The 72,089-nt window shown below is 41.2% G+C and overlaps 5 protein-coding genes and 1 long non-coding RNA gene across 6 annotated transcripts in view; 5 read left to right on the top strand and 1 right to left on the bottom strand.

Annotated features, from left to right (window-relative positions):
- The window catches only part of LOC104767935 (bZIP transcription factor 29-like), a 1,673-nt gene extending 379 nt beyond the window's left edge, over positions 1 to 1,294 (top strand). Inside the window, exons 1-4 of the mRNA XM_087500480.1 lie at positions 1 to 278; positions 367 to 499; positions 596 to 683; positions 810 to 1,294. The exon at positions 1 to 278 is cut by the window's left edge and continues 379 nt beyond it. Coding sequence (XP_087356606.1) covers positions 1 to 278; positions 367 to 499; positions 596 to 683; positions 810 to 1,075 — 765 coding nt within the window. The 3' untranslated portion in view covers positions 1,076 to 1,294. The remainder of the gene's footprint in view (positions 279 to 366; positions 500 to 595; positions 684 to 809) is intronic.
- Positions 1,295 to 6,428: 5,134 nt separating this feature from the next.
- On the bottom strand, positions 6,429 to 7,938 carry LOC147920813 (uncharacterized). The gene is made up of 3 exons (XM_087501243.1): positions 7,357 to 7,938; positions 7,144 to 7,240; positions 6,429 to 6,811 (listed from the first exon to the last, which is right to left on the bottom strand). Exons 1-3 carry the CDS (start codon positions 7,936 to 7,938, stop codon positions 6,429 to 6,431), a joined length of 1,062 nt encoding a protein of 353 aa, XP_087357369.1.
- A 12,471-nt stretch (positions 7,939 to 20,409) lies between these two features.
- Positions 20,410 to 21,824, top strand: LOC147920812 (uncharacterized protein At3g43530-like). The gene is made up of 5 exons (XM_087501242.1): positions 20,410 to 20,812; positions 20,859 to 20,996; positions 21,115 to 21,134; positions 21,219 to 21,380; positions 21,462 to 21,824. The coding sequence occupies exons 1-5, from the start codon at positions 20,410 to 20,412 to the stop codon at positions 21,822 to 21,824; spliced, it is 1,086 nt and encodes a 361-aa protein (XP_087357368.1).
- Positions 21,825 to 39,603: 17,779 nt separating this feature from the next.
- On the top strand, positions 39,604 to 41,298 carry LOC104767938 (bZIP transcription factor 30-like). The gene is given in 5 exon segments (XM_010491898.2): positions 39,604 to 39,609; positions 40,095 to 40,378; positions 40,445 to 40,577; positions 40,680 to 40,764; positions 41,069 to 41,298. Coding segments are annotated over 5 exon segments (738 nt in total).
- Positions 41,299 to 52,142: 10,844 nt separating this feature from the next.
- Positions 52,143 to 53,413, top strand: LOC147920811 (uncharacterized). Its single transcript, XR_015590458.1, has 2 exons — positions 52,143 to 52,311; positions 53,213 to 53,413. It is a non-coding gene; the product is annotated as an uncharacterized LOC147920811 (long non-coding RNA).
- Positions 53,414 to 68,741: 15,328 nt separating this feature from the next.
- LOC104767941 (bZIP transcription factor 29-like) lies at positions 68,742 to 70,368 on the top strand. Its single transcript, XM_087501241.1, has 5 exons — positions 68,742 to 68,954; positions 69,045 to 69,205; positions 69,272 to 69,404; positions 69,507 to 69,588; positions 69,920 to 70,368. The coding sequence occupies exons 1-5, from the start codon at positions 68,742 to 68,744 to the stop codon at positions 70,120 to 70,122; spliced, it is 792 nt and encodes a 263-aa protein (XP_087357367.1). The 3' UTR covers positions 70,123 to 70,368.
- The last annotated feature ends 1,721 nt before the right edge of the window (positions 70,369 to 72,089 follow it).

The following is a 72,089-nucleotide window of genomic DNA, read 5'->3' as shown; positions in this document are numbered from 1 at the left end:
CCACTAAGATCGCTGAGCCTTTCTCCAACGTTGTTACGCGGTTCTTCGTCATCGGCTGATGTGGAGGATATAGACTCCTCCATTAGGCTCAACGAAAACCCTACATCGCCTCCTTCGATTATGAGACACTACAGGAGTGTTTCGGTGGATAGTTGTTTCAATGAATTCCTGGAGCTGCCTCTTTCTCCTACCAGTTCGTTTGATGGAGCCTGCACGAATACTTTGGACCTCGAGTTTGGTAAAGATGAGGGCAGACCTGATCCTAAGGAAGTCAGACGGTAAGTACTGGTTAATTAAATCTTTCTTTTTCCTCTTTTTTTTCTTTTATCATACATTTACGATTCATCGACGTGGATGGTCTTTCAGAATCTTGGCAAACAGAGAGGCAGCTGCAAGTTCAAAGAAGAGGAAGTCACAGTACCGTATTGACTTGGAATGCAGAATAAAGTTTCTTGAAAAGGCGATCATGTTGATGCAAAAAAAAGAGAAGCTTTTGGAGGTGAGACATATCACATACCAACTATATAAACTTGCCATATTCTATCTAAACGATTTATCCGTTCATGTAAGGAATTTATATTGTTGTTGAATGCAGAAAGATAAACAAATGTTGGTTGATGAAAAGGAGGAAATCAGGATTCGACTTGAATCGCTGAAGCAACAGACAAAACTCCATCATGACGGTACCATCACCTAATTAATTTTTATTGATACTTTAGCAAGTTCTTTGTTCTGCAATCTATAGTGAATGTTTGAACTTTAAGATTTAAGGCTGTTATGTGTTAAAAAAATAATTCGATTGCATGCAGATATTGAAAGTCTAAAGGGGACGACAACGTTGAACGAACAAGTGAGTGTGGAAGCACAACGGCTGAAGGAAGTATTAGCATCGAACGAACAATTGATGATAGAAGTGCAGCGGCTAAAGATGGTAATAGGTGAAGTGATGCATAACGACAGCCAATCTGATGGATTAAACATGTATCAAAATGACCCAAACATGTTCCAGCAACTCATCATCAATGATTCCAACCAACCACAGACAAGCAGCCCTGATTTTTATGGACAAAACTAAGGGAGTCGGGGTGACTTTGACAATCCTATGGGATCAAGGATTGAAGTTATATATAGTTTTTTTTTTTTTTTTAATATATGTTTTGAGAGTACAAAAATTTATCTGAATAGTCTTGCTCACAAACCAAATTCAATATAAAGTATATATAGATTTGTTGAAAAATTGATTGTAACCATGAAGTTTCAAACAATATGACATATTTATTTCTGTTTTGTTTTATCCAGTTATGTTTTTCAAAGTGTGTTTTTTTTAGGTCCATACTTGCGCGCATATGTAACTTTATTTCTCTATGATAATTTAAATAATTTTTATTAATTTCCTTTTTGTCAACAACTTATTAAAGTTGTCTTAATATATTTTAAGTAATATAATGTTTTTTCTACTTGAAATATCACATATAGGTGAGACAAACATCTCCTATTTCTTGAAAGACAAACATGAATGGGAGACCGAGGACGTGTTAAACTCTCTCTCTTTTTCTTTCTTAATTAAAGCTGTTGTTTTATTAGAGCTATTCTATTTGCCAAGCACTCCTGCTTGGATAAGTCTTATGTAATATATCAAACACTAATAATTTCATTTAATATAAATGATAAAACCATAATATAATTATTAATATCACATATGACCTAGTTTGACATATAACTTAGCTACTTACAATTTTGGTAAAATGATGGAATAAGATTTATAATTACTTTTGGTATAGAGTTAGAAATAACACAAATTTAGTTATTATAAATATACAAATGTTATATTGATTTAAGGTTTAGCATGTCTCGAACTATGGTGAGAATGTTTCAAAGTTTACATAATAAGTGATCAAATTTTCGATTTTATCTGTTTTATATAAGATAGGAAAATTTAAATATTTTTTTTGGTATGAAATAGGAGACAATGTCTCCTATGTTTTACGAAAAATTAAAGAATTACAAACGAACACCACGTGGGATCGAAGACCCATTAACATCGTCAAACATCACTGAACGAACAACGTCAGGACAAACAGTAAAAGAATGGTAACCAAGCGGTAAAGAAAACGTATAGTTTGCTAACCTATCAGCAAGACTTTTAGCCTTCCTATACACGTGAGAAATACGGACTATCCAGTCCCTCGAGATAAAACCATATCAAAGTCGTACTAGAAATGACAAAGGATGCAAATCATCAATCCTTGTCTGAAGAAAATCAACCACTACAGCTGAATCCACCTCCAGCTCCACACAAGTCGCGCGATACTCACAAGCAATATGTAGGCCATAATAAACACCCCACAGTTTCGCTAAAGGAGCGGAACATATGCCAATATTCAAACCAAACCCTCCTGCCGTAGCCAAGCTAGGATTCCCCCGAGAAGCTCCATCAGTGTTCAGCTTTAACCAGTTCCCCCTCGGTTTAACCCACGAAACAAATCTCTCCACCTGAGCAACAGCCTGCCCCTGAGGTCGTGACTTGACATGAGCCTGGATCACTTCCTTGGCCAAGTCTTTAATAAACTTCACACTGTCCCTGCACTTACCATTGGTATCAAAATCATTACCACATCTCCATTTCCATCCCTACCAAATGGCCATCACAAATAGTGTGGCCCAAGAAACCTCACTCACTATCACCTTATCCCTGAGATTATCATACACCCATTAAAATAAAGACTGTGTAAAAAAGTATCTTGGCGTCGTCGCGGGATAATTTGGCTCCACACACCAGACATAGCAGGACAATATCTTAACCCATGGAGAATTGTCTCTTCCCCTCCTTTGCATACCTGACATAAACAATCATCATAAAGGTGCCTTCTCTTTCTCTCCACATTCGTCATTACCACTTGATTCACGCCGAGCCAAAAAAAAACCTTCACTCTTTCCGGAGCAATCACCTTCCATACATGATCAAACAACTTACTAAGATCCAGTCGAGGTGTAGCATCTCGAGTTAAAAAACTATATGTAGACCGAACCGTGAACTTTCCATCCAAACTCTCACCCCACGAAATTCGATCCTTCGCACCAGTAACATTTTCCAACACTACAGAGTACAGGCGCAACCTGACATGATCTGGAAGATACGAAGCTATCTTATCCAATATCCAACCTTGCCCATTTCTCCACACCTCAGACACCGTTACTAAGTCAGCTTCATTCGGTAAAGGTCCTATCAAACAATCACAAAGGGAAACATGTAACAACCACTTGTCCTGCCAAAAAAGAATTCTCAAGCCATCACCCAATATCCAACTCAGGCCCGGTATCACCACTTCTCGTAAGCCCAATCCCACGCTTCACCAGGTAGAGGACCAAGTTCCCTTAGGCACAAGCAAAGAGAGATCATGCACTCCTTTCACCTTATATTTAGTGCGCAACACTTCAGCCCACAAACTCCCTGAGTCATTTAACATTCGCCACCCCAATTTGGCTAATAAAGTTTTATTCATCCTCCTAGCAGACCGAATCCCCAACCCACCTTCTTGGTTAGTTTTACAAATCTGTTTCCATGACAAAAAATGTTGCTTCTTCTTCTTTGGAGTGGAACCCCATAATAAAGATCTCGAAATCTTATCCAACGAGTCCAGAGTCGACTTCGGCAGCACAATAGCACTCATAGAATGGACTGTTATCGATGCGAGCACAGCTTTTGTCAAAGTCAAACGCCCTGCCATGCTCAGATCTCGCCCTTTCCAACCTGCTAGTCATGAGGACACTCGTTCTTGCACCTCCCTAAAGGTCTCCTTGTTGATCCTCTTCTGAAAAACTGGCATGCGCAAGTACTTCCCCATATCCGTCGTAGACTTAATACCACTCACATTACTTATCATCCGCTTTAAATCTCCATGAACATTCCCAGAAAAGTAAATCTTTGACTTCTCTAGACTGACTTTCTGACCAGATGCAACACAAAAATTCTCCAAAACTCTTCTTATTACACAGACCTGATTCACATAAGCCTCCGCAAACAAAATAAGATCATCAACAAAACAGACATGAGATAGCTTTAGTCCTCCCCGTGAGATACTAATCGTCGATTTCGACTCTCCGGCACCCATCGTTCCTCTAGAAAATCCCATCTAAATCTATCATAGGCTTTCTCAAAATCTAGTTTTAGCAACATCCAACCCTTCCTGCCCTTCTTCCGTCGCATAGAGTGAACTGTCTCTTGGTTAACCACAATATTATCCACACTCAATCTCCCCGGGATGAAACTAGATTGTGTTGGACCAATTAACCGAGGCATCACCTTTTTTAATCGCATCACCATAGTCTTTGTTATCATTTTGAACAGGACATTACAGAGACTTAATGGTCTAAACTGTGTGATAGTCTTAATATGATCATGAGACCATCCAAGACGACCCTTGAGTCTTTCTCAACACGAACGAAGTCAGAGATCAACTCTTCCTGCCAAACTGCTATTTGGGATACATTCTTACCGCATCTAATCAGTCCAATCAGAGTTTAGGTGAAGGAGTTATTCATTTTACAAATCAGGTGAACTCATGGCTACGCGACTTAGACCTACAAGCATTCAAAGGAGGATTCCGACCAAGCCAAAAGTATTCAAGCTATGAAAAAAACTGTTCTGAAATATTGATCCATCCTAGAACCACTGAGAATTGGAAGCACGTTAAAATAAGTTCATACTTGAAAGATATGGATATTTCAAGTCAGTGGATCTGTCCTAGTTCCAGTTTCGCGTCTGAGCCAAAGATCGTGTTACACAGACGAACTCAGCATCAATTTCGAAACGAAATCAACTGGAGGATGTCAATGGATCTCTTATGTTTCCATCAAGCTCAAGAACACAAGATTTGGCCAACAAACCACAGAGTTACGTCCCATTTGCCAAAGGAGGTGAATCTAGTTCTTAACTTGATAAGTTTCAGGTCCTGTTGGTTTAAGAGCTTCCAGAATTATGTTTGGCAACCAGGAGTTGTTTCAACTAAGCCCAAGATGAATAAATGATACAGCCCAAGTTGTTTCTCATCAGAAAGTTAGATCAAGGAGTCAAAAAGATAAAACATCAAAGAGGTACTTAATGGGACTATTCAAGAGCTTATAGCTTTAGAGTGATTCTATTCTGTTCTTTGTGAACAAAACCGATTGCTTGGTGTGATTCCATCAATCAAAATCGACTACTTGGTGTGATTCCAATAGTCAAAACCCCAATCTCCTTGGTGCGAGGCTGAGAGATCCGATCTTTTTGGTGTGAGGCTGAAAGATCAAACCGGTATATAAAGAGTCTTTCCGCAACTCTTGTGCGACTATTCATTCCATCATCCTTATTCTTGAGGCTTCATCGTCTTTAGAATCAAGGTTTCTCTATCAACCAACTCGAAGGTGCTGAATCCTTGGGAGGATCATATCAAGTGGTATCAGAGCCTCAAGAATCATATCAAGTGGTATCAGAGCCTCAAGAATCATATCAAGTGGTATCAGAGCCTCAAGAATCATATCAAGTCTCAGGCGTACTCACCTTAGCTATAAAGAGTCAGCATTGCATTATTTGTCCCACTTGGTAGCAGACTGGTCTCAAAAAATTACATCACAAAATGCGTTGCAGACGCTCCGACAATCTCCCCGAAGTCTTGATAGATCACAGGTTGAAAGCCATCAGGTCCCGGAGCCTTAAAGCGCTTCATACTTCTCACCGCATTCTCAACTTCCATACTCGAAAAAGGTTTCCTCAAGTCTGTTATCTCTGCAGAACTTAACAAGGGAAAACCAATAGATTCAAATCTCTCCACACACTCATCAACATCATCCATAGAATAAAGGCACTTGTAAAACGCAACTGCCATCCTCTCTACATCTAATGAATCATTAATCCATCGCCCAACATCATCCCGCAACATCTTTATTCTATTCTTTCTCCTTCGAATGATAGTCAAAGTATGAAAAAGTAGTATTACGGTCCCCCAATGCTATCCACTTCTTACGAGATTTTTGAAACCAAATGAGCTCCTTCTGCTCAAGCACCATATCAAGCTCCTTTACTGAAGTATCTTCCTTCTGAAGTAACTCATCCGTCTGCACAACTTCCAATACATCCTGAACCTCCATTATCGCCTTCAAAAGTTTGTCTTTACGGCGTTGAACATCCGCAGACACTTCCTTGTTCCAAAATTGGAGCTTCATACGCAGTTTATTTAACGCATGTGGAGTAGCTACCTCCATACTCCAAAATGTATCCACCAAGTCTTTAAAGCTAGGATGAGTAAGCCCCGCAGATTTAAAGCGAAATGGTCGTCGACTAGGATTTCCAGCCACCACAAGGGTCAACTGAACGTATAGAGGAGCATGATCCAAGGATAAAAAGGCATATGTGTCACAACCGCCTCTTGCCATTTCAACTTGGCATGCCCTCAACAAAACACACGATCTAACTTCTTGTTAATGAAAGTGTCCTTCACATGTCCTCGTTTCCAAGTGAACGTCTGCCCCTTAAACCCCATATCAATAAGAGACAACCTGTTAATCCATTCACCAAAAGCAAGAGATTTAGAAGAAAGTCGACCATTTTCACCAGTTTTTTCATCCAGCAAAACAATTGTATTGAAGTCACCCCCGATTACTAATGGTTCCACAACACCCTGAATCACAGCAATCAGATGACTCCACAACCCACTCCTCCGTGCAACGGAAGGAGCCGCATACATAACAATCATGTGAAGAATCTCCAACCCATTTAGCACCTTAACATGAATAAACTGATCCCATTCCTCCAGAGCAACCACAAACCTCTGCTCTATCCCACCACATCCACTCAAAACGCATTCTCGTACCCCAATCCCTGACAAATACGCTTTGCTCTGTCTCCTCCGGCGTGTGTTTCAAACACCGCTAAACATCAGTATTGAATTTCTTCAAAATATACCGTATCGATCGTCTGAAACTAGGTTTATTTGCCCCCCGCCCCCCGACAATTCCACATCAAACAATTCATCATCTCTAAGATAGATGTCCACACACGAATAACCGAGGTAATCTGTTATGCTCTGAAATCCTCCGCCTCTCCATCCGGCGGAACGAACATGCCAAGGTCCTGATTCGTTGAAGGGACAAAATGATTCGACTGACCGGTATCCACACTATCAACCCAACAACTCTGCGGTTCCGCCATCACTCTTGGCCACTGTACCAGCCATGGATACCTTTCCTTGCCGTCCAACAAAAGCTGATTCCACCAGCAGACATTTACCAGAAGCTGACAATTCCCAGTCGTCACGAAGTGGACCTAAAACAACCCTTCACAGGCCTCGCGTTATTTTTTTTCAGCCAATGCCCATTTACCTTCGGCCCATTCTTCCCACCAGGCTTAGAAGTAGTAGCCCATTGCTCTTTAAAAACTCCTTTAAACCCTCCTTCAGTCTCCAGTAAACCTCCTCCAAATAATGCCTCTTTTCCTTCACGGGAAATATTTGACATCGTCTCATTTTCCTTATCTTCCTCCCTCATAGACACACCTTCCTTATATGCAGGGACAATCCCATTTTCCTCCAATCTTACAAATCTGTTAGATACAACAAGATTCTGAAAAACTTTATTGACCGGGATCTCACGACGATTTCTTTCTTGGACACGTCTAGCTCCGCCGGCTACCGAACTTGCCTTCCCTGACCCCGATGATGATTTCCTACCCGCTCTCCGTACCACTGTCAACCAATCACCAACAAGCTGGTCCCCACCAACTGCCATAGGTTCATCTAACACTGGTGCGGTAATTACCGGAGCGCGGACTCCCTGAGGACAAGCATGTACTGAATGTCCATACACCTCGTAACCTTGACATAATATCCTTGATATTATACCCTCATAGGAGACATAATATCTCTCACCATTAATCAGAACTGATCCTTTTAACGGTCTCTTCATGTTGACCTCCACACAAACTCGAGTAAATCGAGCTCACTCATATTTCAATGTTATAAGATCCACCTTCACATGATTCCCCAGACCTTTAGCAATGCTCCTCAAGATCGACCTATGATAGAAGTTAACTGGGAGATTGGACAATCTAACCCACACTGGAGTTGTACTAATCTCATCCCTCAAGACATCAAAATCAGGCGACCAAGTCTGCGTTAATAAGTAACTACCAAAGACCTTCTATGGTCCCCTAGCCAAGGCGGCCAAATACTCATTTTCTCTCTCAAAATGGATCATAAAAAACCTGCCTAGGGAGATCCATACAGCAACCGTCATGTGCCGTCCAAACACCTTGACAATTATACACTGCTTCCACAAACCATTCATAGCAGTTAACACCTCCTCCCCGATCGTTATCACAGGCTCCCCATCCTCCCCATTCGAGAACTCCAACTGTACCCTCTCTATTAGAAAATCATCATCCAACACCGCCTTCAGAGTCAAAATACCACCAGACCCACTCCCCGTCACTTTACTCACCCATGACCCGTGCCCATCCGGTGGACGACCTTTTTCTCCGACATCCATCATCATAGCATCATGATCACGTAGAACCCTAGAATCACCCTCAGCAGCCGCTTCCATCAGAACTAATTAGGAAACTTTAAATCTATATAAGCAAATTCCTTCCAAGAAATATTTTATTACCAACTAGGCATAACGTGTTTGCAGATTCGGTGTCGATTGACTCCAGGTGGGTGTCGATCGACACAAAGGAGTTGACAATGCGGAGACTTGGCGAGTGTCGGTCCTAGGGTTTTCGGGTCGAGGAAGGGTATCAGTAGACACCAGGAGGTGGTATCAGTAGACACGAGGAGGTGGTGTCGGTCGACACCAAGGAGCGGTATCGATTGAGATTGAGAGGCAGTGTCGATTGACACCAAGAGTCAGTGTCGATCGAGACCAGGAGGGTGTGGGTTGACACCAACCCTTTCAACAGGCGGCTGATACTTGTTTCCTAGTTTGTTTGTGTTTGTTTGTTGCTTGTTTGACATTGGATTCTCAGTTGCTTGTGTGTATAGCCTAGTAGATGGGAGGATTGCCTCACTGAGTGTTTATGACAATACTCATGCATCTCAAATTGTGTTTATGGTGCAGGTAAAGGCAAAGTGTGATTGTGGAATCAATGAGATGATGCGGAGGATGTTCTAGAGGCTTGGATGTTTGTTTTATTTTGCTGTTACTAATAGGTTGCTAGAATGAAATGTAGTGATCTAGAACGGTTGTTTAGGTTGCTGATTCATTTTTCTATGATTTGGTATTGTTGGTTCGATGTTATTGAATTCTTCATTAGGTTATTTAATTCATTGGTTTAATGTTTGGTTATTTTGCTGTTTGGTTTGAATGTGGTTAGGTAGTTAGTGAGTATGAGATCACTAGTTTATTATTATATTTAAAAAATGGGTCGGGTCATTTCAGCTTCATTTCAAATTTAGCCATTAACATGATTGCGACATGTGTAAATTTTCTCGACAAGATTTTCATACATGTCGAGAATATTGAAAAAAGAAAAAAAAATGATTGTACCCGGATTCCCAGTCCTCACACAGGATCCACGAGAAACGATCTGACCGGAATCCTATAATTCCGACGAGACAAATGGCGTAAAAACCGCTCTTTATAACACTCCCAAAAATTCATCAAACTCCACCTCATCTAGTTAGTGAGTCTCACAACCAACCATTCCTCGCGACCAAGTAACAAGAGAGGTGAGTTGGAATATATGATTCTATCCAGCCACGAACAACACTTTCCCAAAAGTACTTTGATTCACTATCAACTCCTCTAGTGTCGATCAGCACCGACGCCCACAACATCATTTCCGTTGATCTCTCCTCTTCCAAACCTAACTCCAGCCGTTCTCGTATGACCCAAACACACAACAACATGCTGGTGTCGACCAATACAACCTTGGTGTTGCTCGACACCCCAATCTTACCACAAAACGTCATACTGCAATACAAACACTTGATTAAAACATAAACCAACTGTTCATTTCAGCAACCCACCGTCTGATATAAAGCTTGTAGCACCACGAACCTAACCAGAAAATTTCAGCCAAATCGCACCATGTTTCATCCTCCAAACGTTGCCCCGAAGTAGCAAAACCCTAATCTTTATGCGGGTGTTGGTGTCGATCGACACAACGGCGAAAACAACGTTTAGAGCCTTCCTCCAAGCTCCTTTCCGCCACAAAACCCTAATCTTTTACATTTATTGATTCCATAATCGATTGAAGAGTACACAACACGACTAAACTTGATAATAGCCATGAGAGCCTCCTTGTCTCTCCCAATCCACCATCCAAGATCCTATCCTCCTCCTCACACATGAAAAAGATGGATCTCCCTTCTCGTCCTCTAACATCCTTGATGCACGACGAAGGAGAAGCTTCCCTCAAGCCCATTGCTCGATCTCCTCTTCTCCTTCACACATAGACATCCTTCTCTTTCTCGTCCATCCCAAAACCATCCCTTTTTCTCCTCCCTTCAAAGAGAGAACCCAAAGCTCTCTTCTCTTCTCCTATGGCATGAGACGGCTCGGGAAGGAACCCTTAACATGAAGATGGTGTTCTCCTTTTATATGAGAGGTTTAGGGTTCCTCCAAACCATGCTAAACCGCATAACAATTAGAGGACAAACCGGACGACCCTTCAGAACTATCACATTGTACCAAATCCACCCCGATTTTTGACCTCGTTCTATATCTCCCACAGCCTTAAGTGCTCCACCTATTTCCATTTGAATCCATAGTTCTATTGTTATTTCATCATCAATCTGGGTGTAGATGATTTTGGAATTAAACCAAATATAAACCCACGAAAAACCGGTATGAAACTAATTTATAACCCCACCTATCATGTTCTTCACTTGAAATAAAAAATCTCCAACAAAATTTTGTAAAAACCTAAAACGGCAAAATCAGAAGAACAAATCATGAACAATTTTGAGGTAAAGAACATTAAATTGTTTCTAAGAATAATAAGAATAAGGATATTGATTCACCAACACTTAGGTCAAGGTAAAAAGATGCACTTCTTCATTCTACATGATGGAGCTCTTGAACCTGTAAACACGAACATGAGGGGTCCTAATCTAGTAAATATATTAAAAATATACAATGAAAAAAGGATATACTTCAATTTAAGCAAGAAAGTCTTATTAAAATAAAAATTTCATTGGAACTGGAAAATTTTATTATTATATAAAGCTTAATTTCTCAATACTAGTAGAATCTTAACTCGTTCCAAAAATTCTATCATATTTCAATGCATGTGTCAATCATGTTTATATTTCTATTCAATAAATGCTTCGTTTTAATAATAAACTTAGTTTAATTACATTATTTTTATATTGTTTATTTTAATTTATAATTTCATATTTGATCTCAGTCTCATATATAATTTGAATCAGCCGAAACTAAAATATTATCGTGTTTATAATTTTCTAATTTTCTGTGAATTATTTTAAATTATTTTTCTCTTAATTTCTCAACTTATGTCTTAGTCATTGCCTAATTGTAATCGAATATATTTAAATTTTATAAATATCTTATCAATAACTGGTTGAAAAATATAAGAAATTCAAAGTAAAAGTATATAGTCTGTTTGTAAAAAGCATTTTGGAGGTGGTGACAGCGGGGCCTTTTTTTGTTAAAATTTAAAAGACTCATCTGATGGATTTTTAGACAATTTTTTTTTTTTGAATTTCCACCTCCTCTTAACCAGTATAAATGGAGGATTTTTAGACAAAAAATGGGTATAATTGGTGAAAAGGTAACCAATGTAAAAACACATTTTTAGTGGTAGAGTAGTAGATAACGTTATAAATGGATGTAAATAACATAAGAAAATGATGCTTAGCCAGTGTTTTTTTTAAAAGTTATGTAATCATATTTTAGTATTAATATATTTATCAGATATGTTGCAATCTCAAAAATGTAATTTTATAAATTGGAGAATTATATTTTTTTTAAAATATATTTATTCGATATGTTGCAATCCAATAAGTAATAATTTTACTATATCCAATACTAAAATGGAAATAAAAATATATATCAACATTCTCAAAGCACTCAGTTTTATTAAAATTCATTATTTTCCAAGTTTTTTTTCCACTTACATATAAAACACATTACAATGCAATAAAATTTTTAAATAAATGTCTACTAAATAAATTAAAATTTCAATACTTAAATGTAAATCTTATTATATCACATTGTAATGTGTTTTTGTATCACTTACAAATGTTTTTAATGACTTTTAGAATCCACCATATAAATACACAATCCAATAACACTGGATTTTAATGTACTTTTTAAAATACACTATCCAATAACACTGGATTTCTAAATGCATCCAATTCTTTTAAAAACCATAATCCAATAACACCCACTAAGTGTTTTGACTTAAAAATTATAAGTTAATTTACTGACAAAATCAAGATTAATTCCTGAAATATGAGCCTCCTCTTAACCAGTATAAATGGAGGATTTTGTCCTCTAACTATCAAAAAAAAAGAAAAAAGAATTTTGTTCAACTTTCTTAGTTCATTGTTGAAGCTAATTAAGGTAAAAAGTACTCTTTAATCCTCAGCGATGAATGAACGCGACAGTATCGCGCCTTCCGAACCACAGTCGAAAACTCAGCAGTCGGCTGTCAACTCCTCTTAACCAGTATAAATGGAGAACCAAAGACGAGTATACTGCTGATGAATTGAAAAAGATTTCTTCAAAATAACTCTCTTCACAGCGATGTAATTACTAATAACAAAGTATCTTTTTGAAATTACACAGTATTTAAAGTTAAAAATATGGCTGACGATCTATAACTCTTTCCAAAATCAGAAAATAAATTGTCAACTATTTTAATAATACCATATTCAATTAGAAAAAATGAAAAACTTGCCAAAATAACCTAATAGAAAAATAAGTAAATTTTCAAAATAGCTATTCACAAGTAAATAAAAGTAAACAATGTACCAAAACTAGTCATTGGCAAAAGTAAACAACATGCCAAAATAAATAAAATTAGTTAAGATTGAGTCAACAATAAAATTTAATGATCGTAAATTTAATAAATTTTCATTATATTACCTAAAAACACAAAGTTCATTTAAGTGTTTTGACTTAAAAAATTATAAGTTAATTTACTGACAAAATCAAGATTAATTCCTGAAATATGAGCCTCCTCTTAACCAGTATAAATGGAGGATTTTGTCCTCTAACTATCAAAGAAAAAGAAAAAACAATTTTGTTCAACTTTCTTAGTTCATTGTTGAAGCTAATTAAGGTAAAAAGTACTCTTTAATCCTCAGCGATGAATGAACGCGACAGTATCGCTCCTTCCGAACCACAGTCGAGAACTCAGCAGTCGGCTGTCGACTCCTCCTTGCGTCCTTTGAGCCCTTCTCCGTCGTCATTACATCATCATCCACTTAGATCGATGAACCTTTCTCCACCGTTGTTACGTGGTTCTTCGTCATCGGCTCATGTGGACCTTCATCGCCTACTTCGTGTGTGAAGAGAAGAGCAGGAAAAAACATTGAACCTTTAAGCAAACACTACAGGAGTGTTTCAGTAACTTCTTGGAGCTACCTCTTTCTCCGGGTGTTGTTTCCTCTACTAGTTCGGCTGATGGAGACTACCAAAATACTTTAGACCTCAAAGACGAGTATACTGCTGATGAATTGAAAAAGATTTCAAAATGTACTAAACTTACCGAGATGAAATCTGATCCTAAGAAAGTCAGAGGGTAAGTTTTGAGATAGCTATTCGTTTCATTTTTATCATACATTTATCCATGTGTATGGTCTTTCAGAATCTTGGCAAACAGAGAAGCAGCTGCACATTCAAAGAAGAGGAAGTCACAGTACCTTCTTGACTTGGAACACCAAGTAAATTTTCTTGAGAAGGATATCACTTTGATGCAAGAAAAAGAGATGCTTTTGGAGGTGAGACATCATATTAGCAACTATGAAATTGTCATATCTAAACTCCGTATAAAAATGATTCATGTTATGATCTTAGTGAATTTACATTGTTGTTGCATGGAGAATGCTAAAATCATGCTGATTGATGAGGAGAAGGAGTTCATGATTCGACTTGAATCGTTGGAGCAACAAGCAAAACTTCATGACGGTACACATCATCTAATTAATTTCCAGTGATACTTAATCAAGTTTTTTGTTTTCAAATCTATAGTAAATTTAAAATTTTCGAACATAAACGGTTGTAACTGGGTGATCTTTGTTTATGACCTCACTCGTGTAGTAATGTTAAATCATATTTGATATTTTAACGCAAAAAACACATTTAAGATCTTCATGCTTATGGCAGGATTTTATTAGATCCTTAACTGTGAGATACATTTATTATTCTCCGCTATACCATAGACGTAATATTTGTTGTTATGTGTGAACAAAATAATTCGGTTGCATGCAGAAATCAAAAGTCCAAAGGCGACGACAACGTTGAACGAACAATTGAGTGTGGAAGCACAACGGCTGAAGGAAGTATTAGCATCAAACGAACAATTGAGTGTAGAAGTCCAGCGGCTAAAGATGGCAATAGGTGATGTGATGCATAACTACGGCTATCAAATTGACCCAAACATCTTGCGACAACTCACCATTAATGAGTCCGATCAGTCACAGACAAACAAGCAGCACTGACTTTTATGGACAAAACTAAAGGAGTTCGGTGACATTGACAATCCTATGGGTTCTAGGATTGGAGTTATATTTAGTTTTTTTTTTTTTTTTTACAAATATGGAGGGTCAAAAAAAAAATCTCTCTCAATAGTCTTGCTCAGAATGATAGATAGATTTAATGATTGTAACCGTGAGGTCTCAAACAGTATGACCTTTTTTATTTTATTTTTTTTGTTATATCTAGTTATGTTTTTCCAGTGAAGCTATGTGTATGTTTTTAGATCGATAATTAAGCATATGTAACTTTATTAATTTCTCTATGATAATTCATTAGCAACTTTTATAACTTCTATTAATTTAATTTAAGTAATTTCTATTTTTATACTCAAAATCAAGTTGTAAGTTATATACATCTTCTATATATTGAAAGAAAGACATGATTGGAGAATATGTCAAACTCATGTTTTCTCAACTTTCCTACTTAATCAAATCAGTTATTTTATTAAACTTACTAGTTACTAGTATTTTCTGGTACTATGTACATATACGGTATAATAGACATCAATATGTTACATCAATCAGATCTTGGATGCTAGAGGAATATTCTAGAGATATACTATATTAACATGTGTGCAACATGTGTGCAACATCACATAGGATCTTAACTATCTAACTAACACGCCCCCACAGTCGAACTGTCAGTGCAACAGAGGAGCGAACATTGAGACTGTCCCGGAAGTCTAAGAACAGGGGCGAGGGTAGATGTAAGACCCGACCCTAAAATCCCGTACATGGCCGTACAGGCCAATAAATTTTTTTCTTAGAGCCTATCAATTTCCTACTTGTTCGTTCAACAGTTTGCAATAGCGAATATGCATAACAGGTTTAGTAACTTAAGAATATGCATTCATTAATTTAAAGGTTAAAACATCCTTAACACCCATGCATGATAATGGTACAATCTGTAAAATAACAAGCCATAATAAAAACTAACCAAAGCCACCATCCTCTTCCTCCCTTGCCTCCGTCACACGAGCTGGTCAGCCACTAAAATCCTGATCATCGGACCTTTCTTTTCCTGCGTCCATAAAAAGGAGGCGTAAGCAAACAAGTTTGCTTAGTGGAGCGGTCATCCCGTCTCACTAGGCTCAGCACAATAATCTCAATCCAACACTGGGTATATTCCAATCAAGTCACGCAAGTCAAACAATTCACATAGGATAGTTGTCCAAGTCGTTTAGACCAACCACCATTCATATTGCAATAGAACACATTAACCATTAACTAAGACAAGCAATTGACAAGATTAAATAAACCACGGGTCAAGAGAATCAACCATGGAACTCGGCCACAGTCACGCACTCACCTTCGGTTTTGATCTACGGTGCTAATCTCTCGATCCCTATTCCCAATTCTGATCCCCGCCTCTACACGGACAGATCTACATCGTTAACCACCAATGTATGAACCATATACTATCGACGGATCAAGGTGGAGGAAGACTTACCGTTCTTCTCTCGATCTAGACTTAGGAATCCTCGGCCAAGCTCGATGGAAACTCTTCTCTCTTTCTCTTGCAGCGGCTAAAAGGTCTTATGCGAAACTAGAGAATTTCTCTAAAGGTTCTATCCTTTATATAGGGTCGACTAAACCGCCTTGAGTTTCCCCAAAATAATAAACCCTATCATCCCCCAACTTCCATATTTTTTGCATCTATCCTTATCCGACCGATTTTTCCTTTTCCGTGAGTTTCCATTTCTCTCGGGTTTCCTTTCCCGTGAGTCGGCTTAAATCTTCGCAAGATTTCCGAGTTCCCGGGCCACCCATCGGCCCATGGTCTAATCGGTCTATCCTTGTCCATCAGCCCGATCCATCGTTCACTGATGCGACCATTTCCGGATAGTTCTACTTCACTATCACTCTCACTATCACTATCATCATCACTAGGACTTTCACTCCCACTATCACTCGGACAGTCACTTAGACTAAGTACCGAAATATTCCCATTTTCATCCAAAAACTTACATGTCTGCATCATCTACAATGTAAGCCAAGGACTTCCTTTTTCTTCAACTCAAACATTTGTTCCCTACTTCGGTAGTCTCGAACTCTCCATTTTATCCAAGTCCAATTGACTATCTATTCATGGCCATCGTCCTTTACGAACCATGAATTGTTCTATTTTTGGTCTGAGGTTCGTACCGGTATCGATCGCATTCGAGTACCGCTATCGATCCATATCGGCACTGGTTGTCGTACCGCTATCGGCACTTATCAGTACTGGTTGTCGTACCGCTATCGGCACTTCCTATGTACCGCGTACGTCCATCTCTCGTACCGCGTTCGTACTATCTCACGTACCGCATACGTACTATCTCACGCAGTACCGAGGGAGCTGGTCGTTACATTTCTCTCCTACTTAAGGCCGATTCGTCCTTGAATCTTTGCTTTCCTTCCGAGGAACTTCCCTCTTCTCGAACCATTTCTTGAAATTTACTTTCATAACTTCTTCCGGTTCCCAAGTTATCTCTTCTACTCCTTCACAATCCCATACAAGTTGAATCAGTTTCAGCTTTTTCTTCTTATGCGGACCTCTCATCTTGGTACCAATTATCCGAACTGGTCGTCCGATGCAAATTCCGCTAATGGTAGATACCTTACCCAATTATCTCCCCAATCTAGTACACTTGCTCGCAAAAGATCCTCAAGTGTCCGTATAGTGTGTTCGGACTGTCCGTCCGTTTACGGATGGTTGGCCGTACTCATGTTCCTTCGCGTCCCAAAACTCTTATGTAGGGCCTTCCATAGTCCTGAGGTAAACTTAGAATCCCGATCCGATACTATGCTCGCTAGAACACCATGTAGCCATACAATCTCATGCACGTATACCTCGGCCAGTTTCTCGGTCTTGTCCTTCTTGTTGATGGCCAAGAAGTGTGCCGATTTGGTTAATTGGTCCACGACCACCCATATGGCGTCCTTCTTGTCACACATCGGCAAATTGGTGACAAAGTCCATGGTTATCATGTCCCATTTCCATTCGGGTATTGGTAGGCTTTGCAACAACCCACCCAGAACCTGATTTTCCGCCTTAACCCGTTGACATGTCGGACAAGCTGCAACCCACTTGGCCACGTCTCTCTTCATGCCCGACCAGTGATAATATGTTTTCAAGTCTTGGTACATTTTGGTGGATCCGGGGTGAATCGCTAATTGGGACTGGTGCTTCCCTAAGGATTTCGGTACGCAAGTCCTGGTCCAACGGAACTCACACTCGGCCCTTAACCAAAATAGTACCGTTGTTCGAGGTTTCATACTCGGTTTCGTCCCCCTTGGACAATCGTACTAGTTCCGCATCTTTCTCTTGGGCAATCCTTACCCTAGTTAGCAAATCTGCTTGGTCCGCGGCCCCAAGGCCTAACGGTTCCAACTGCTCGGTCAACGCACTCAACCGCAAGGTTCTGATCATACCAACCAGGTTCTCTGCCTCTCTCGTAACATTAATGGACGACCTTCTTCTGCTTAGTGCATCCGCTACCAAGTTGGCCTTGCCCGGATTGTAACTGATTTCCAGATTAATTCCATCCACCTCTGCTGTCGTAGGTTCAGTTCCGACTGAGTAAATATGTACTGCAAACCCTTGTGGTCCGTGTACACTTGCACCGTCGAGCCATACAAATAGGACCTCCAGATTTTAAGTGCAAACACTACAGCCGCCATCTCCAAATCGTGAGTTGGATAATTCACTTCATGTTTCCTTAGCTGTCTCGATCCATAAGCAATTACTCTCCCATTCTGCATTAGTACGCACCCTGATCTGGTTCCGGTAGTGCCAAAATTGGTGTACTAGTCAGCATGTCCTTGAGCTTCGCGAAACTCTGTTCATAGTCAGCTGTCCACACGTATGGTACATCTTTTCCCGTAAGTTGAGTCAGCGGATGTGCCATACTTGCAAAACCCTTGACGAACCATCGATAATAGCCGGCCAGTCCTAGGAAACTTTGTATTTTCGAGGCGTTTTGCGGTCTCAGCCATTCCGCTATGGACCAAATCTTCTCCTGGTCCACAGACACACCTTTGTCCGATACTACATGTCCTAAGAACCCAATCTCTCTTTTCCAAAAGCTACACTTACTAAGTTTGGCAAAAAACTTTTCCTCCTTTAGTCTTTCCAACACTTTCCTCAAATGCGCGGGATGATCCTCTCCTTTCTTCGAATAGACTAAGATGTCGTCTATGAACACAATCACGAACTCGTCCAGGTACTTTCGAAACACATTGCTCATAAGCTTCATGAATGTTGCGGGGGTGTTGGTTAATCCAAACAGCATAACCAAAAATTTGTAATGACCATACCTTGTTCGAAAGGCTGTCTTCTGAATTTCCGATTCTTCTATCGGGATTTGGTGACATCCCAAAGCCAAATCGATCTTCGAGAAGTATGTGGCTCCTCGGATTTGATCTAGCAACTCGTCAATTTTTGGCAAAGGGTATCGATTCTTCACCGTCACTTTATTCAACCCTCGGTAGTCGATGCAAAGTCGGAAGGTTCCGTCCTTCTTTTTCACAAAGGAGATTTCATCTGAGAAGTCCCTAAAAGATTTCTGACAATCTCAAAAGTCCCTCTCTTTTTTTGAATTTCTTTTTGATATTTTTTTAAATCGAAAAAGTGGTGTTTTACATTATTGTCCAAAGGAAACTAAGATATTTACAAAAAATACATGGGTAGTATCCACCCAAATACATGGATCTAAGACCCAAAAATCGAAAAACTGAATCGGTATCTTTAAAAAAAAACCTGTAAAATTGATGTTTAAAACCGCTCTCTCTCGTCACTTTTCTCTTTCTTCGAATCGATTTGGGTTCTCAAAAGTAAGTAGAATTAAGGTTTTCTCGTTTTCTTTCAATCAACCAAAAATCAAGTAACAAGATGGTGAAATCAAGGGGGGGGGGGGTCGTGTGACGAGGAGTGATCGTTTGAAAGAAAAGGACATCTCACAAGGAGATGGTGGTTCGAAAGCAAAATCCGATTCGTCGGAATTAGGTGTGTTGGGTTTGAGTCTGGCGACAGTAGGAGGAGAGAGAGCTTTGAGTACGGTGGCGGAAGAAAGTAAAACTCGAGTTTCGGAGGAACCCAATCCGGTGGTCGAAGGAGAAAATGCGAACGAAGGAGAGAAAGCAAAATCCAGTACTCCGTAATCAAGTAATCGAGAAGAAGATGATGAAGAAGGAGGAGATAACGAGAGATCTACTTCTGTGGAATCAAGCGATGGAGAAGAAGAAGGAAACGATGAAGGGGAAGAAGAAAAAGATGAAGGAGAAGAAGGTGAAGAAGGGGAAGAAAAATACGATGAAGGGGAAGAAGAAAACAATGAAGGAGAAGAAGGTGAAGAAGGGGAAGAAAACGACGATGAAGGAGAAGAAGAAGAAGAAGATAAGGAGGGAAGTTCGAACTCGGCAGGTAACACGAGAAGGAGTACAAGCAAAAGTGAGAGGGAGAACGAGGAGCACAACGATGCAAGTGTAAGTACAACTAGTCTATGTCATTTGGAATTGAATTGGAATTTGAAATCGAACTGGTGGAACTGGTGCAACTATTGGGTGTAGAACTAGTAAAACTGGTACAACTATTGGGTGTAGAACTAGTAGAACTGGTACAACTAGGTGGTGTAGAACTAGTAGAACTGGTAAAACTAGTTGGTGTAGAACTAGTAGAACTCATGTAAACCTGATATTGTTGCAAGAATCGGAGGAGGAAACAGAAGCGATGCAACCTTTAGGAATGCACTTCAATCCTAGTCAGTACAACAAGAAAATCAAGCTATCGACAAGGTGTCATATTTTAAAAACTTTGACAATGCTTGAAAGATTAGAGCATTCACTGACTAGTTTTGAGAGGGATTGGTTTGAGAAACATCCACAATTCAAGCACATTTTCCACATGCCAAAGGACCCAAACCACAAGCTTTTGGGAATGTGGTTGCTCTTTCTTCGAACGACAGAAATTGAAAAAAAGAAGGAAGCATGGTTTGTTGTGAATGGTGTTCCAATCCGTTATGGTCTGAGAGAACACACGTTGATGTCTGGATTAGATTGTCGGTGTAATCCACTTGATTACAAGGAAGCCGGCGGTTACGAGTTTCGAAGGAAGTATTTTTTAAGAGAAAAAGGTTAGACTTCAAGATGTGAGGGAAAAGCTAATGGTAATGCAACCAGGTGGTACTCGTGATAGGTTGAAGATGGCGGTTCTCTACTTTTTAGGAAGCATCATTGTAGGCCATACTAAAGACTTGGGGAAATATGTTGCGGGTATCGATGATTTTGTTGTAAGAGCAGTGAATGATCTAGATTTTTGTGTGTGTGTTTCCTTGGGGGAGATTATCATTCGATAACATGCTAAAAGAGATTTCTCATACAATGAGGCATTTTAAAGGGGTCGTGCATAAAGAGGGTGCGTTATGGCCTGTTCCAGGTTTCTGTATTCTATTGGAGGTTAGTTAGTTTAAAATTTGAAGTCTTTTCATTGTTGATATTTCTTATAAGTGAAGCTGATTTTATATTTTTTGTGTTGTGTAGTTTTTACTATTTGAGGCAGTTCCAATTTTGGGGAATACTTACATCGACCAAATTCATGAGGCGGATGAAAGTTTTCCTAGGATGTGCAGGAGGAAATTTATGAGTACCGGTCAGAAAGGTTTTCCTCTAAAGGATATAGGTGATACACTTGGTACAACAACGGTTAGTTATCCTAACAACTGAAGTTATTTATCATTTGAATAAATTGGTTTGTAATGTATCTAAAGTAGGTCGTTTACACAGGCAATTGCTAGTGTGATCCCTCATATTGATAAAGAAATTCCTCTTCTCAATTTAATCATGGAAGAAGCTGAGGAAGACGATACCCATGATGTCGTTGTTGCCAGTTGGATGTGGCGTCTTCGTAGAGGACTACCTGTACTTTTGGAGGAGATGTACACAGCAGATGTGGCTTCTCGGTCAGGACAAAGCGATGTGAATGAGGTGGTCGAGGAAATAGACGCCAATGAACAACCGAGAGAAGATACTATTGAGTTGGTGGATCTTCTAAGCACCATGAAGCAGGATATGAAAACCCAGTTCGATAACATTTTGGCGAAGATTGATGGGCTTGAAAAAGGATCGAACCGTTGGAAGTATATGTGAAAGAGCAAGAGAAATCAAAGGTAATACTTCGTAATACTAGAAGGTGTTAACAATATTTGGTTTCATGTCAGGCGCCTATAGATGATGAGCAACCGAGCAGGGATGATGAACACCCGAGTACTTCGCAAGCAGGAGGAAGAGGGACGAAGAGAAAACGGTCTAAGAAGTAGTAAAACTATGTTAGTTTCTTTGATTTGTCACCGTAGTACTAGTAAAACTATGTAAAACTTCGTTATTTTCTTGGATTTGCGATTGGTATTACTAGTAAAACTATGTAAAACTACGTTATTTTCTTGGATTTTCCGTTCGTATTTTTGGTAAAACTACGTAAAACTAAACAAAACTAGAGAATTCATTTCAATATAGAACATGATTCAACAAGAGAATTCATATAAAAGATAAGAAACTGATTCAACAAGTTTTAAACCAATGTAGAAGATCGACTCAGATAATATCAATCATAACACAATTTATCCAGGAGATCGACTCGACCGGGAAGACACGCCACCACCTCCCTTAGTTTGGAAATCTCGTCACTCTTCTCCTTAAGCTGCATCTGCAAATTATAGATCTGAGTATGATGGGGATCGAATTCCCTCAATCTCTCCCAATGGTGATCGACATCCTTCCTTAAGTTTTTTTGTTTCTTCTTCACTTGCATCAGCCCAAATTTTCCGCCTATGCAATCCATCATCCTGCAAAATATATCAACGAACATACATCATACTCAAATCTTTCAATTGTATTTGATTTAATTTAATTTACCTTATATTTAAAGCAAGTAAACCATCTCTTTTTCTCTGTTTGTGTTGGAGAGATCTCTTCGATGATTCGTTCACCACACGGGCATATTCGAGGCATGTCCAAATCACCATCGGCTATGGCTTGTCGCAACGCTTCTAACTTCCTCGCCCTCTTCTAATCAGCATAGTAAGGGTCGGCCTCAAATTGTTCCATAGTTTGAGAAGATCTAGAATTCGACTTTCAAGATGTAGTAGATTAGAGAAGAGAAGACTCAGAGTTTCGATGAAAATGAATGAATGAATGAGAATGAGGAGAGAGAAGACAATGGATGAGAGTGATTGAGTTGAGAAAAATCTATGGGGCTGAGAAAAAAAAAAGGAAATTATGGCCACGTGTAAAAGATGTGTGCGTTCACAATGCGTGTTCACACTCAGTTTTACCGATTAATGCAGTTGCACTAAACTTCCACATAGTTGTACTTTAGAGGTTTCTCAGTTTAATTAGTTATACTAAACCTTAGCATTGTTTGTTTTAGTTTGACAGTTGATTAAACTTAATTAACATACAATTACAAGCTCTTTGCAACTTCATAAGTTAAAACTTGTAATTCTATAACTTTTTCATCCTTACTTGGTTATTATTTACAAAGTGACATTAAAAGTGTAAGGAAATACTTGTTGAGATTCTTTCATAAATAAATTAAAATTAGTATATTTTGGAAAATTATTCATTTATAGTAGAAAACTATGTAGAACATTTATACAATATGTATTGTCAACACTGGTATTAGGTAGTACCAATTTTATTATTTTCGGTTGTACCAATTTTACCATTTTTACCAGTTTTATCTTAGTTGTCCCAGTTCTACTCTCTTATATACACATCTTTTGAAAGAAGAAAACATTAATAGACTTTAAATTAAGTTTCAAGAGGGAGTTATGCCATAAAAAAGTAGAGAGTAGTCAAACCAAACACAATTGATACATGAATCAAACATGAACATTACAAGAATCTCCAAATAACAACCATTGGAGTCCTTGTCTCTGACGCCTTTTATTTTGCGTCCTAGGTCGAGTTTTTGGTCGTTTTTCCCCAGCAGATGCATACCTTTTTGTTTTCTTTCTTCCCCTTTTTAATTTCCGATTCGGGGGAATGATCTGCATATCTTGGACTTCATCTATGACATCCCATTGAGACTTATCAGGTACTAAATAAATTGTCCTGCAATATGCAATTGCCCACAGCTCCGTCCAATAATACTTAGAACACAACACATGTAACTCAATATCCTTACCTCCATATTTTTGGAATGTAATGAAAGATGCCAATGCATGCACACAAGGATACTTTTGTATGTCGAAAAACCTGCAACTGCAACTTCTCAATCGCAACTTCACCAAATAAGGCTTTCTGTCACTGTCAATGACATTGTATTCAAGTTCGAAACCATTTAGCTCTGTCACCTTTAGCTTCTCAGCAGTTGCCCATAAATCATGTAAGTAGTTCTCCACTAAAGGCACCAATTTATTTGCGACTGATCCAGACACAACATCTTTCCGATGTTCATTAATCCATTCAGAGAATTTTTTAAGTATTGCATCAAGCATGGGTATCAAGGAGTACCTCCTTGCATCTTTAAATACGCTGTTCATCGATTCAACACAGTTGCTTGTGTCTAGGTTGTATCTATCTCCTGGAAAAACGCATCTTGCCCATCTTTCTTTCTGGGTAGATTCTTCAAGATACTTGGCAGCAGAAGGTTATCTTGTCGTAAAAGAAGCGTAAGCAATGTTGAACTCAACCACTGTGTAAAACCTACTACACTCCATGAATTTCCATGCAACAACGTCTTTGTTGATCTTACGAGCATAACCTTTCACATTTTGGGATAAATGCCATATACAAAAACCATGATGAGCCAGAGGATACACATTAGCTATGGCTTTTATGAGACTTGTAATTCTGTCAGTCATAAATACAATTTTAGAAGAATCCCCAACAACGGTTTTCAACATCTCCAAAAACCAATTCCAACTTGCTTCATTCTCACCATCAAGAACACTAAATGCCAAGGGATAATGGTGACGGTTAGGATCTTGAGCCGACGCAAAAACAAGAACACCCTTATATACGTTCTTTAGAAAGTTGCATCCATAGTTATAACTTTCCTCATGACTTTAAATCCTTCAACACTAGCTCCCAAAGCTATGAACAAGTACATGAATTTATTATTCTCAGTGCAATGCACATATGATCTTTTACCATGATTAACCTTCTCTAACATGTGCAGATAACATCGCAACATCTTGTAGCTTTCTTTTGGGCTACCTTTCAAATCAGTAACAACTTGAATTTTCCCTCTCAACGCCGTGGAGTATGATATATCAACACCTAATTTTCTCTTGACAAGATCCATGATAACTTTCGGAGGTGGAGTTTCCATTTGCCCTGGATAATCACCATGTAAAAGAGAAGCAACTAATTGTGGAGTGCCTTGTCTCTTACTGTTGCTTGAACTTTGACTAGCCCGAGAGCATGTATGCATCTTGTTGTGCCTTCTAATCGAGAAAATATCTGTCTCTCGAATCCTACCAGCTCGTAAACCCCAGTTACATCCTTCTTTAGGACATTTGAGCACATAACACACCTTGTCCGACTTTACTATTTCAAAACTAAAATAGTTAGCGAATGAAGCTCTATCCACCACTTCTTGCAATGCCTTCTTGTTTGGAAATTCTTGAAGTTTAGTCAGACCCAAACCGTCATCCCATGGTTCAATATATTTACACGGTTCTACAACAGGGCGTGGCTCAGTATATTCATCACCTTCATCACGTGATACAACTTCACCCTCTTTATTAGAATCACCCTCTATAGCCTTTTCTTTGCCTACGTAGACAACAATGGCGTTAGGTCCGATTTCACCATCCTTTGCATGTTGGTTTTCAAAGCTCATACCAACAGAACTTTCGTCCACTATGGGCACTATGGGCACTGTGGGCACTATGGGAACTTGCTCAGGCTGAGGCTCGGAAGGGATGACATTCGCAAACAACATAAATCTTCGCTTCTCATAATTAATGGAGTCTAGATAAACATTAACATCCTCATCATCATTAAGCTCACAATGCTCCAATGTTTCTACCAGTAGTGGCTTGTAGCTCAGCTGCAACTGAATGTTACTCACAAACCCAAGCTTCTTGTATATCCTTGCTTTTAACATCAACAATGTTATATTCCTCTTGAACATTATACTATACATGCGACCTTCAAACTTAAAATGTAGGCTGTCGTTCTCGCATATTGTATCCTGCCAAACCAACAAATAAAAAAAAATCTAAATTAGTACTACTACTAGTTTTACTAGTTGTACTACATGAATCAGTATTACTAGTTTTACTAAATATACCAGTATTACCAGTTTCACCACCTTCTCTCTCTCCTATCAAAATCGAATCGAATGGTAACCGGGTTCTAATCTCCTTAATTCACTGAAATCGAAAGCCAAATCCCTTTCTTATCTAATAGATAGCTCAATCGACCCATAAACCTTTGTAAAACACCCAATGTGCTAAGCTTTCTTCGATCTAAATCCAATTGAATTTCTAAATTTACAAATCAAAAACAAATTCAACCAAAAGCTACTCTAATGTGAAGTAACGCACCTGCATTTTGAAGAACAACTTGATTCAACTCGAGTTGGTGAAGAACGACAGCAATAGGAACTCCAACGACGGAAGAATCGCCGGCGGCTGGGTTGAGAGGTGAGTAACGAGGTCGGGTTTCTCGGGTCGAAAGAGCAGCTGGGTTTGTTTTTTTATTTAAAAAATTTAACCTAAATCAATAAAACTAGAAGGGTAAAATCGTCTCACCACCACTTATTAAAAAAGGTGGGGGTATGAAGAATAGAGAGGGAGATAGGAGATTTGTCAAATTTTTTTAGGGACTTCTGAGATTATGACTCTTCACAAAGAATACCGGTGCACCCCATGGTGAGCTACTTGGCCTTACAAATCCTTTCTCCATCAGTTCACCCAGCTGTTTCTTTAACTCGGCCATCTCCGCCGGTGCCATATGGTACGGAGCCTTCGATATTGGAGTCGTACCAGGTTCCAGCTCTATGGTGAATGGATCCAATCGTGTTGGTGGTAGTCCGGACAGGGGTCCGAACACACTCTTTTATTCTCGTACCACCGGTATATCTTGCAGTCCTGTACCCGTTCCTACTTCCTCTATTGTTATCGATGCTAGGTACGCTTTGCACCCATTACTGATCAACTGTTCGGCTTGTACTGCCAAGACTAACAGATTTCCCAACAATGGCCTGATGCCCTGATATTCTACCATACCCTTAGCAGTTTCAAACAGTACTCGCCCGCGGTAGCAGTCCATGCCCAGTATCAAGTGAGCCATGTGCTTGCCCAGCCAGGCCATGCCCAGTATCACATAGTGTGCCTTCACTCGACATATGACTAAGTTCGCTGGCATATCCATACCGCACATCATGACCGAGATGTTTCGTACCACTCTGTACGTCATCATCACTTGTCAACCCGCTGCTTGTACACATCCAAAATTATCTCCGGGCTCCTTCCGGAAACCGCCTTTATCAATCATACTTGGATTCACAAAACAATGTGTAACCCCGGTGTCAAACATCACATGCGTTTCCACACCGCCCATAAGTAAGGTCCCTACACAATTCTTCTTGCTAAGAACCTAACCACACACAAGACACACACACACACAGACAATGTTCACGCAAAAATTCCACTAAGGTAAGTATTACACTTACCAGGGATCTGCCGTGAAGTGGTCGCTTCCACCTGCCTGTCCGCGATCGAATACACCCTAGGCATAATTGCCGGTCGTTTCGGAGGTGGTGGCAACGGCAACACCTCGCTGACCCGTTTATGCCCTTGCGTCTCCAACTGCGGACAGTTTGGCGGGATATGTCCTGCATGCCCATATTGGTAGCACACTCGTGTGTCGTTCCCCTTGTGCGGATAGCTGCTGGCCATGTGGTCCTTTCCTCCGCACGCAAGGCACGTACCGAGTAAACGTCGGCACTGTCCTGAGTGTCTCTTGCGGCAAGTTGGACACACACGTACACTGCCCGAGGTCTTACCAGTCCATCCTCCAACATTGCTGCCTTCTCAACCAACTCAGCAAGACTTCCAAAGTTCCAAATCATGCATTGGTTGCGGACATCCACTATCATGCCCCGCAAGAACCGACGAATCTGGACTTGCTCATCCTCCATCTCATGACCTCAATATTTCTTAAGCCGGTTGAACTCGGTCTCATACTCTCGCATGGTCCGGTTCTCTTGTCTCAGGTCCAAGAACTCTGATTCAAGACGGTCAAGAGCTTCTTGCGAAAAGTACTTCGCAAGGAACATTCCACGAAAAGTCTCCCAAGAGCAATTCGGGTTTGCCATACGGTTTACCATGCCTGTCCACCACGCATGGGCTTCTCCGGACAGGTAGTGAGTAGCGATGTCCTTCTGATACTCCATCGGACAACGCACGGAGTCAAAGTTCCTCTCAAGGCAACTTCTCCATTCGTCCACCTCAATTGGGTTTGTCCACCACTAAAGTACTGTGTACCCAACTTCAACATGTGATCCATGATAGTCAAGTACGTAGGAGTTGCCATTCCCATTGGCAACGCGTGTGGTACAGGCGGGTTTGCGACCGGTGGTGTCACTCGGTTCAGTATCTGGACCATGGTCTCCAATACTTGCCCCATCCCCACGGTTGCATTCGCATTAGCACCCGTACCCACTATCGGTGTAGCTCCCGTACCGACTCATTGGGTTCCATGTCCTCCGGTTTCTGTACCGGTTCCCGCACCTACTAGCCCCGCGTTCACCGCAGCAAGGTTCAGTACATCCTCAATGTTCCCTCCAGCTCCCTGTCTAGCCGTGGTATTAGTTGAGTTGCGAGTGTTGGGTGCCATCTGAAATACCATAATCGATTCTAAGTTAGCATCGAAACCAACTTAGTCCTATACACCCTATGATCTAAACATGACCAGTCTTACCGTGAGACATACTTGGCAAGGAAGGATGGCTTTTTAGTAACATTAACCCATGCACCGTTATACAAACATGTCCTAGAACTGTAACCGTGCTCTGATACCAAATGTAAGACCCCGACCCTAAAATCCTGTACATAGCCGTACATGCCAATAAAAAAATTTCTTAGGGCCTATCAATTTCCTACTTGTTCGTTCAACAGTTTGCAATAGCGAATATGTATAACAGGTTTAGTAACTTAAGAATACGCATTCAATAATTTAAAGGTTCAAACATCCTTAACACCCATGCATGATAATGGTACAATCCGTAAAATAACAAGCCATAATAAAAACTACCCAAAGTCACCATCCTCTTCCTCCCTTACCTCCGTCACACGAGCTGGTCAGCCACTAAACTCCTGATCGCCGGACCTTTCTTTTACTGCGTTCATAAAAAGGAGGCGTAAGCAAACAAGTTTGCTTAGTGGAGCGGTCATCCCGTCTCACTAGGCTCAGCTCAATAATCTCAATCTGACACAGGGTATATTCCAATCAAGTCACGCAAGTCAAACAATTCACATAGGATAGTTGTCCAAGTCGTTTAGACCAACCACCATTCATATTCTAATAGAACACATTAACCATTAACTAAGACAAGCAATTAACGAGATTAAATAAACCACGGGTCAAGAGAATCAACCATGGAACTCGGCCACAGTCACGCACTCACCTTCGGTTTTGATCTACGGTGCTAATCTCTCGATCCCTATGCCCAATTCTGATCCCCGCCTCTACACGGACAGATCTACATCTTTAACCACCAATGTATGAACCATATACTATCGACGGATCAAGGTGGACGAAGACTTACCGTTCTTCTCTCGATCTAGACTTAGGAATCCTCGGCCAAGCTCGATGGAAACTCTTCTCTCTTTCTCATGCGGCGGCTAAAAGGTCTTATGCGAAACTAGAGAATTTCTCTAAGGGTCTATCCTTTATATAGGGTCGACTAAACCGCCTTGAGTTGCCCCAAAACGATAAAACCTATCGTCCCCCAACTTCCACATTTTTTGCATCTATCCTTATCCGACCAATTTAGCCATTTCACGCAAGGAACATTCCACGAAAAGTCTCCCACGGAAAGTACTTCGCAAGGAACATGACCAGTCTTACCGTGAGACATACTTGGCAAGGAAGGATGGCTTTTTAGTAACATTAACCCATGCACCGTTATACAAACATGTCCTAGAACTGTAACCGTGCTCTGATACCAAATGTAAGACCCCGACCCTAAAATCCTGTACATAGCCGTACATGCCAATAAAAAAATTTCTTAGGGCCTATCAATTTCCTACTTGTTCGTTCAACAGTTTGCAATAGCGAATATGTATAACAGGTTTAGTAACTTAAGAATACGCATTCAATAATTTAAAGGTTCAAACATCCTTAACACCCATGCATGATAATGGTACAATCCGTAAAATAACAAGCCATAATAAAAACTACCCAAAGTCACCATCCTCTTCCTCCCTTACCTCCGTCACACGAGCTGGTCAGCCACTAAAATCCTGATCGCCGGACCTTTCTTTTCCTGCGTTCATAAAAAGGAGGCGTAAGCAAACAAGTTTGCTTAGTGGAGCGGTCATCCCGTCTCACTAGGCTCAGCTCAATAATCTCAATCTGACACAGGGTATATTCCAATCAAGTCACGCAAGTCAAACAATTCACATAGGATAGTTGTCCAAGTCGTTTAGACCAACCACCATTCATATTCTAATAGAACACATTAACCATTAACTAAGACAAGCAATTAACGAGATTAAATAAACCACGGGTCAAGAGAATCAACCATGGAACTCGGCCACAGTCACGCACTCACCTTCGGTTTTGATCTACGGTGCTAATCTCTCGATCCCTATGCCCAATTCTGATCCCCGCCTCTACACGGACAGATCTACATCTTTAACCACCAATGTATGAACCATATACTATCGACGGATCAAGGTGGACGAAGACTTACCGTTCTTCTCTCGATCTAGACTTAGGAATCCTCGGCCAAGCTCGATGGAAACTCTTCTCTCTTTCTCGTGCGGCGGCTAAAAGGTCTTATGCGAAACTAGAGAATTTCTCTAAGGGTCTATCCTTTATATAGGGTCGACTAAACCGCCTTGAGTTGCCCCAAAACGATAAAACCTATCGTCCCCCAACTTCCACACTTTTTGCATCTATCCTTATCCGACCAATTTAGCCATTTCACGCAAGGAACATTCCACGAAAAGTCTCCCACGGAAAGTACTTCGCAAGGAACATGACCAGTCTTACCGTGAGACATACTTGGCAAGGAAGGATGGCTTTTTAGTAACAATTACCCATGCACCGTTATACAAACATGTCCTAGAACTGTAACTGTGCTCTGATACCAAATGTAAGACCCCGACCCTAAAATCCTGTACATAGCCGTACATGCCAATAAAAAAATTTCTTAGGGCCTATCAATTTCCTACTTGTTCGTTCAACAGTTTGCAATAGCGAATATGTATAACAGGTTTAGTAACTTAAGAATACGCATTCAATAATTTAAAGGTTCAAACATCCTTAACACCCATGCATGATAATGGTACAATCCGTAAAATAACAAGCCATAATAAAAACTACCCAAAGTCACCATCCTCTTCCTCCCTTACCTCCGTCACACGAGCTGGTCAGCCACTAAAATCCTGATCGCCGGACCTTTCTTTTCCTGCGTTCATAAAAAGGAGGCGTAAGCAAACAAGTTTGCTTAGTGGAGCGGTCATCCCGTCTCACTAGGCTCAGCTCAATAATCTCAATCTGACACAGGGTATATTCCAATCAAGTCACGCAAGTCAAACAATTCACATAGGATAGTTGTCCAAGTCGTTTAGACCAACCACCATTCATATTCTAATAGAACACATTAACCATTAACTAAGACAAGCAATTAACGAGATTAAATAAACCACGGGTCAAGAGAATCAACCATGGAACTTGGCCACAGTCACGCACTCACCTTCGGTTTTGATCTACGGTGCTAATCTCTCGATCCCTATGCCCAATTCTGATCCCCGCCTCTACACGGACAGATCTACATCTTTAACCACCAATGTATGAACCATATACTATCGACGGATCAAGGTGGACGAAGACTTACCGTTCTTCTCTCGATCTAGACTTAGGAATCCTCGGCCAAGCTCGATGGAAACTCTTCTCTCTTTCTCGTGCGGCGGCTAAAAGGTCTTATGCGAAACTAGAGAATTTCTCTAAGGGTCTATCCTTTATATAGGGTCGACTAAACCGCCTTGAGTTGCCCCAAAACGATAAAACCTATCGTCCCCCAACTTCCACATTTTTTGCATCTATCCTTATCCGACCAATTTAGCCATTTCACGCAAGGAACATTCCACGAAAAGTCTCCCACGGAAAGTACTTCGCAAGGAACATGACCAGTCTTACCGTGAGACATACTTGGCAAGGAAGGATGGCTTTTTAGTAACATTAACCCATGCACCGTTATACAAACATGTCCTAGAACTGTAACCGTGCTCTGATACCAAATGTAAGACCCCGACCCTAAAATCCTGTACATAGCCGTACATGCCAATAAAAAAATTTCTTAGGGCCTATCAATTTCCTACTTGTTCGTTCAACAGTTTGCAATAGCGAATATGTATAACAGGTTTAGTAACTTAAGAATACGCATTCAATAATTTAAAGGTTCAAACATCCTTAACACCCATGCATGATAATGGTACAATCCGTAAAATAACAAGCCATAATAAAAACTACCCAAAGTCACCATCCTCTTCCTCCCTTACCTCCGTCACACGAGCTGGTCAGCCACTAAAATCCTGATCGCCGGACCTTTCTTTTCCTGCGTTCATAAAAAGGAGGCGTAAGCAAACAAGTTTGCTTAGTGGAGCGGTCATCCCGTCTCACTAGGCTCAGCTCAATAATCTCAATCTGACACAGGGTATATTCCAATCAAGTCACGCAAGTCAAACCATTCACATAGGATAGTTGTCCAAGTCGTTTAGACCAACCACCATTCATATTCTAATAGAACACATTAACCATTAACTAAGACAAGCAATTAACAAGATTAAATAAACCACGGGTCAAGAGAATCAACCATGGAACTCGGCCACAGTCACGCACTCACCTTCGGTTTTGATCTACGGTGCTAATCTCTCGATCCCTATGCCCAATTCTGATCCCCGCCTCTACACGGACAGATCTACATCTTTAACCACCAATGTATGAACCATATACTATCGACGGATCAAGGTGGACGAAGACTTACCGTTCTTCTCTCGATCTAGACTTAGGAATCCTCGGCCAAGCTCGATGGAAACTCTTCTCTCTTTCTCGTGCGGCGGCTAAAAGGTCTTATGCGAAACTAGAGAATTTCTCTAAGGGTCTATCCTTTATATAGGGTCGACTAAACCGCCTTGAGTTGCCCCAAAACGATAAAACCTATCGTCCCCCAACTTCCACACTTTTTGCATCTATCCTTATCCGACCAATTTAGCCATTTCACGCAAGGAACATTCCACGAAAAGTCTCCCACGGAAAGTACTTCGCAAGGAACATGACCAGTCTTACCGTGAGACATACTTGGCAAGGAAGGATGGCTTTTTAGTAACATTAACCCATGCACCGTTATACAAACATGTCCTAGAACTGTAACCGTGCTCTGATACCAAATGTAAGACCCCGACCCTAAAATCCTGTACATAGCCGTACATGCCAATAAAAAAATTTCTTAGGGCCTATCAATTTCCTACTTGTTCGTTCAACAGTTTGCAATAGCGAATATGTATAACAGGTTTAGTAACTTAAGAATACGCATTCAATAATTTAAAGGTTCAAACATCCTTAACACCCATGCATGATAATGGTACAATCCGTAAAATAACAAGCCATAATAAAAACTACCCAAAGTCACCATCCTCTTCCTCCCTTACCTCCGTCACACGAGCTGGTCAGCCACTAAAATCCTGATCGCCGGACCTTTCTTTTCCTGCGTTCATAAAAAGGAGGCGTAAGCAAACAAGTTTGCTTAGTGGAGCGGTCATCCCGTCTCACTAGGCTCAGCTCAATAATCTCAATCTGACACAGGGTATATTCCAATCAAGTCACGCAAGTCAAACAATTCACATAGGATAGTTGTCCAAGTCGTTTAGACCAACCACCATTCATATTCTAATAGAACACATTAACCATTAACTAAGACAAGCAATTAACGAGATTAAATAAACCACGGGTCAAGAGAATCAACCATGGAACTCGGCCACAGTCACGCACTCACCTTCGGTTTTGATCTACGGTGCTAATCTCTCGATCCCTATGCCCAATTCTGATCCCCGCCTCTACACGGACAGATCTACATCTTTAACCACCAATGTATGAACCATATACTATCGACGGATCAAGGTGGACGAAGACTTACCGTTCTTCTCTCGATCTAGACTTAGGAATCCTCGGCCAAGCTCGATGGAAACTCTTCTCTCTTTCTCGTGCGGCGGCTAAAAGGTCTTATGCGAAACTAGAGAATTTCTCTAAGGGTCTATCCTTTATATAGGGTCGACTAAACCGCCTTGAGTTGCCCCAAAACGATAAAACCTATCGTCCCCCAACTTCCACATTTTTTGCATCTATCCTTATCCGACCAATTTAGCCATTTCACGCAAGGAACATTCCACGAAAAGTCTCCCACGGAAAGTACTTCGCAAGGAACATGACCAGTCTTACCGTGAGACATACTTGGCAAGGAAGGATGGCTTTTTAGTAACATTAACCCATGCACCGTTATACAAACATGTCCTAGAACTGTAACCGTGCTCTGATACCAAATGTAAGACCCCGACCCTAAAATCCTGTACATAGCCGTACATGCCAATAAAAAAATTTCTTAGGGCCTATCAATTTCCTACTTGTTCGTTCAACAGTTTGCAATAGCGAATATGTATAACAGGTTTAGTAACTTAAGAATACGCATTCAATAATTTAAAGGTTCAAACATCCTTAACACCCATGCATGATAATGGTACAATCCGTAAAATAACAAGCCATAATAAAAACTACCCAAAGTCACCATCCTCTTCCTCCCTTACCTCCGTCACACGAGCTGGTCAGCCACTAAAATCCTGATCGCCGGACCTTTCTTTTCCTGCGTTCATAAAAAGGAGGCGTAAGCAAACAAGTTTGCTTAGTGGAGCGGTCATCCCGTCTCACTAGGCTCAGCTAAATAATCTCAATCTGACACAGGGTATATTCCAATCAAGTCACGCAAGTCAAACAATTCACATAGGATAGTTGTCCAAGTCGTTTAGACCAACCACCATTCATATTCTAATAGAACACATTAACCATTAACTAAGACAAGCAATTAACGAGATTAAATAAACCACGGGTCAAGAGAATCAACCATGGAACTCGGCCACAGTCACGCACTCACCTTCGGTTTTGATCTACGGTGCTAATCTCTCGATCCCTATGCCCAATTCTGATCCCCGCCTCTACACGGACAGATCTACATCTTTAACCACCAATGTATGAACCATATACTATCGACGGATCAAGGTGGACGAAGACTTACCGTTCTTCTCTCGATCTAGACTTAGGAATCCTCGGCCAAGCTCGATGGAAACTCTTCTCTCTTTCTCGTGCGGCGGCTAAAAGGTCTTATGCGAAACTAGAGAATTTCTCTAAGGGTCTATCCTTTATATAGGGTCGACTAAACCGCCTTGAGTTGCCCCAAAACGATAAACCCTATCGTCCCCCAACTTCCATATTTTTTGCATCTATCCTTATCCGACCAATTTAGCCATTTCCGCGAGTTTCCATTTCTCTCGGGTTTCCATTCCCGTTAGTCGGCTTAAATCTTTGCAAGATTTCCGAGTTTCCGGGCCACCCATCGGCCCATGGTCTAATCGGTCCATCCTTGTCCATCGGCCCGATCCATCGTTCACTGATGCGACCATTTCCGGATCTACCTACTTCACTATCACTCTCACTATCACTATCACCATCACTAGGACTTTCACTCCCACTATCACTCGGAATGTCACTTAGACTCTCGTACCGAAATATTCCCATTTTCATCCAGAAACTTACATGCCTGCATCATCTACAATGTAAGCCAAGGACTTCCTTTTTCTTGAACTCAAACATCTGTTCCTTACTTCGGTAGTCTCGAACTCTCCATTTTATCCAAGTCCCATTGACTATAGATTCATGGCCATCGTCCTTTACGAACCATGATTCGTTATATTTTTGGTCCGAGGTTCATATCGGTATCAATCTCATTCGCGTACCGCTATTGATCCATATCGGCACTGGTTGCCGTACTGCTATCGGCACTTATCGGTACTGGTTGCCGTACCGCTATCGCCACTTCCTATGTATCGCGTACGTCCATCTCTCGTACCGTGTTCGTACTATCTCACATACCGCGTACCTACTATCTCAAGTACTGTCGGTACCGAGGGAACTGGTCGCTATAGTAGTCTCTTAGTGAAGATGTCCGCAAATTGGTGAGCTGATGGAACATGCAAGACTTTTATTTCACCAATGGAGACCTTATCACGAACGAAGTGGATATCGAATTCGATGTGCTTTGTCTGTTGGTGCTGAACCGGGTTAGAGGATTTGTAGACGGCGCTGACATTGTTGCAATACACAAGAGTGGCCTTTGGAAGCGAAATTCGCATTACTGCAAGAAGGCCTCGTAGCCAAGTGGCCTCAGCCACAGCATTGGCAACTCCACGATACTCAGCTTCAACGCAAGAATGGGAAATCGTTGCTTGTCTTTGGCTGACCAGAAAATGAGGCTGTCACCGAGAAAAACGCAGTAACCAGATGGGGAGCGTCGCGTCTCAGGGCAGCCGGCCGAGTCGGCGTCAGTATAGGCGACCATGTTTGTAACACCCCCGAACTGCCTATGCCCCGGACGAGAGCACGGACCGCCCGCAGAACGCTACGTATGGGAATCGCACCCTGGTGGTCCAATTGAGGGACGGAAGCTGCAGCTTCCCGACCAGTCCTCCTGGACGCGACTCCGCCCGCGGCCGAGGTTCGCTTAGGCTTTGCAACCCTCGCAGCCCTGGCGCGTTGTGTTGGCCCGGACAAGGCCAATGTATCGGATGCAACTTGCCATGTTTCCCCCAAATACCGAATATATTACTTTAATAAATTATTACATTGAAAATAAGTTATCAAGCAATACACATAAATAGTCGGATACTTTCAAGAATACATCTTAGGAAAATATAGGGTTTTACAAAAACACAGAAAACAATCCCTATCCGGCACCCTAATGTTTGCTCCAGCTCTAGACTCTTCCTAGACTTCCTTCAAGACAAATTTTTTATCATGAGTAATCTAAGATTACTCAGTGAGCCTGGGTACCCCATTCCTAAACATGCTTCTAATTTTCCCCATCCCGACTACCCCAACAAGGAAGGAAACAAAAAAGCAAGCAATCAAAGCTAGGCAACAAAAACGATAGCGGAAGCCAAACAACAAGCAAGCAAAGAGGGTTAGATTAAGCAAGACTCGACTCAAATAACCTAGACTCTTTACTCCTACACACGATCAAAGACGACTAGAATAAACAAGGGTTACTTGGCTATCCTAGACTCTATCACCTATACAACACAAGACAACTAGAATAATCAAGGATTACTCGACTACCCTAGACTCTTCACCTATGGGCCCTCAATAATCTGTTCCGTTCCTTACCTCTGCCCATGCGGAAACCACAAAGGTAACCCGCATGTGCCATCCCAATGCTACGACGTCAAGTAGTTGTCATTCTAGTAGCTAGCTAGACACGACTATTTTCTCACGCGAGTGGTCATTGAGAATTCTCGCGAGACAACCAACTATATTCGGAAACAGAAGATCGACTACTCTATCCTAGCTACGACTCGAGAAGAATACTAACATAATTCAAGAGACTAGCTAAGACAAGTACTACAAATTCGAAGGGTTAGTGAATATAACTCTAAGAATCTAGTACTATAACACAAGCAATTCAAGCAAGAAAATCTAGCAAAGCAAGCAAGAAAATCAAGCAATAAAAACACACAACAATCAACAGGAAACAAGAATGAAAATTCAAGCAACCTAGATTGTTCTACATGCATGCAACCTCCCTAACCGATTTTTAAGCAAGAAAAATATTGCTAATAAAAATCTACCAATTAATCATGCATGCAACCGATTTAACCAATTTTTATGCAAGAATTAATGCAAATAAAAATTCTATCGGTTCTAACAGTCCTGCAAATCTGTTGTCCAAATTTTAACAAGTCCAAATTGTTAAAAAATGCATCAAGTTCAATTCTCAACATGCATGGTGATTCCTAGCAAAATTCTATGTGATCAACATAAATTCTAGCATGAATCCTACCATATTACGCATGCAACATCTAACTAGTCCTAACATGAACCTAGTCTAAATGCAACACACAATAGGTAGGTACAAGTTCCATAGGAACCTTGCAGCACCCCACGCAAACTACCACATAACTCACCACAGGACTCACAGCGATTTAGCAGATTGTTGATCGGACTTCACAGCACCGCGGATCAGACAGCCTCCTCTCGCGCCTAACAGCTTCTCCGAACAGCTTCTCCGAACAGCCTCTTGCCTTCTCCCGGACAGCGTCTCGCCTCTTCCCGGACTGTGCCTCCGACAGCACCTCCCTCCGGTATCTCTCTCTCTCTCTCTCTCGGACTTTGAGAGAGTAAAACACTTAGCAAAATTTGAGGTTTTTCTTGAGTTTGAGAGAATGTCTCAATTTGAAAGGGGGGAGCTACCTTTTATAGAGGTTTATGGGAGGTGCAACTCGCCAATGCATGGCGAGCACACGGTCGTTTCTCTTCCACTCATTTGCGAGACTTGGTGAGCAAGTTTCCAATGTGAATAGAACCTCTCCTCTGCTCTTGCATGCGTGCGGATTGGTGGATTGATTAAAAGAATCTCCATTTTCTCTCCCACATTTGTGCATGAATTCTTATTGGCCACTTTCCTAAGACATAATGATTATGTCTCATTTTTGTGTCAACAACACAATGATTATTCCTCACAATTGCATGAATGCCCATTGGTTGATTTTGTGAGAAAATTCTTCTTGAATCGCTAGACAATCGCTCCTTAATTTCTGGACCGCTGTCTGGTCGGTACAACGTTTTCGCGCAAAACTGCGTTTGTCGTACGCTTCGTCCGTTACGTCTGCACGTCCTTCGTCCTGTCCGTACGTTCTCCGTCTGTATCGCATTTCCTTCGTCAGTACCGCATGCGCTCTTCTACCCAATCCATGCCGTCCTTATCCCATCATGCGTCCGTCCTTCCCGTCTTTACTCGGTTTGTATCGTCTTTGTCCGATTACGTCTGGCCTGTGCGTACCGGCTCTGTCCGCGTACGTCCGATGTGATCGTACCATCTCTGTGCCTGTACGTCCGTCCGTACCACCTCCGAACATGTACATCCGTCCGTCTTGTCCCTGTCCGTGTACGTCTGTCCGTACCATCTCCGTCCGCGTATGTCCGTCATGACCGTGTCTGTCCGCGTACGTCCGTCCTGACTGTGTCTTGGCCTTTTTGAGGTTTTTAACTTGGCCATTCTTCTTCTTCGACTTTCCTTTGGACTATGCCTCTCGAACACCGGCCATTGGCTATCTTTCGATTTGCCGATTTTTCCTTCGGACTTCCTTCGGTTGTTCTTCTTATTTTTCTTGTCTCCTTCTTGCTAAGTCTTTTCCGGACCTTTTTCTCCAAAATTTTAATTTGAATTTTTACTCTTGGTGAGGGTCATTACAATGTTAGTGATGTGGGAGCGGTGAATCTGGAGACCATGCGATATTGTGCCTTTTATGTAACGGAGGATCCGCTTCAGTGCAGTTAGTTGTGAGTCCCGTGGATCTTGCATGAAGAGTTAACCAATGTAAAACACACATTTTTAGTGGTAGAGTAGTAGATAACGTTATAAATGGATGTAAATAACATAAGAAAATGATGCTTAGCCAGTGGTTTTTTAAAATGTTATGTAAACATATTTTCGTATTAATATATTTATCCCATATGTTGCAATCACAAAAATGTAATTTTATAAATTGGAGAATTAAGATTATTTTAAATATATTTATTCGATATGTTGTAATCTAATAAGTAATAATTTTACTATATACAATACTAAAATGGAAATAAAAATATATATCAACATTCTCAAAGCAATCAGTTTTATTAAAATTCATTATTTTCCAAGTTTTTTTCCCACTTACATATAAAACACATTACAATGCAATAAAAATTTTAAATAAATGTAAATAAATTAAAGTTTCAATACTTAAATGTAAATCTTGTTATATCACATTGTAATGTGTTTTTATATCACTTACAAATAAAATATATTATGATACGATATAATTTAATTTACATTATTTTTAACATCGTATGACATAATTTAATTTACATGTGGAGGATAACAAAAAACCTTCATCGCCTCCTTCGGGTGTGAAGAGAAGAGCAGGAAAAAACATTGAACCTTTAAGCAAACACTAGAGGAGTGTTTGAGTGGATAGTTGTTTCAGTAAATTCTTGGAGCTACCTCTTTCTCCGGGTGTTGTTTCCTCTACTAGTTCGGCTGATGGAGACTACCAAAATACTTTAGACCTCAAAGACGAGTATACTGCTGATGAATTGAAAAAGATTTCAAAATGTACTAAACTTACCGAGATGAAATCTGATCCTAAGAAAGTCAGAGGGTAAGTTTTGAGATAGCTATTCGTTTCATTTTTATCATACATTTATCCATGTGTATGGTCTTTCAGAATCTTGGCAAACAGAGAAGCAGCTGCACATTCAAAGAAGAGGAAGTCACAGTACCTTCTTGACTTGGAACACCAAGTAAATTTTCTTGAGAAGGATATCACTTTGATGCAAGAAAAAGAGATGCTTTTGGAGGTGAGACATCATATTAGCAACTATGAAATTGTCATAGCTAAACTCCGTATAAAAATGATTCATGTAATGAACTTAGTGAATTTATATTGTTGTTGCATGGAGAATGCTAAAAGCATGCTGATTGATGAGAAGAAGGAGTTCATGATTCGACTTGAATCGTTGGAGCAACAAGCAAAACTTCATGACGGTACACATCATCTAATTAATTTCCAGTGATACTTAATCAAGTTTTTTGTTTTCAAATCTATAGTAAATTTAAAATTTTCGAACATAAACGGTTGTAACTGGGTGATCTTTGTTTATGACCTCACTCGTGTAGTAATGTTAAATCATATTTGATATTTTAACGCATAAAAACACATTTAAGATCTTCATGCTTAAGGCAGGATTTTATTAGATCCTTAACTGTGAGATACATTTATTATTCTCCGCTATACCATAGACGTAATATTTGTTGTTATGTGTGAACAAAATAATTCGGTTGCATGCAGAAATCAAAAGTCCAAAGGCGACGACAACGTTGAACGAACAATTGAGTGTGGAAGCACAACGGCTGAAGGAAGTATTAGCATCAAACGAACAACTGAGTGTAGAAGTCCAGCGGCTAAAGATGGCAATAGGTGATGTGATGCATAACGACGGCTATCAAATTGACCCAAACATCTTGCAACAACTCACCATTAATGAGTCCGATCAGCCACAGACAAGCAAGCAGCTCTGACTTTTATGGACAAAACTAAGGGTGTTCGGTGACACTGGCAATCCTATGGGTTCTAGGATTGGAGTTATATTTAGTTTCTTTTTTTTTACATATATTGAGGGTCATGGTGAGAGTAAAAAAAATCTATCTCAATAGTCTTGCTCATAATGATAGATAGATTTAATGATTGTAACTGTGAGGTCTCAAACAGTATGGCCTTTTTTATTTTATTTTTTTGTTATATCTAGTTATGTTTTTCAAGTGAAGCTATGTGTATGTTTTTAGATCGATAATTAAGCATATGTAACTTAATTAATTTCTCTATGATAATTCATTAGCAACTTTTATAACTTCTATTAATTTAATTTAAGTAATTTCTATTTTTATACTCAAAATCAAGTTGTAAGTTATATACATCTTCTATATATTGAAAGAAAGACATGATTGGAGAACATGTCAAACTCATGTTTTCTCAACTTTTCTACTTAATTAAATCAGTTATTTTATTAAACTTACTAGTTAGTAGTATTTTCTGGTACTATGTACATATACGGTATAATAGACATCAATCTGGTTACCATTTTTACTGTTCTTGTTAAAATTGGAACTCTGTGGAGAATGTTATTCACGATCAGATCGAATCCAAGATCATATCTATGATAGAGGAGATATACTATTGAGACGACCTGACCAGTTTTTTTTTAATAGATAATAAAATATAAATAGTAATAATAACTAATCTACAACTAGTGGTCTCATACCTACTAGTGGAATATTCTAGAGATACACTATGTTAACATCTGTGCAAAATCACATAGGATCTTAACTATCTAACTAACACGCCTCCACAGTCGAACCGTCGGTGCACCGGAGGAGCGGACGTTAAGACTGTCCTGGAAGTGTAAGAACAGCTGCGAGGGTAGACCCTTAGTGAAAATGTCCGCAAATTGGTGAGCTGATGGGACATGCAAGACTTTTATTTCACCAATGGCGACCTTATCACGAACGAAGTGGATATCGATTTCAATGTGCTTTGTCTGTTGGTACTGAACCGGGTTAGAGGATATGTAGACGATGCTGACATTGTTGCAATACACAAGAGTGGCCTTTGGAAGCGAAATTTGCATTACTGCAAGAAGGCCTTGTAGCCAAGTGGCCTCAGCCACAACATTGGCAACTCCACGATACTCAGCTTCAAGGCAAGAACGGGAAGCTGTTGCTTGTCTTTTGGCTGATCAGGAAATGAGGCTGTTACCAAGAAAAATGCAGTAACCATATGGGGAGCGTCGCGTCTCAGGGAAGCCGGCCGAATCGGCGTCGGTATAGGCGACCATGTTTGTAATGACCCTCACTAAGGGTAGAAATCCCGAAAATAAAAGTTCGAGGAAATGGTCTGGAAAGGATTTAAAGAGGAAGAGGAAGAAAAACAAAGAAGAATGGTCGAAGGAAGTCCGAGGAAAAATACATAAGTCGGAGGATGGCCAAGCCAAGACCAAAGTGGCCGGATGTACGATCGAGACCTTAAGACCGATCGGGAGTTGGCAATTTACGCAGAAAACCGCGTATTCGGAAGAGACGGTCCGAGAAGTACTAGAAAGGACAGTACGGACCGAGAAGTACCCGAAAGACCAGTACGGTCCGCGAGGTACCGGAAAGGACGGTACGGTCCGAGGGAAGTACCGGAAAGGACATGAAGGACCCGAGAGAGAAAGCCGAGAGTTGTCCGAGAGAAGACCGAGGGAGTCCGAAGGAGCCAAACGCAATCTGGACCGACATCGAACCATGGCCGAGAGATGTCCGGGCGATACTGTACGTGCCGTACGGTAGGACGGTACGATTTTGCCGTAGGAAGAGGAGATAGTGGCGGCATAATCATTGTATTTTTATGAGTTGGGCCAATCAAATTTCATGCAAGTGAGAGTGCATTTCACGCGCCACATGCAAGCTCATGCTTGCCATTTGTCAAATCGCACTAAGGGAAGAAAGTGGGATGCTCGACCTATACATAGGACCCTTGAGATCATTTTCTCTCATTTTCGAAAACCCTAAACACTCAAAGTTGTGATTTTTGCTCTCAAATCCAAGAGAAGAGAGAGTGATTCGAGAGTGTGAAGCTGTTGAGGCAAGAGGGGAAACGCTGTTGCGGACAAGGAGAGAATTGGAGAAGAGCTGTGAAGAGTTGTTGTTGGTCGCAAGAAGAGGGAGTTGTCTGATCCGTGGTGCAGTGAAGTCCAACCATCATCTGTTGCCCCAAGGTGAGTTCTGTGGTAATTGTGTGTGGGACACAGCATGAATCTTTAGATCTTTGCGTGTACCCTTTGCGTGATGCATTTAGACTAGATTCATGTTAGAATCATTTTAATTTTGATGCATGCGAAATATGGTAGGATTCATGCTAAGTTCATGTTTAAATGCACATAGAATTTGAGCTAGGGATCACCATGAGAAAATGAACTTGGGTGCATGTTAAGTAATTTGGAATTTGCTGAAAATTTGGATAAAAGGATTGCATGCATGGTTAAGTTGGAAGGATTTTATTTGCAATAGTTCTTGCATAAAATCAATTGCATGCACAAGTAAATTGGTGAAGCTTAATTGCAATCTTTATTGCATAAAACCGGTTGAGGTTAGCTTGCATGCGCAAATGGACTTAAAGCATGTAAATGGGTTAAATCGCTTAAAATGTGATTGCATGCATATTTGAACTTGTTGCATTAATTGCTTAAGTTGGGTAGATGTGTTGCATTCTTGTAGGACAATCTAAGTACATGAATTATCATTCTAGTTGCTTGTTGATTGTTGCATGTTCTCTTGCTTGTTTTGCTTGTTTTCATGCTTGAGTTATTAGTGTATTTTAGCTAAGTCTCCTGAATTTGTTTCTTGAGTCCTAGCTAGAATAGTGTAGTTGATCTTCTATTCCAATTGCGTTTTGTCTCGTGAGAGTTCCCGAAGACCACTCGCGCGGGACAATGTCACGGCTAGCTAGCTACTAGCGTGACCGCTACATCACGATGTAGCCTTTGTGGGGGCTCATGTTGGTTACCTTCGTGGTCTCAGCATAGGAAGTATTGTGGAACAGAACAAATTATCGAGAGCCCATAGGTGAAAGAGTCAAGAGTATCTCAAGTATTCCTTGTAGTATTCTAGATGTCTTGTTTGTTGTTGAGCTGAAAGAGTCTAGAGTATTTCAAGTGTCCCTTGTTTTATTTTAGTCGTCTCTTTCTATATTTAGCGAGTATAGTTCGTCCGAGTAGAGTCGTGTCGTTCTAATCTCTCTCGCTTGGTTGTTGTTTATTGCTTCCGCTATTGTTTCTGTTGTGTTGCTTTGATTGTTTGTTGACTGCTTTGTTTGCTTGCATGTTGATATCTTCATCTTGCATGTTGATAGCTTAACATTGCATGTTGTTTTCTTAGTCTTGCATGATGTTAGCGAAGGCTTCCATGTAATTCTTTAGCTTTGATTGTTGCTGGCTTGTTTACCTTGCTTGTTTCCTTTGCATGTTGGGGGTAGTCGGGTTGGGGAAGTAGAATCCTGTTTAGGAAAGGAGTGCCCAGGCTCACTGAGTAAGCTTAGATTACTCATGATAATATTTTGTCGTGCAGGAAGCCTAAGTGAGTCTATAGCTGGAGCAAACATTAGGGTACCAGATAGAGTTTTTCTGTGTTCTTTGTAAAACCCTATATTTTCCTAAACAATATTTGTAAAGTTATCCGACTACCTATGTATATTGCTTTGATGACTTCTTTTCAATAAAATGATTTATTAAAGTAATATATTCGGTTTTCGGGGAAAACAAGGCAAGTTGCAAATGGTACTCGGCCTTGTCCGGGTCAACACAACGCGCGTGGGACGCAAGAGTTGCAAACCCTAAATGGTACTCCCTCTAAATAACTCTCTTCACAGCGATGTAATTACTAATAACAAAGTATCTTTTTGAAATTAGACAGTATTTAAAGTTAAAAATATGGCTGACGATCTATAACTCTTTCCAAAGTCAGAAAATAAATTGTCAACTGTTTTAATAATACCATATTCAATTAGAAAAAATGAAAAACTTGCCAAAATAACCTAATAGAAAAATAAGTAAATTTTCAAAATAGCTATTCACAAGTAAATAAAAGTAAACAATGTACCAAAACTAGTCATTGGCAAAAGTAAACAACATGCCAAAATAAATAAAATTAGTTAAGATTGAGTCAACAATAAAATTTAATGATCGTAAATTTAATAAATTTTCATTATATTACCTAAAAACACAAAGTTCATTTAAGTGTTTTGACTTAAAAAATTATAAGTTAATTTACTGACAAAATCAAGATTAATTCCTGAAATATGAGCCTCCTCTTAACCAGTATAAATGGAGGATTTTGTCCTCTAACTATCAAAGAAAAAGAAAAAACAATTTTGTTCAACTTTCTTAGTTCATTGTTGAAGCTAATTAAGGTAAAAAGTACTCTTTAATCCTCAGCGATGAATGAACGCGACAGTATCGCTCCTTCAGAACCACAGTCGAGAACTCAGCAGTCGGCTGTCGACTCCTCCTTGCGTCCTTTGAGCCCTTCTCCGTCGTCATTACATCATCATCCACTTAGATCGATGAACCTTTCTCCACCGTTGTTACGTGGTTCTTCGTCATCGGCTCATGTGGACCTTCATCGCCTACTTCGGGTGTGAAGAGAAGAGCAGGAAAAAACATTGAACCTTTAAGCAAACACTAGAGGAGTGTTTGAGTGGATAGTTGTTTCAGTAACTTCTTGGAGCTACCTCTTTCTCCGGGTGTTGTTTCCTCTACTAGATCGGCTGATGGAGACTACCAAAATACTTTAGACCTCAAAGACGAGTATACTGCTGATGAATTGAAAAAGATTTCAAAATGTACTAAACTTACCGAGATGAAATCTGATCCTAAGATAGTCAGAGGGTAAGTTTTGAGATAGCTATTCGTTTCATTTTTATCATACATTTATCCATGTGTATGGTCTTTCAGAATCTTGGCAAACAGAGAAGCAGCTGCACATTCAAAGAAGAGGAAGTCACAGTACCTTCTTGACTTGGAACACCAAGTAAATTTTCTTGAGAAGGATATCACTTTGATGCAAGAAAAAGAGATGCTTTTGGAGGTGAGACATCATATTAGCAACTATGAAATTGTCATATCTAAACTCCGTATAAAAATGATTCATGTAATGAACTTAGTGAATTTATATTGTTGTTGCATGGAGAATGCTAAAAGCATGCTGATTGATGAGAAGAAGGAGTTCATGATTCGACTTGAATCGTTGGAGCAACAAGCAAAACTTCATGACGGTACACATCATCTAATTAATTTCCAGTGATACTTAATCAAGTTTTTTGTTTTGAAATCTATAGTAAATTTAAAATTTTTCAACATAAACGGTTGTAACTGGGTGATCTTTGTTTATGACCTCACTCGTGTAGTAATGTTAAATCATATTTGATATTTTAACGCAAAAAACACATTTAAGATCTTCATGCTTAAGGCAGGATTTTATTAGATCCTTAACTGTGAGATACATTTATTATTCTCCGCTATACCATAGACGTAATATTTGTTGTTATGTGTGAACAAAATAATTCGGTTGCATGCAGAAATCAAAAGTCCAAAGGCGACGACAACGTTGAACGAACAATTGAGTGTGGAAGCACAACGGCTGAAGGAAGTATTAGCATCAAACGAACAATTGAGTGTAGAAGTCCAGCGGCTAAAGATGGCAATAGGTGATGTGATGCATAACGACGGCTATCAAATTGACCCAAACATCTTGCAACAACTCACCATTAATGAGTCCGATCAGCCACAGACAAGCAAGCAGCTCTGACTTTTATGGACAAAACTAAAGGAGTTCTGTGACATTGGCAATCCTATGGGTTCTAGGATTGAAGTTATATTTAGTTTTTTTTTTGTTTTTTACAAATATTGAGGGTCATGGTGAGAGTAAAAAAAATCTATCTCAATAGTCTTGCTCATAATGATAGATAGATTTAATGATTGTAACTGTGAGGTCTCAAGCAGTATGGCCTTTTTTATTTTATTTTTTTTGTTATATCTAGTTATGTTTTTCAAGTGAAGCTATGTGTATGTTTTTAGATCGATAATTAAGCATATGTAACTTAATTAATTTCTCTATGATAATTTATTAGCAACTTTTATAACTTCTATTAATTTAATTTAAGTAATTTCTATTTTTATACTCAAAATCAAGTTGTAAGTTATATACATCTTCTATATATTGAAAGAAAGACATGATTGGAGAACATGTCAAACTCATGTTTTCTCAACCTTTCTACTTATTTAAATCAGTTATTTTATTAGACTTACTAGTTACTAGTATTTTCTGGTACTATGTACATATACGGTATAATAGACATCAATCTGGTTACCATTTTTACTGTTCTTGTTATAATTGGAACTCCGTGGAAAATGTTATTCACGATCAGATCGAATCCAAGATCATATCTATGATAGAGGAGATATACTATTGAGACGACCTGACCAGTTTTTTTTTAATAGATAATAAAATATAAATAGTAATAATAACTAATCTACAACTAGTGGTCTCATACCTACTAGTCGCCTAACCACAATCACAATCAACAGCGGAAATAATACCAATACCATTAACCAATAAATTATCCAATAAATAATAACCAATAAGCAATATATCAATTCCAATAACTACCAACAGGAAAACATAGAACCAGCAATCCTAACAATATTCTAATGACCCAACTCTAGCAACCTAGCAATGCCAGACAACAACCAATGAGTCCCTAGAACATACTCCTCTTCATTGCCTTGATTCCACGATCACACTTTGCCTTTACCTGCACCACAAACACAAATTGCAATGCATAAGGATTTTATAAACACTCAGTAAGACAATCCTCCCATTTACTGGGTTATACACACAAGCAATAGAGATACTCTAACCATCAAACAACAATACACAAACAAACCAGGCACTGCATCGACCAACACAAGCTTGCATTGACCGACACAAACTGGGGACTGCATCGACCGACGCATGATATGCATCGACCGATGCAAGGTTCACTTGCATCGACCGATGCTCCCATTGCATCGACCGAAGTTCCCACTGAATCGACCGACGAATGCTCCACATTATGCGGAAACCCTAGTTGCATCGACCGACGCCTCCACTTGGCATCGACCGATGCTCCTAGGTCAATCCGCGCCGTCTTCGCATTGCATCGACCGACGCACAAAGTGCATCGAACGACGCACATGTCGAGCATTGTTTTCCCCGAAGCTTCTCGCCGGATCTTCGTTCCTACAAGCCACAAACTCGATCCCAAGCCACAAGAAAGCCTCACACGAACCTATATAACGTTCTAACAAGCTACACAACACATAAACACGCAGATCAAGGAATCTCCATCTTAGATAAGCCATGGTCATGCACTTACCTTTGCCACAGAAGAAATCCGACCCAAACACAGGAAGAAAACGGTCCTAGGAATCTCCTACAACGGTCCCAGCTACAGATCTCTACAGGAACAGCCTCAAATCTCCCAAAAACCTCAAGAACACTCAAGAACCTTTTCTCTCTTCTCCTTTTCATTCAAAAACGGCCATACCGTCGAATGAGACAAAACTCAAGTTTAAGGGTTTTTCCCTAACCCAAAACGCAATGTTTAACTTAAACCTCGACTGAGAAAACCGAACATGCATCGACCGATGCAATCCCTAAACCAGGATTTCAGTTCGCGGATGTTACAATTCTCCCCACCAACATAGATTCGTCCTCGAATCTCGAACATCCATCAGCCAAGGACTCCCGTGCAATCGTCTCCACGGCCCGCACTCCTTCGACTGATCTACGAAAGGTCACCTCTAGGCGATAGACTCACGTTCCAAGCATTATTCGCTCTCAACTTTTGGACTTTCTTTTACTCACAGGCCTAAACCTTGAGTTTTTATCGGCTCCTCATCAGACTGAAGTCTGCATGCATGATATTGGCTCCTCATCGGGCCGAAGCCCGTATGCCATAATATATAAAGAAGTCCAATACTCGTCTCTCATGTTGTCACCCTACAGCGCGCCCCCAGATCGTCATCCGAAGTCGATATACCATCCATACTCTCAAGCCACAAAGTCTCAGAATATGACGGTACTAGGAGAACCTAAGTCCCCCAAGAGTCGCGAGCAAACAATTCTGAACATGTTTGAGTCCTATCCCTATCAAGGTTTCCTTCCCATGGCTCGCGTAAGACAACACAATGTCCTACCAACCACATATTCCCTCACTGGAATACCTCATGACCACACAAAGATCATCTCACTACCCCACGAGCCGCCACAAAGGCCAAACAAATGTCCTAAACAGGACCGCCACAAAGGCCAAACAAATGTCCTAAACAGGACCGCCACCAAGGCCAAACAAATGTCCTAAACAGGACCGCCACAAAGGCTTAACAAATTTCCTAAACAAGGCCACTCGTCCCAAAGGACCATCACAAAGACCACTCGTCCCGAAGGACCATCTAAACAGAGAACTCTGGCTAAACAGCCCACCACAAAGACCACACATCTGGGTAAACAGCCCGCCACAAAGGCCACACATCTGGTTAAACAGTCCGCCACAAAGGCCACACAATGGCTAAACAGCCCGCCACAAAGGCCACACATGGCTAAACAGCCCGCCACAAAGGCCACACCAGCCTGTCCAAGGCTCACAATCACCAAAAATGGACAAATTCTAACTCACATAAAACTTTCCATTTTTAGACTTTCCACTTATGGAAACTTTCCACTTTTAGAAACCTCTAAATCAGGAAAATTTCCCTCAAACACTGCCTCACGGAAACTTCGTACCCCGAGCACCAACTCATCTTGTTACTTAGTCGCACATCCAACCACCCCTAAGCGACCAAGTAAACAAGAGAGATGGGCTGGAATACTCCATTCCCGCTCCAGCCACGGACTACAACTGGGACCAGGCTAGACAAGTTCAAGTTGCGACCTGATTCTCGAACCACTTCTTGAACCTTGCCTTCATCTTTGCCTCTGGCTCCCAAGTCTGCTCCTCAACACCATCACAGTCTCATCAAAGGAATCTTCTTCTTCTAAAGTTCCTTGATCCTCCTCTCGAGCACCCTCATTGGTCTCGCCTCCAAAGTCATGTTAGGTTGAAGATCCTCAGGAATCTTAGCCAACAACCGATCATCCTCACGGAGACACTTCTGCAACACAGACACATGGAAAACCTTATGGAATGCTCGCATAACCTCAGGTAACTCCAGTCTATATGCAACTGGTCCAACTCGCTCAATCACTCTGAACGGACCCATATACCTACGACTCAACTTAGTCTCAGTCAATGACCTTTTTGGACCCTGCAACATGGCCATATTGAGGTACACTCTATCTCCAACCTGAAACTCAAGATCTCTCCTCCTCCTATCGGCATAACTCCTCTGCTGATACAGAGCTTCCTTCAAGTTCAGCTTGAGAACCTGAATCTTCTCTAATGTCTCTTGAACAAAATCTTCCCCGTACATGCTCCTCTCCCCCATCTGATTCCAGCATAACAGTGTACGGCACGACATCCCATACAAAGCCTCATAAGGAGCCATGCCAATACTCGCCTGGTAACTATTGTTGTAAGCAACCTGCTCCATCCACTGCCTATGCCTCAAATTCAGCTCGGGCTGAGTGAATATATACTTCAGGCTTTTATGATCTGTAAACACCTTTACCTTTGCACCAAAAAGATAAGATCTCCAAATCTTCAGGGCAAAAACTACAACACCCATCTTCCAAGTCATGAGTAGGATAGTTGTCCTCATCCTTCCCCTTCAGGGCAAAAACTACAACACCCATCTTCCAAGTCATGAGTAGGATAGTTGTCCTCATCCTTCCGAAACTGCTGCGAAGCATAGGCAATCACCTTCCCATGCTGCATCAATACACATCCCAAACCAACTCTGGATGCATCTGTATACACTACATAAGGTTCTTGTAAGACCCCGACCCTAAAATCTCGTACATGGCCGTACAGGCCGATAAAAATTTCTTAGGGCCTATGTAAATTCTACTCGTTCGTTTAACAGTTTACAACAGCGGATATGTAAAACAGGTGAAATAACTTAAAAATACGCATTCATTAATTCCAAGGTTCAATTCATCCTTAACACCCATGCATGGTAACAATACAAATCTTAAAATAAAAGTCCATAAATTAAAACTACCCAAGACACCATCCTCTCCCTCCCTTGCCTCTGTCACACGAGCTGTAGTGACTCGTGCTAAGAGTAAAAATCCAAAGTCAAAATTCCTCGGACAAAGGGAGTTGGGAAGACAAAGGAGACCGAATAAGGAAGGACAGTCGAAACAGAAGAAGAAGGGCCACGAAATCAACATTGGAACCGTCCGTGTCCATACCACGTACCATGTACCATGTACCGCAGATCCATCCGAGAGCGTACCACAGATCCGTCCGTGTCCGACCGCCTGCGTGCGTTAATGAGAAGGAAACTCATTAATAATTATTTTGTGGGCAATTTTAGTGTTAGTGGGGAGGAAACCCACTAAGAATTATTTATTTAAAGTGATGGATTAGTGGGAATATTTTCTTCCCATATTTTGTCTTAGTGGGATTATTTTAATTAGTAGGTTTGTTAGTGGAGCACTAAGTGAATAATTTAATCAAAGAGAGAAGTGGAGGAGAAGCTTCTAAAATCGCCACTTGTTCGCCATGCAAAGAGAGAGCCGCATGTCCAGCCACTTGTCCCAGCCAGAATCACACCATTTCTACTATAAATAGGAGGCCTTGGTGTGTGTTGAGAGAGATTTTCGTTTCTCTTGCTAAGTTAGAGTAAAAGAGAGAGCTAAAGAGTTAAGAGAAGTTAGAGAAAGAGCGAGAGAGAGAGAGTTCTTTCCTTAGAGTTTCTCTTCCGCGAGTTGTTAGCCAAGTGCTGCTGTAGGAGCTGTTCGTGTCCAGTCCTTGCTAGAAGTCTGTTTAGATTTTGTTCTTCTCAGCCAAGCCAGGTGAGTTTCGATGCATGTGATATGGCACATGATAGGTGGGGTTTTTAATTGTTTTTGCTTAGGATTTACGGGTTAAATCTAGGCATTTTCGTGGGTGTTGGGGTAGATTCGATTCTTTTCTTCTAGATTGAGTTCTAGATGGATAAGTCTCGTTTTCTTTGTTTCCTTGCATGTTGGTGAGGTTGTGTCTAGCACTTAGTCTCTAGATTTATTTCTAGTTTCTTTGTTGCTTGTTTCTGGTTGCATGTGGCTTGTGTGCCTTGCATGTTGTTATTGTTGCATGTTGCTTTGTGTGCATCGCCTATTGTTGTTTGTAGCTTGCATGTAGCTTGTGTGCTTTGCAGGTTTGTTTGGTTGTGTGTTGAGGTTGTGCAGGAGAAGACTTCCCCAAGGCCGTAATCAGAGAAGATTACGAAGACTCGGAGAGATGGGGTTGCTGCCTATGGCCGAGTACTACACGATGGTGTAGGTGAGAGCGCCTGTAGAGAGGGACTCGCATGTGATGTTCTATGCTCGCGTGCCTTTGTGGCTGTGAGTATAGGTGTTCACAGGTATGGGAGAAGTAACAAATTGATGAAGTGATGAAGTGATGAAGTGATGAAGTGATGAAGTGATGAAGTGATGGAGTGAAGGAGTGAAGGGCCTTGAAGATGAAGAAGAGTTGTTAGCTTCTGCATGCGTATACTTTGATAGTATACTTATTGCATGACTAACTTGCATATTATCTTGCTTGTTTTTCTTGCATTTGGCTTGCATGTTGCATTTGAGTGCTGCATGTAGTTGTTGTTAGTTAGCTTGCATGTTGTGTGTTGCTTGATGGGGTTGGGGTTGGGTTTGGTTTCTTGTTAGGTTTCCGAACTCACTGAGTGTTAGCACTCAAGACTCCATATTTGTTTTGCAGGTAACCATAATGGGGAAAAGCCTTAGAGGGGAGCACATGACGTTAGGCCAGCCGGTGTAGAGTTGCGTTGCCTTTGCAAGATGATGTTTTTGTAAAATTAAATTATCATGTTTTGGATCTAGGCCTGGTACCAAAAACGTTGTTAATGTTTTATGAACGTATTTTGTTAAGTAATTAAAGTATGAAAGTTGTTTTATTAAAGTGGTGTGGTTCAAATGGTACTAGCCTTGTTCGGGCCAACACAACGCTCCAGGCCGCGAGGGTTACAAAGCCTAAGCAGGCTCGATCGTGGGCGGAATTGTGCTAGGGAGGACCGGTCGGGAAGTCTGCAGCTTACGTACCTCGGCTGTAACACCCCAGTGTCGTTCCCATAGTAGCGTTCCGTTTCTGTCCGTTGGCCTGCGTGGTCATAGGATGGTTCAGGGGTGTTACAACGATGGTATCAGAGCATGGTTATGATGCTCATGGAACACACGTTTTCAAATTATTTGCAAAGGCAATTTTAGGAAACCGGTACGTCCTTGTGCATTTTAGGTAGATGGGATTAGGACTTACCCTTTGGTGCTGGTGCAGATGTCAGACCGAGGAAGTGAAGAGGGATGGTTGTGGGGTGATTCAAGAGTTGAAGGAGAAGAGTGGCGAGACTCACTGGAGGGTGAACAATATGACGTCGAAGATGAGTGGCAAGAACCGTTGGAGGATGAACAATTTGATGCTGAGGGAGAATGGCAAGAATCGTTAGGAGGTGATCAAAACAATGTCGAAGAAGAGTGGCAAGAGCCGTTAGAGGGTGATCCATATGATGTCGAGGGAGAGACAAGATCAAGAGAGAATGACGATCAGACGATAGAGAGGTCGAGTTCCAAAAGAAGTGGGTCGCAAGGATCATTACCCGGAGAAAGATCAAGATTCATGATGGAAACATTTTTCGGTGGAGACTCGTCTGGTTTGCGTTTTAATAATCCGGGTCAACAGCGAGCAAGTTTCCGTCAAACACCTAGTGTACAACCTGCTTATCACGAACCATATGAGCCAAGGAGTGTGCCGCCAAGGCAAACGAATGTCCCTCAAGAGCCGAGACAAAGGAGTGCACCCGAGGAGCCAAGACAAATGAATGCGCGCAAAGAGCCAATAGGTCAAGAAAGTGGACCAAGAGATGATAACGCTTATGCGACAGCAAGCGTCACACCCAAGGGAATCAGAGGCTCTGAGCTTCCTGAAGATTGTGAGGGTTATGAAAAATTTGGGAACTGAGTATTTTATAGGAGGATCGAACACGTTTGAAGCAGATAATTGGTTGCAAAGCATGGAGAAGAATTTTGAAGCAACCTGATGTCAAGAAGACTATAAGAAAGATGTTGCAGTGAACTACTTAAAGGATGATGCTAGTTATTGGTGGACTAGTGTGAAGAGACACTACGGTCATTGAGATCCAACATGGGCAGAGTTTCGAAAGGAGTTTGAAGGAAAGTATTTTCCACCGGAGGCCAGAGACAGATTGGAGAATGAGTTTATAAACTTAGAACAAGGCGAGAAGAGCGTTTGAGAACTAGAGTCAATCTTTACTCGACTGCGAAAGTATGTGTACCGAGGGCGAGACGATGAAGCAGGTATGGCACGCCACTTTTTACATGCGCTACGACCAGATATCCAAAGTAGGCTCATGTCTGTCACTTACCAACGAGTTGAGAAGTTGGCTTAGAGAGCTGTGAATGTGGAGGAGCACATAGAAATGGAGAAGGAAGCCATGCGAAAAAGACCAAAAGAAGGGAAGGCGAAGATGATGCCAAGTGGTGGTGCAACCCGAAAGAAGAGTCGATCCGACAAGGAAGGGCGTAGTCCAAAACTGGGAAAAAGAGGAGTTGTGTGTTTCTCATGTGGAGAGTCGTGCCATTATTTTTGAGAGTGCTCGAAGGCCGGAAAGAGTAATCGCCTAGTGCCATCTCACATCATATGTTACAATTGTGGCAAGGGTGGCCATTATAGGGCAGCTTGTCTGATGATCAATGCCATAATAGTGGAACCAGAAGCAGAATATCCCCCACTGACCAGTCCCGAGGATGAGCAACTTGTGAAGCGGCAAGTGTGAAGGGATCGCGTGTATCCTTCCCCTTAGGTAGTTAACCCTTAGAACTTCAGAACCGTGTGGCGATCGGGAAGGTAAGTATGGGTGCTAACTCCATCTTTGTGTGTTTGTGTGCTTGTGTGTTTGTGTGTTTGCGTGTTTGTTGTCCTGTTGTGTGATAGTTGTCTAGGCTTGTGGAAGCATTTGGTGGTGCTAGTACAAGTCCTAGTTGTTGTGTGCAGGAAGCCTTCTAGCTAAGCGTTTTAGAGAACCCTTAGTGATAGGCCGTGTAAGGAAACCTTAGTGTTCTAGGTCGAACCTTTTTCCTAGCCTCTTATGGAAGTGTTGAGTTTGGTCGAGCAAGTTGGGTTGGTGGCTGGAAGCAAGTTCGTGTTCGAGCGAGTTGGCCAAGATCAAGCGCACAAAGGAGAAGAAAAGAATTGAAGCAAGGCACATTAGAAAGAGGACCAGAGGAGTTCAAGGGGAATTCTAGGACGAATTCCTATAAGGGGGGGGAGAATGTAGTGACCCGTGCTAAGAGTAAAAATCCAAAGTCAAAATTCCTCGGACAAAGGGAGTTGGGAAGACAAAGGAGACCGAATAAGGAAGGACAGTCGAAACAGAAGAAGAAGGGCCGCAAAATCGACGTTGGTACCGTCCGTGTCCGTACCACATACCATGTACCATGTACCGCAGATCCATCCGAGAGCGTACCGCAGATCCATCCGAGAGCGTACCGCAGATCCATCCGTGTCCGACCGCCAGCGTGCGTTAATGAGAAGGAAACTCATTAATAATTCTTTTATGGACAATTTTGGTGTTAGTGGGGAGGAAACCCACTAAGAATTATTTTAATAAAGTGATGGATTAGTGGGAATATTTTATTCCCATATTTTGTGTTAGTGGGATTATTTTAATTAGTAGGTTTGTTAGTGAAGCACTAAGTGAATAATTTAATCAAAGAGAGAAGTGGAGGAGAAGCTTCTAAAATTGCCACTTGTTCGCCATGCAAAGAGAGAGTCGCATGTCAAGCCACTTGTCCCAGCCAGTATCACACCATTTCTACTATAAATAGGAGGCCTTAATGTGTGTTGAGAGAGATTTTTGTTTTTCTTGCTAAGTTAGAGTAAAAGAGAGAGCTAGAGAGTTAAGAGAAGTTAGAGAAAGAGCGAGAGAGAGAGTTCTTTCCTTAGAGTTTCTCTTCCGCAAGTTGTTAGCCAAGTGCCGCTGTAGGAGCTGTTTGCGTCCAGTCCTTGCTAGAAGTCTGTTTAGATTTTGTTCTTCTCAGCAAAGCCAGGTGATTTTCGATGCATGTGGTATGGCACATGATAGGTGGGGTTTGTAATTGTTTTTGCTTAGGATTTACGGGTTAAATCTAGGCATTTTCGTGGGTGTTGGGGTAGATTCGATTCTTTTCTTCTAGATTGAGTTCTAGATGGATAAGTCTCGTTTTCTTTGTTTCCTTGCATGTTGGTGAGGTTGTGTCTAGCACTTAGTCTCTAGATTTATTTCTAGTTTCTTTGTTGCTTGTTTCTGGTTGCATGTTGTTATTGTTGCATGTTGCTTTTTGTGCATCGCCTGTTGTTGTTTGTAGCTTGCATGTAGCTTGTGTGCTTTGCAGGTTTGTTTGGTTGTGTGTTGAGGTTGTGCGGGAGAAGACTTCCCCAAGGCCGTAATCAGAGCGGATTACGAAGACTCGGAGAGACGGGGTTGCTGCCTAGGGCCGAGTACTACATGATGGTGTCGGCGAGAGCGCCTGTAGAGAGGGACTCGCATGTGATGTTCTATGCTCGCGTGCCTTTGTGGCTGTGAGTATAGGTGTTCACGGGTATGGGGGAAGTAACGAAGTGATGAAGTGATGAAGTGATGCAGTGATGAAGTGATGAAGTAATGGAGTGAAGGAGTGAAGGGCCTTGAAGATGAAGAAGAGTTGTTAGCTTCCGCATGCGTATACTTTGATAGTATACTTATTGCATGACTAACTTGCATATTATCTTGCTTGTTTTTCTTGCATTTGGCTTGCATGTTGCATTTGAGTGCTGCATGTAGTTGTTGTTAGTTAGCTTGCATGTTGTGTGTTGCTTGCTGGGGTTGGGGTTGGGTTTGGTTTCTTGTTAGGTTTTCGAACTCACTGAGTGTTAGCACTCAACACTCCATATTTCTTTTGCAGGTAACCATAGTGGGGAAAAGCCTTAGAGGGGAGCACAGGACGTTTGGCCAGCCGGTGTAGAGTTGCGTTGCCTTTGCAAGATGTTGTTTTTATAAAATTAAATTATCATGTTTTGGCTCTAGGCCTGGTACCAAAAACGTTATTTATGTTTTATGAACGTATTTTCGTTAAGTAATTAAAGTATGAAAGTTGTTTTATTAAAGTGGTGTGGTTCAAATGGTACTAGCCTTGTCTGGGCCAACACATTGCACCAGGCCGCGAGGGTTGCAAAGGCTAAGCAGTCTCGGTCGCGGGCGTAATTGTGCTAGGGAGGACCGGTCGGGAAGGCTGCAGCTTCCGTCCCTCGGCCGGAACACTCCAGTGCAGTTCCCATAGTAGCGTTCCGTGGCTGTCCGTTGGCCTGCTTGGTCATAGGATGGTTCGGGGGCGTTACATTCACTCCCACTATCACTGGGACTGTTACTTAGACTAAGTACCGAAATCTTCCTATTTTCATCCAGAAACTTACATGCCTGCATCATCTACAATGTAAGTCAAGGATCCCTTTTTCTTCAACTCAAACATCTGTTCACTACTTGAGTAGTCTCGAACTCTCCATTTTCCTCTGAATCCATCGACTATCAAATCATGGCCATTGTCCTTTATGGACCATGATTCGTCCTATTCTTGTTCCGAGGTTTGTACCTCTATCGATCGCATTCGCGTACCGCTATCGATCCTTATTGGCACTGACTATCGTACCGCTATCAGCACTTATCGGCACTGGTTGCCGTACCGCTATTGGCACTTATCAGCACTAGTTGTCGTACCGATATCAGCACTTATCGGCACTGGTTGTCGTACCGCTATCGGCCTTTATCGGCACGGGTTGCCGTACCGCTATCGACACTTATCGGCACTGGTTGGCGTACCGCTATCGGCACTTATCAGCACTGGTTGCCATACCGCTATGGGTACTTATCGGCACTTTCTCAATCGTACCGCGGTCGTACCATCTCATGTACCGCGTACGTACCAACTCACGTACCGCGTACGTACGAACTCACGTACTGCACACGTACCAACTCATGTACCGCAGGTACCGAGGGAACTGGTCATTACATTTCTCCCCTACTTAGGACTGATTCGTCCTCGAATCTTTGCTCTCCTTCCGAGGAACTTCCCTTTTATCGAACTATTTCTTGAAATTTACTTTCATGACTTCTTCCGGTTCCCATGTTGTCTCTTCTACTCCTTCACATTCCCATACAACCTGAATCAACCTGGGATTGTGAAATAGTAGAAGAGACAACTTGGGAACCGGAAGAAGTTATGAAAGTAAATTTCAAGAAATGGTTCAAGAAGAGGGAAGTTCCTCGGAAGGAAAGCAAAGATTCGAGGACGAATCAGCCTTAAGTAGGGGAGAAATGTAACGACCAGCTCCCTCGGTACTGGCGGTACGTGAGATAGTAAGTACGCGGTACATGAGATAGTACGAACGCGGTACAAGAGATGAACGTACGCGGTACATAGGAAGTGCCGATAGCGGTACAAGAGATGAACGTACGCGGTACATAGGAAGTGCCAATAGCGGTACGACAACCAGTATCGATAAGTGCCGATAGCGGTACGGCAACCATTGCCGATATGGATCGATAGCGGTACGCGAATGCGATCAATACTGGTACAAACCTCGGACCAAAAATAGAACGAATCATGGTTCGTAAAGGACGATGGCCATGAATCGATAGTCAATGGGACTTGGATAAAATGGAGAGTTCGAGACTACCGAAGTAGTGAACAGATGTTTGAGTTGAAGAAAAAGGAAGTCCTTGGCTTACATTGTAGATGATGCACGCATGTAAGTTTCTGGATGAAAATGGGAATATTTCGATACTTAGTCTAAGTGACAGTCCGAGTGATAGTGGGAGTGAAAGTTCTAGTGATGGTGATAGTGATAGTGAGAGTGATAGTGACGTAGGACTATCCGGAAATGGTCGCATCGGTGAACGATGTATCGGGCCGATGGGCAAGGATGGACCGATTAGACCATGGGCCAATGGGTGGCCCGGAAACACGGAAGTCTTGCAAAGATTTAAGCCGACTCACGGGAAAGGAAACCCGAGAGAAATGGAAACTCGCGGAAAAGGCAAAATTGGTCGGATAAGGATAGATGCGAAAAATATGGAAGTTGGGGGACGATAGGGTTCATCGTTTTGGGGCAAATCAAGGCAGTTTAGTCGACCCTATATAAAGGATATAACCCTTAGAGAAATTCTCTAGTTTCGCATAATACCTTTTAGCCACCGCAAGAGAAAGAGAGGAGAGTTTCCATCGAGCTTGCAGAGGATTCCTAAGTCTAGATCGAGAGAAGAACGGTAATTCTTCCTCCACCTTGATCCATCGATAGTATATGGTTCATACATCGGTGGTTAACAATGTAGATCTGTCCGTGTAAAGGCCGGACAGGACCGCAGACGGCACCGAGATGCCACATGTGTGGGAACCGCACCCTGGTGGTCCGGTCGAGGGACGGAAGTTGCAGGTTTCCGACCAGTCCTCCAGGATGCGACTCCGCCCGCGGCTGAGGGTTACTTAGGCTTTACAACCCTTGCGTCCCACGCGCGTTGTGTTGACCCGGACAAGGCCGAGTACCATTTGCAACTTGCCTTGTTTTCCCGAAAACCGAATATATTACTTTAATAATTCATTTTATTGAAAACAAGTCATCAAAGCAATATTCATAGGTAGTCGGATAACTTTACAAATATCGTTTAGGAAAATATAGGCTTTTATAAAGAACACAGAAAACCCTATCTCGTACCCTAATGTTTGCTCCAACTCTAGACTCACTTAGGCTTCCTGCAAGACAAAAATATCATCATGAGTAATCTAAGATTACTCAGTGAGCCTGGGCACCCCTTTCCTAAACAGGATTCTACTTCCCCAACCCGACTACCCCAACAGGCAAAGGAAACAAGAAAGGCAAACAAGCCAGCAACAATCAAACCTAAAGAATTACATGAAAGCCTACGCTAACATCATGCAAGACTAAGCAAACAACATGAAATGCTAAGCTATCAACATGCAAGACGAAGCTATCAATATGCAAGCAAGCAAAGCAATCAATAAACAATCAAAGCAACACAGCAGAAACAATAGCGGAAGCTATAAAGAACAAACAAGTGAGAGAGGTTGGAACGACACGACTCAACTCGGACGATCTACACTCGCTATTCGCAGAAAAAGACAACTTGGACGATCTTGCACCCTCTTTGTCTATTTATAGATAATTTCGTCTTCTACGCATTATCTTCTTGCATCCTCTTTTGCACTTAATTCTTGGCCCATGCATTTCTTTTTGCACTTTGTCGCTCGTACTTGGTTCGACCTTCTCGATTTGTTTTGCCATTTTCGATTGATTCACACCGCTCTTTTGCTCCTCCGATTTCTTAGGATTTGCCTCATCCTCCTCCATCATTTCTCTTTTTGCTCTCTTTTTTTTTTTTTAAACTGGTTGCCCTTTCTTGATTGAACTTTCTTGAACTTTTCTTGCACTTCTTTTCTTTTGTCTGATCGCGCTTTGTGGTGAGTTACGTGAATCCTCATCAATCACGCTGATGCAAGCTAATTATGCAAATAATTAACTATGCAACCTATAAAACTCAAGCAAATAAAAGCAAGCAGTTAAACATGCAAAGATTAGCAAGAAACAAACACACAACACCACAAACACGGCTAAAGAACACAAAGTACTTTTACAAACGAAGAAAGGTACAGAGGTTCTACACCACTTAGCTGATACTTCAAGGGTTTGAATCCTAGACAAACACTACAAAGGTTAAGTCTAGAAGCTTACACACTAGAAAACTATCCAACCCTTACACTTAAACCTTAAAGGAAAACTTCCCTTACTCCCAACCACTCTACTGGTTCCTGCGCTTGGTACACTCTTCGCAAGTGCACACACAAGCCCTATCTGGTTCATCAGGTCGCGGTTCAGCGGGAGACTCGGTTGAGGTAGAGGCAGCAGACAATGAGGTTCCAGCTTGATTCATCGGGCTTTCTTCATCTCGAACAGCTCGGTCTAATGGGTTCTCCCCCGTATGCACAAGTTGGCTTGATGGGGCCGCTCCCTCTTGCACAACTCGGTCCGGACAGCTATGAGTGAAATGTCCACTCCTCCCACACTCGGTACAGATGATATGATCTGGGATCAACGGACGTTGCGGTCTTGCTCTCCAGCAATGATTATTCAAGTGTCCTAGCATCCCTCACGAATCACAAGGCCTCGAATGCCTCATGTAATCTGGGTTCAGTCAGTGATAGGCAAAGTTCCCTCGCATCCCACAATCCTCACACTCCGCATTCTCTGGGACAGCATACGTCTAAACGACGTCCTCCAACAGTTCCTGGTCCAATTTCCAACTCCCTCGCACAGATCGCAATAAGGCTGATTCCTTATATTGACTTGGTTCGGATACACCACTCTCTTTCGGGCAGTGGCTCTAGTTCACAGTCGGCCTCAAGGTTGCGTAGTCACAGACTGCGCGTCCGGCTGCTCTCTCGATTGCATTTCCTTATATTTCATTCTTGGCCTCTTCGAACTGCTCTCTCCTGCCTCGAATCTTACATGCCCTTGGTTCAATCTCCTTAACTCGGAGATCCTCTCCCATTCTAGGTCTCTTGGTTCTTCCTCTTGGTCAGCTAACACCATCCGCAAAGGTATGGCTCGAATAGGACTGTTGCGCCTCGGCACAACCTGGTCCAGTACTGCTTGGTCTAGCACCACTTGATCTGGTCCATCTTGGTCTCTCACAACTTGGCTTGAACTGGCCCTTGGACTCGCATCCTCTCTGTGCTCCATACTTGGATCAGCTTCTTGGTCTTGATTTCTTGATATCGCTTGTTGATCATTCCTTGGTTCTACCACCAAAGTCGGTATCCCCTCATCATCACTTAACAAAACCTCGATCACCTCCACAAACTCTTCTCTTCTCGTCGGTTCTTTGGACTTAGAGTCCCTGTCACCTAGATTCTCTTTCCTCTCGGCCTCCGGTACTATAGGCCCACCTTCTACTCCATCCGCTCTCTCCGGTGAGTGCAACTCGTTCAGCCTACGTAGAATTTCTGCGACCGTCTCTGCTTTCTCCTCCACCGGTTGTCCAGCACTGGTACCTCCAGTCTCGGGTGTTACCCCATTCCCACTAGCAGCGCTGTTACTGTCGCATAAAAGACTACGGCATGCCTCCGTCAAGAAGTTCAGAATCCTCTCGACTGCCTACGGGTACTCTCTCATATAATCTTCGGGATTAACATCGCCATGATGATCCTCCACAAGTTCCAACAGCAACTTTTGTAGCTTATCGGCGAGCTCAACCTCCTCCTCTCCATGATCTCCAATTGAAACAGTTTGAAAACTTCCTTGAGCGTCTATCCTGACTTGGATACGACTTGGCTCACCAATCTCCAACACAACCGTCTGATCATCCTGATCCACTTTCACTTCTTCTGATCCGTCCAGACACTCGGATGGATCGGTCTCAATAGACAGGTTGTCATCGTCTCCGACCAATCGCCAATCCACACTCCAAGTGTTCAGATCAATTGGTTCATGACTACTCTCCGACTCCGTCGACAAATACCCAATGTGATGCTCATAACCCTCATGTCTCGGCCCCTCTTCCCCTGAACCATCCCCGCAACCTGAATCACCTGAAGACATCTAAACCCACAAAACAAGGTCAGATGCTAGCCCATTCTAAGGTTCAACTTAAAAATAGACAAGCAAACAACCGGATAAAATTTGTGTTTTTGCGACACATTTACTCGATAAAACTTTGAAATGCACAAGTGCTCGCGGGTTCGAATACACTGCTCTGATACCACCATTGTAACGCCCCCAAACCGCCGTACAGCCGGACAGGACCGCGGATGGCACCGAGACGCCACATGTGTGGGAACCGCACCCTGGTGGTCCGGTCGAGGGACGGAAGTTGCAGGTTTCCGACCAGTCCTCCAGGATGCGACTCCGCCCGCGGCTGAGGGTTACTTAGGCTTTACAACCCTTGCGTCCCACGCGCGTTGTGTTGACCCGGACAAGGCCGAGTACCATTTGCAACTTGCCTTGTTTTCCCGAAAACCGAATATATTACTTTAATAATTCATTTTATTGAAAACAAGTCATCAAAGCAATATTCATAGGTAGTCGGATAACTTTACAAATATCGTTTTGGAAAATATAGGGTTTTACAAAGAACACATAAAACCCTATCCGGTACCCTAATGTTTGCTCTAGCTCTAGACTCACTTAGGCTTCCTGCAAGACAAAAATATTATCATGAGTAATTTAAGATTCCTCAGTGAGCCTGGGCACCCCTTTCCTAAACAGGATTCTACTTCCCCAACCCGGCTACCCCAACAGGAAAAGGAAAAAAGCAAGGCAAACAAGCCAGCAACAATCAAAGCTAAAGAATTACATGAAAGCCTACGCTAACATCATGCAAGACTAAGAAAACAACATGCAATGCTAAGCTATCAACATGCAAGACGAAGCTATCAACATGCAAGCAATCAATAAACAATCAAAGCAACACAGCAGAAACAATAGCGGAAGCTATAAAGAACAAACAAGTGAGAGAGGTTGGAACGACATGACTCAACTCGGATGATCTACACTCGCTATTCGCAGAAAAAGACGACTAAAGGGAACAAGGACTACTTGACCACTTTAGACTCTTAACTCAAACACAACTCGCAAAGACGACTAGAATACAACAAGGGACATTTGAAATACGCTAGGCTCTTTCACCTATGCGACAAACAAAACATCTAGAATACTGCAAGGAATACTTGAAATACTCTAGACTCTTTCTCCTAATGGCCCTCGATAATAAGTTCCGTTCCACAACATTTCCCATGTTGAAACCACAAAGGTAACCAGCATGAGCCCCCACAAATGCTACATCGTCATGTAGCGGTCACGCTAGTAGCTAGCTAGCCGTGACATTGTCCCGCGCGGTGGTCATCGGGAACTCTCGCGAGACAAAACGCATTTGGAACAGAAGATCGACTACACTATTCTAGCTAGGACTCCAGAAACAAAATCGAGAGACTTAGCTAAAATACACCAAATAACTCAAGCAAGAAAATCAAGCATAACAAGCAAGAAAATCAAGCAAGAGAACATGGAACAATCAACAAGCAACAAGAATGGCAATTCATGCAACTTAGATTGTCCTACAAGCATGCAACACATCTACACAACTTAAGCGATTTAATGCAACAAGTTCAATTATGCATGCAACCAATTTTAAGCGATTTAACCCATTTAAATCCTTTAAGTCCATTTACGCATGCAAGCCAATTTTTAAGCGATTTAACCCTTTAAATCCTTTAAGTCCATTTATGCATGCAATCTAACCTCAACCAGTTTTATGTAATAAAATTGCAAATAAACTTCACCAAATTACTTTATGCATGAATCCTACCATATTTCGCATGCATCAACTTAAACTGATTCTAACATGAATCTAGTCTAAATACATCACGCAAAGAAGTATGTGCAAGGATCTAAAGATCAATGCATCACTCCACACAACTACCACAGAACTCACCTTGGGGCAACGGATGATGATTGGACTTCACTGCACCGCGGATCAGACAACTCCCTCTTCTTGCATCCAACAACGTCTTCACAGCTCTTCTTCGTCAACTCTTTCCTTGGTCCGCAACCAGCGTTTCTCCCCTTGTCTAACAACGACCCTCTCGCACCACTCTCTTTTTTTTTGGATTTTTGAGAGCAAAATCAAGCTTTGAGTGTTTAGGGTTTTCGAAAATGAGAGAAAAATAATCTCAAGGGTCCTATTTATAGGTCGAGCATCCCCCTTTCTTCCCTTAGTGCGTTTTAACAAATGGCAAGCATGAGCTTGCATGTGGCGCGTGTAAGCCACTCACCAGCCACTTGGCGACCATGAGCTTGCATGTGGAGCGTGAGATACACTCTCCCTTGCATCAAATTTGATTGGCCTAACTCATAGAAACACAATGGTTATGCCGCCACTAACTCCTCTTCCTACGGCAAAATCGTCCGGTCCTACCGTACGGCACGTACGGTATCATTCGGACATCTCTTGGCCATGGGTCGGTCTTGGTCCAGATTATGTCCGGTTCCTCCGGACTCCCTCGGTCCTCTCTCGGACAGTTCTTGGTCCTTTCTCCTTCGGTCCTTCCTGTCCCTTCCAATACTTCTCTCGGACCGTACCGTCCTTCCCGGTACTTCTCGGCCCATACTGTTCTTGGTACTAGACCGTCTCTTCCGCATACACAGTTTTCCGCATAAACCGCCAACTCCCAATCGATCTTAAGGTCTCGATCGTACATCCGGCCACTTTGGTCTTGGCTTGGTCATCCTCCGACTCATGTACTTTTCCTCGGACTTCCTTCGGTCATTCTCCTTTGTTTCTCTTCCTCTTCCTTTCTAAGTTTTTTCCAGGCCATTCCTTCGAACTTTTATTTTCGGAATTTCTGACCTTAGTGAGGGTCACTACATAGGGATGGATAGATTAGCACCGTAGGTCAAAACTGAAGGTCAGTGCGTGACTGTGGCCGAGTTCCATGGTTGATTCTCTTGACCCGTGGTTTATTTAATCTCGTTAATTGCTTGTCTTTGTTAGTGGTTAATGTGTTCTATTGCAATATGAATGGTGGTGTTCTAAACGAGTTGGAAAACTATCCTATGTGAATTGTTTGACTTGCGTGACTTGATTGGAATATACCCTGTGTCGGATTGAGATTATTGAGCTGAGCCTAGTGAGACGGGATGACCGCTCCACTAAGCAAACTTGTTTGCTTACGCCTCCTTTTTATGGGCGTAGGAAAAGAAAGGTCCGGTGATCAGGATTTTTGTGGCTGACTAGCTCGTGTGACGGAGGCAAGGGAGGAAGAGGATGGTGGCTTTGGGTAGTTTTTATTATCTCTTGTTATTTTACGGATTGTACTATTATCATGCATGGGTGTTAAGGATGTTTGAACCTTTAAACTAATGAATGCGTATTCTTAAGTTACTAAACCTGTTATACATATTCGCTGTTGCAAACTGTTGAACGAACAAGTAGGAAATTGATAGGCCCTAAGAAAAAATTTTATTGGCCTGTACGGCCATGTACGGGATTTTAGGGTCGGGGTCTTACAATAGATCCTTAGTGAAAATGTCCGCAAATTGGTGAGCTGATGGGACATGCAAGACTTTTATTTCACCAATGGCGACCTTATCACGAACGAAGTGGATATCGATTTCGATGTGCTTTGTCCGTTGGTGCTGAACCGGGTTAGAGGATATGTAGACGGCGCTGACATTGTTGCAATACACAAGACTGGCCTTTGGAAGCGAAATTTGCATTATTACAAGAAGGCCTCGTAACCAAGTGGCCTCAGCCACAACATTGGCAACTCCTCGATACTCAGCTTCAACGCAAGAACGGGAAGTCGTTGCTTGTCTTTTGGCTGACCAGGAAATGAGGCTGTCACCGAGAAAAACACAGTAATCAGATGGGGAGCGTCGCGTGTCAGGGAAGCCGGCCGTATCGGCGTCGATATAGGCGACCATGTTAGTGATGTGGGAGCGGTGAATCTGGAGATCATGTGATATTGTGCCTTTAACGTAACGGAGGATCCGCTTCAATGCAGTTAGTTGTGAGTCCCATGGATCTTGCATGAAGAGTTAATATGACAACCCGTCCTGCGGACCCCACTAGCCTACCCGCTAGCTGCCCCAACGGACCCCAAGCTGGCCCTGCAGGGCATCGATCCTAACCTCTCACTATTGACATCCAAATCCACCAGTAGGTTATTGGTCCGCCAGGCGTTCCTCGAACCCTGGTCCCCACCCTTTAACAACCTTCCCACAGGATAAGCTGTCACCAATTGAGCTGCAGATCAGGGTGGAGACCAGGGTTCAAGGAACGCATGACGCACCAATAACCTACTGGTGGATTTGGATATCCATAGTGATGGGTTAGGATCGATGCCCTGTAGGGCCATCTTGGGGTCTGTTGGGACGGCTAGCAGGATCCACAGACGGTCCGTTGGGGCAGCTAGCAGGGGGCTAGTGGGGTCCGCGGGACGGGTTGTAAAAACACATTTTTAGTGGTAGAGTAGTAGATAACATTATAAATGGATGTAAATAACATAAGAAAATGATGCTTAGCCAGTAGTTTTTTTAAAAATTTATGTAATCATATTTTCTTTATTAATATATTTATCTCATATGTTACAATCTCAAAAATGTAATTTTATAAATTAGAGAATTAATATTATTTTAAATATATTTATTCGATATGTTGCAATCTAATAAGTAATAATTTTACTATGTACAATACTAAAATGGAAATAAAAATATATATCAACATTCTCAAAGGAATCAGTTTTATAAACATTCATTATTTTCCAAGTTTTTTTCCCAATTACATTAAACACATTACAATGCAATAAAAATTTTAAATAAATGTCTACTAAATAAATTAAAATTTCAATACTTAAATGTAAATCTTATTATATCACATTGTAATGTGTTTTTATATCACTTAAAAATAAAATATATTATGATACGATAGAATTTAATTTACATTATTTTTTAACTTCGTATGACTGATATGCAATTTTGGAAGATGAAGTGTAAAATTGCAAAAACTGGCAACATAAAATTTTTTTATTTTGCAAAAACTCCCTCTAAATAACTCTCCCCACAGCGATGTAATTACTAATAACAAAGTATCTTTTTGAAATTACACAGTATTTAAAGTTAAAAATATGGCTGACGATCTATAACTCTTTCTAAAGTCAGAAAATAAATTGTCAACTCTTTTAATAATACCATATTCAATTAGAAAAACTGAAAAACTTTCCAAAATAACCTAATAGAAAAATAAGTAAATTTTCAAAATAGCTATTCACAAGTAAAAAAAAGTAAACAATGTACCAAAACTAGTCATTAGCAAAAGTAAAAAACATGCCAAAACAAATAAAATTAGTTAAGATTGAGTCAACCATAAAATTTAATGATCGTAAATTTAATAAATTTTCATTATATTACCTAAAAACACAAAGTTCATTTAAGTGTTTTGACTTAAACATTACAAGTTAATTTACTGTCAAAATCAAGATTAATTCCTGAAATATGAGCCTCCTCTTAACCAGTATAAATGGAGGATTTTGTCCTCTAACTATCAAAGAAAAAGAAAAAAACAATTTTGTTCAACTTTCTTAGTTCATTGTTGAAGCTAATTAAGGTAAAAAGTACTCTTTAATCCTCAGCGATGAATGAACGCGACAGTATCGCTTCTTCCGAACCACAGTCGAGAACTCAGCAGTCGGCTGTCGACTCCTCCTTGCCTCCTTTGAGCCCTTCTTCGTCGTCATTACATCGTCATCCACTTAGATCTATGAACCTTTCTCCACCGTTGTTACGTGGTTCTTCGTCATCGGCTCATGTGGAGGATAACAAAAAACCTTCATCGCCTCCTTCGGGTGTGAAGAGAAGAGCAGGAAAAAACATTGAACCTTTAAGCAAACACTAGAGGAGTGTTTGAGTGGATAGTTGTTTCAGTAACTTCTTGGAGCTACCTCTTTCTCCGGGTGTTGTTTCCTCTACTAGTTCGGCTGATGGAGACTACCAGAATACTTTAGACCTCGAAGACGAGTATACTGCTGATGAATTGAAAAAGATTTCAAAATGTACTAAACTTACCGAGATGAAATCTGATCCTAAGAAAGTCAGAGGGTAAGTTTTGAGATAGCTTTTTGTTTCATTTTTATCATACATTTATCCATATGTATTGTCTTTCAGAATCTTGGCAAACAGAGAAGCAGCTGCACGTTCAAAGAAGAGGAAGTCACAATACCTTCTTGACTTGGAACACCAAGTAAATTTTCTTGAGAAGGATACCACTTTGATGCAAGAAAAAGAGATGTTTTTGGAGGTGAGACATCATATTAGCAACTATGAAATTGTCATATCTAAACTCCGTATAAAAATGATTCATGTTATGATCTTAGTGAATTTATATTGTTGTTGCATGCAGAATGCTAAGAACATGCTGATTGATGAGAAGGAGTTCAGGATTCGACTTGAATCGTTGGAGCAACAAGCAAAACTTCATGACGGTACACATCATCTAATTAATTTCCAGTGATACTTAATCAAGTTTTTTGTTTTCAAATCTATAGTAAATTTAAAATTTTCGAACATAAACGGTTGTAACTGGGTGATCTTTGTTTATGACCTCACTCGTGTAGTAATGTTAAATCATATTTGATATTTTAACGCATAAAAACACATTTAAGATCTTCATGCTTAAGGCAGGATTTTATTAGATCCTTAACTGTGAGATACATTTATTATTCTCCGCTATACCATAGACGTAATATTTGTTGTTATGTGTGAACAAAATAATTCGGTTGCATGCAGAAATCAAAAGTCCAAAGGCGACGACAACGTTGAACGAACAATTGAGTGTGGAAGCACAACGGCTGAAGGAAGTATTAGCATCAAACGAACAACTGAGTGTAGAAGTCCAGCGGCTAAAGATGGCAATAGGTGATGTGATGCATAACGACGGCTATCAAATTGACCCAAACATCTTGCAACAACTCACCATTAATGAGTCCGATAAGCCACAGACAAGCAAGCAGCTCTGACTTTTATGGACAAAACTAAGGGTGTTCGGTGACACTGGCAATCCTATGGGTTCTAGGATTGGAGTTATATTTAGTTTTTTTTTTGTTTTTTACAAATATTGAGGGTCATGGTGAGAGTAAAAAAAATCTATCTCAATAGTCTTGCTCATAATGATAGATAGATTTAATGATTGTAACCGTGAGGTCTCAAACAGTATGACCTTTTTATATATATATATATATATCTAGTTATGTTTTTCCAGTGAAGCTATGTTACGTTTTTAGATCGATAATTAAGCATATGTAACTTTATGAATTTCTCTATGATAATTCATTAGCAACTTTTATCACTTCTATTAATTTAATTTAAGTAATTTCTATTTTTATACTCAAAATCAAGTTGTAAGTTATATACATCTTCTATATATTGAAAGAAAGACATGATTGGAGAATATGTCAAACTCATGTTTTCTCAACTTTCCTACTTAATCAAATCAGTTATTTTATTAAACTTACTAGTTACTAGTATTTTCTGGTACTATGTACATATACGGTATAATAGACATCAATCTGGTTACCATTTTTACTGTTCTTGTTATAATTGGAACTCCGTAGAGAATGTTATTCACGATCAGATCAAATCCAAGATCATATCTATGCTAAACAGATCAAATCCAAGATCATATCTATGCTAAAGGAATATTCTAGAGATATACTATTAAAACGACCTGACCCGTTTTTTTAATAATAAAATATAAATAGTAATAATAACTAATCTACAACTAGTGGTCCTATACCCACTACTCGCCTAACCACAATCACAATCTACAACGGAAATAATACCAATACCATTAACCAATAAATTATCCAATAAATAATAACCAATAAGCAGTATATCAATTCCAATAACCAACAACAGGGAAACATATAACCGACAATCCTAACAATATTCTAATGACCCAACTTTAGCAACCTAGCAATGCCAAACAACAACCAATCGAGTCTCTAGAACATCCTCCTCTTCATTTCCTTGATTCCACGATCACACTTTGCCTTTACCTACACCACAAACACAAATTGCAATGCATGAGTATTTTATTAACACTCAGTAACGCAATCCTCCCATCTACTGAGTTATACACACAAGCAATAGAGATACTCTAACCATCAAACAACAATCAACAAACAAACCAGGCACTGCATCGACCGACACAAGCTTGCATCGACCGACACAACCTGGGGACTGCATCGACCGATGCTCCCATTGCATCGACCGACGAATGCTCGACATTACGCGGAAACCCTAGGTGCCTCGACCAACGCCTCCACATGGCATCGACCGATGCTCCTAGGTTAATCCGCGCCGTCCTCGCACTGCATCGACCGACGCACAAAGTGCATCGACCAACACACATGTCGAGCATTGTTTTCCCCGAAGCTTCTCGCCGGATCTTCGTTCCTACAAGCCACAAACTCGATCCCAAGCCACAAGGAAGCCTCACACGAACCTAGATAACGTTCTAACAAGCTACACAACACAGAAACACGCAAATCAGAGAATCTCCAGATTAGATAAGCCATGGTCATGAACTTACCTTTGCCACAGAAGAAATCCGACCCAAACACAGGAGGTTAATGCTCCTAGGAATCTTCTACAATTATCCCAGCTACAGATCTCTACAGGAACAGTCTCAAATCTCCCAAAAACCTCAAGAACACTCAAGAACCTTTTCTCTCTTCTCCTTTTCTCTCAAAAACGGCCAAACTCGCCGAATGAGACAAAACTCGAGTTTACAATTCTCCCCCACCAACATAGATTCGTCCTCGAATCTCGAACATCCATCAGCCAAGGAATCTCGTGCAATCGTCTCCACGGCCCGCACTCCTCTGAGTGATCTACGAAAGGTCATCTCTAGGCGATAGACTCACGTTCCAGGCACTATTCGCTCTCGACTTTTGGACTTTCTTTTACTCACAGGCCTAAATCT

Source organism: Camelina sativa, chromosome 19 (genome assembly GCF_030686135.1).
Source record: "Camelina sativa cultivar CO46 ecotype springtype chromosome 19, ASM3068613v1".
Lineage (NCBI taxonomy): Eukaryota > Viridiplantae > Streptophyta > Magnoliopsida > Brassicales > Brassicaceae > Camelina > Camelina sativa.
The sequence above is the reverse complement of the archived record's forward strand: the minus strand, read 5'-3'. Positions and strand labels throughout refer to the sequence as shown.

What these genes read in the sequence shown, in the direction of transcription:
- LOC147920813 (XM_087501243.1), bottom strand. Translation starts at nt 7,938, where the DNA reads ATGAAGAGACCGTTAAAAGGATCAGTTCTGATTAATGGTGAGAGATAT. An exon ending in GTGGGAAGAATGGGCCGAAG is followed by an intron (nt 7,241 to 7,356) that starts GTAAATGGGCAT and finishes TGGTGGAATCAG; the next exon opens with CTTTTGTTGGACGGCAAGGA. An exon ending in GGTTGATAGTGTGGATACCG is followed by an intron (nt 6,812 to 7,143) that starts GTCAGTCGAATC and finishes GTGGTGGGATAG; the next exon opens with AGCAGAGGTTTGTGGTTGCT.
- LOC104767941 (XM_087501241.1), top strand. Translation starts at nt 68,742, where the DNA reads ATGAATGAACGCGACAGTATCGCTTCTTCCGAACCACAGTCGAGAACT. An exon ending in GATCCTAAGAAAGTCAGAGG is followed by an intron (nt 69,206 to 69,271) that starts GTAAGTTTTGAG and finishes ATTGTCTTTCAG; the next exon opens with AATCTTGGCAAACAGAGAAG. An exon ending in AAAAAGAGATGTTTTTGGAG is followed by an intron (nt 69,405 to 69,506) that starts GTGAGACATCAT and finishes TGTTGCATGCAG; the next exon opens with AATGCTAAGAACATGCTGAT.
- LOC147920812 (XM_087501242.1), top strand. Translation starts at nt 20,410, where the DNA reads ATGCAACCTTTAGGAATGCACTTCAATCCTAGTCAGTACAACAAGAAA. An exon ending in GTATTTTTTAAGAGAAAAAG is followed by an intron (nt 20,813 to 20,858) that starts GTTAGACTTCAA and finishes TAATGCAACCAG; the next exon opens with GTGGTACTCGTGATAGGTTG. An exon ending in GTTTCTGTATTCTATTGGAG is followed by an intron (nt 21,135 to 21,218) that starts GTTAGTTAGTTT and finishes TGTGTTGTGTAG; the next exon opens with TTTTTACTATTTGAGGCAGT.